Below are 72,089 nucleotides of genomic sequence, written 5' to 3' on the forward strand. Positions count from 1 at the left end.
GAGTTTCAAACTCCATTGTTTCCTTAAATCCTTTAAATCCCATTTGTTTAAAAGACCTCCGAAGAACAGGCAAATCTCAACATAACACCGACTGTTACGTAACAGTCGGGGTGTACGCCCCAATATTTGCATATGCCAGCTCATGTTCAAGCATTAGACAAGGGCAGCCAGTATTAACGTCTGGATCTGTGCACAGCTGAATCATCAGACTAGGTAAGCAAGCAAGAACAATAGCGAAAAATGGCAGAAGGAGCAATAATAACTGACATGATCCATGATATCATGATATTTTTAGTAATATTTGTGAATTGTCTTTCTAAATGTTTTGTTAGCATGTTGCTGATGTACTGTTAAATGTGGTTAAAGTTACCATCGTTTATTACTATATTCGCCGAGACAAGAATATTGTTATTTTCATTTTTAAACACTTGCAGTCTGTATAATTCATAAACACAACTTCATTCTTTATAAATCTCTCCAACAGTGTGTAATGTTAGCTTTAGCCACGGAGCACTATCAAACTCATTCAGAATCAAATGTAAACATCCAAATAAATACTATACTCACATGATCCGATGTATGCATGCAGCATGCATGACGAACATCTTGTAAAGATCCATTTTGAGGGTTATATTAGCTGTTTGAACTTTTTTTATGTTGTTTAAGGCAAGCGCGAGCTCTTGGGGCGTGGAGCACGAGAATTAAAGGGCCACACACCCTGAACCGGCTCATTTCTAATTATGCCCCAAAATAGGCAGTTAAAAAAATAAACTAAAAAAAATCTATGGGGTATTTTGAGCTGAAACTTCACAGACACATTCAGGGGACACCTTGGACTTATATTACATCTTTTAAAAAGAAGTTCTAGGGCACCTTTAAATATGTTTTTAGTACCTTTCTGGATCTTGAGAAGTTCAATGGCATTGATGTCTATAAAGGCCTCACTGAGCCATTAGATTTCATCAAAAATAACTTCATTTGTGTTCTGAAGATGAACAAAGGCCTTACGGGTGTAGAACGACATGAGGGTGAGTAATAAATTACATCATTTTCATTTTTGGGTAAACTAACCCTTTAATTGTCTAAATATTTTTTGTGGTGTAGTGTCACATATTCATATAAGATTAAACAAAAATGAAGCCTTTCAAAACTTTGAATCAATTGAACCAACTGCTTTGCAAAAATGATTCACTGTTTTAAAGCACTTGAAACACATGCTGTTCTCAAAATTGTGAGCGCCATTCACTACCATTATGAAGCTTGAAAGAGCAAGGATATTTTTTATATAAATCCAATTGTGTTCTTCTTAAAGAAGATAGTCATTTCCCTAGGATGGCTTGAGGGTGAGTAAACCATACTCAAGGTTTGGCTGGTTAGCAAAAGCAGTGCTGGAAGACTGTGGCAACGCCACTTTAAAGGTGCTCTAAGCGATCCTGGGTGGAGTAACTTCCTGTTGACATTCGAAGTGTTGTCAAACAAAACAGGGGCTAGCTAGACCCTCCCTCCTCCTCCTCCTCCTCCTCCTCCTCCCCTGGAGCCATCTTTTATGATGGATGGATGCACTTTTTTGGGCTTCAAAATTGTGAGCACTATTCACTACCATTATGAAGCTTGAAAGAGCAAGGATATTTTTTTATACAACTCCAATTGTGTTCTTCTTAAAGAAGATAGTCATTTACCTAGGATGGCTTAAGGGTGAGTAAACCATAGGATAAATTTAATTTTTGGGTGATATCCCTTTAAGTGTTTTTATTTAAATAGTCACAAAACAGCACAATAAACTACACAAATATCTCCTTCCATTTTCTTTCTTTCTTTCTTTCTTTCTTTTTTTTTAATACAGTAAGATGTTTAATCTAACTCACAAATAAATAAATACAAATTAAAAATATATACAAGCAATAAGGGATTCAACTGTTAAAAAATATTTTTAAGTGGTTTATTTCTGATCATTTTTCTCAATATACAGTGGTCAATGATTTATAATAATCGTTTTTTATTTTTATTTTATTTTATTTGAGATTGAAAGCTGTTTCTATGATTATTTTAATCATATGCATATGCAAATATTGGGGGAGTACACCCCGACTGTTACGTAACAGTCAGTGTTATGTTGAGATTCGCCTGTTCTTCTGAGTTTTTTTAAACAAATGAGATATATATACGAAGGAGGAAACAATGGAGTTTGAGACTCAATGTATGTCATTCCCATGTACAGAACTCTTGTTATTTAACTATGCCGAGGTAAATTCAATTTTTGAATCCAGGGCACCTTTAAGTAAATTTACCGCCCATAAATATATATATTTTTTTTACCAGCCATGAAACTAGATTCAAAATCAAGAGCAGTGAGTGAATTTTCTTTGTCTTTTGTTGTTTGATTAAAATCAAAAATGCAAATAGTCGCAAGGTTTGTTCAAAGGTTTAAAGTTATTATGCAAATTAAAAATCTTATCCCAAAATAAAAAAGTGCCTTGATGTAATATTCAGTATATGTTAATTCAACAGGAATGGAGTTGGAGAGCAGAATATATTGATGTGGTGGGAATACATCTGAAAATCATTTGAAAATGATGATACAGACTTCAGTGGGTCTGAGTTTCAATAGTAATAGTACAGTCATTTCTCCTCTACCTATTGAAAATCTACTCTGGGGACACTTAGCACTGACTTCACATCAACAGGAAGCTGTTTCTTATTTTCAGTGCATTTACGAGAACTTTTTGCATATGCCCGTACAGCATCGTGGGAAACAATAGCGCTTGGTTTTATTTGATTTCCTATGGGAGACTCATGAAGATTAATGATTTTATTTCCCAAGCTCATATACCTCAGCCAGTCTCTGTTTTTTTTCGTATGTTAATTTGATTTCCTCAGCTCCTCTGGGTAGACAATGTCATTTAAAATATGCACCCTCGACATTCGAGCACAACATTTGTTCCATTCAAACGGAAGACTTCTGTGTTCCCTGCTTGATATTACTCATCTAGATAACCAGGCAATTTAGCTGTTATTTATACCCCACAATTCAAGTTTTAATGTACTCTGTGGTGCTGCTAAATTTTTAGAGCAGACAATTTGTGAAGAAGAAGAATAAAAACTGATTTATGTAACAGAAAGTGAAGTAATTGCATGAGTTTCTTTACAACTCTCAGACATGAAACTCTGCAGAGGACTGAGGCAAATATACCCTAATCATGCTGTAGTGTTTTAATTTTAGTAACATTTATATTAACTTAGAATATCAGTCCTATGACTACTTACCTCAGATAATGAATGTCCTATATAAAGCATGAAGTGGATATTTATGCAGGTAAGTGGTATTTGTCTAAGGTCTGTGTGTATCTTTTCAAATTTTATTTTTAAATATTTATTAAACACCTTCCTTCTCCATTGGGGGAGGTTTTTATTTTATTATGAACCTGTTGACCAAAAAGGTTCATTCAGATTCAATCACTGATTTTTTTCAGTGACTCTTATAGGTTATATCAGTACACCAGTAGGTGGCGACCAGTAAAGACAAGGTTTGGCTGGTTAGCATAAACAGTGCTGGAAGACTGTGGTAACGCCACTTTAAAGGTGTTCTAAGCTATCCTGGGTGGAGTAACTTCCTGTTGACATTCGAAGTGTTTTCAAACAAAACAGAGGCTAGCTAGACCCTCCCTCCTCCTCCTCCCCTCCATGCTTCCTGCAACAGTCATGAACGCGCATTTAAAATCATTCTTGTCAGTTATTGGCTGGAGCATGTTTATTATGTTCCGTGGTCCAGACTGCACCTGTTTGTTTTTGTTGGTGTTTTTGGAGCTTGTGGCGACTACGGAGAGCGCGTTTTTTTTTTACAGTGTGTTCAGGGGACAGGCAGCTAGCGGATAGTTAGGAGATGTTTGCTGTATGTGACAAAAAATGTTTTGGCCTAAAAACGCATGACATCGCTTAGAGCACCTTTAAGGCAAGCCTCCAAGGTTAGCAAAAAAAAAGTGTAATGCAGGGATGGAGACCAGAGGCTGTTTTTTTAATGGAAAAAGTGTTTGTCATGCAGCATGTCTAATCGCATAAGTACAGTGTTTATTTGGATGTTTACATTTGATTCTGAATGAGTTTGATAGTGCTCCATGGCTAAAGGGTTAACATTACACACTGTTGGAGAGATTTATAAAGAATTAAGTTGTGTTTATGAATTATACAGACTGCAAGTGTTTAATAATGAAAATAGTGACGGCTCTTGTCTCTGTGAATACAGTAAGGAACGATGGTAACTTTAACTACATTTAACAGTACATTAGCAACATGCTAACAAAACATTTAGAAAGACAATTTACAAATATCACTAAAATATCATGATATCATGGATCATGTCAGTTATTATTGCTCCATCTGCCATTTTTCGCTATTATTCTTGCTTGCTTACCTAGTCTGTTGATTCAGCTGTGCACATCCAGACGTCCTGCCCTTGTCTAATGCCTTGAACATGGGCTGACATATGCAAATATTCGGGGCGTACATATTAATGATCCTGACTGTTACGTAACAGTCGGTGTTATGTTGAGATTCGCCTGTTCTTCGGAGGTCTTTTAAACAAATGATATTTATATAAGAAGGAGGAAGCAATGGTGTTTGAGACTCAATGTATGTCTTTTCCATGTACTGAACTCTTGTTATTCAACTATGCCAAGGTAAATTCAATTTTCCATTCGATGGCACTTTAATGAATCAACATGTTTGTCATTAAAAAATAATCTTGAATTTTTTGAGTTTACATTGAAAAAAAATGCTTTTTTATAAGCAGAGATTTTTGCAACAGGTAGGATTCAGTTTACGGCACTTCTCGTGCATTTCAAACTGACTGTTGTACAACTCAATGACGTTATAAGCTGTAATGTGACTGGTTATCAAGCCACGCATTATCAAAGTTAGCTGTTACACTTTCTCCACTGGTAGAGCCACGGACCCTCATATCTTCCAATAATAAGACCATCTCTGATTGTTGCTGTGTCTGAAAGCTTAGGCAGCTGACTTGTGCATCACTGCTCTATCAGACAATGACTTCACAGGTAGCGTTTGCTCATGAAGGCATCTCAAGGTTTCGGACAGACTTCTGAGGCAGCATAACGGTTTAATGATCTACAACAAAACAGAGCAACCTTTGGTGATAACTAAGCAAATATTGAATTACTATATTAGTAATTTCTCAGTAGAAATAACATCGAAATTGGGAAAAGTTGTTCAAAATTGTACATTTACACACAAACTGGCCACCAACTGCAACTTTCAGAGTTCAGATTTTTAGCTTAACTTTCATGGAACGCACAGGATTGTGGGATGTAAAAGGCAGCGAAGGATACATCTATGCTGCCTTTAAAAAACTGATCAGATAAAGGTATCTCAGGAGAGAGGAAGCTAATATAAGATTTGGACGTTCCTTGATGCCTTACCTTGGAATACATCCTCTGTAGTATAGAGCAGTACATCTGTGAATTCATGATGCCGTCAATGAAATGCAGCTCCCGACACCAGCAGCACTCATGCAGCCCCACATAAGGACACTGCATCCACCATGTTTCACTGTAGGCACCATGCATTTTCGTTGTATTCCTCACCTTTGCAACGCCATACAGTTTTGAAGCCATCCGGTCCAAAACATTTATTTTGGTCTCATCACTCCAAAGTGTAAAGTTCCAGTAGTCTTCATCTTTGTCAGCATGGGCCCTGGCAAACTCTAGACAGGCTTTTTTGTGCCTGGGCTTTAGGAGAGGCTTCTTTCGTGGACGGCACCCATGCATGCCATTCCTGTGCAGTGTACGCTGTATTGTGTCATGGGAAAGAATCACCCCAGTTTGGCTTTCTACTTTAGATAACTGCAGTGAACTTGCATACCGATTTTCTTCAACACTTCTCATCAGAAGACGCTCCTGTCGAGGTGTAAACTTCTGTGGACAACCTGGTCCTCTCTGTGAGATGGTTGCAGTTCCATCTTTTTAAAATAAAAAAAAAAACACTTTTGCTACAGTATTCTGACTGATAAATAAAGCTTTGCTGATCTTCTTGTAGCCTTCAACTTACTGGTGTAAAGAAATTAATTTCTTTCTCTGGTCTTGACATTTCTCTTCCATGTGGTGCCATTGCTGACAGCATGAAATGGGAAGGGGTTTTAACACCCTTTTATAATCAACTGTCTGCTGGACACCTGTGTAATTAATAATTAGACTCATCTGTGGTTGAATTCTTGTTAAATTAGACATATGTACTCTAAAATTTAGCTTTGCTCCAGAGACTTTCATTGGGGTTTACTCATTTTTGCATCACCCTAATTTGAGTAAAACTGAAAAGTTTGTTCTCTAAGTTTATTAACCTTACTTTCATGTTATAAGTTAAGAGTCTTGTCAGCATTTTGGAAACTGATTTTGTGTTCATTAAGATATTGTTTAAAATATTACTTTTCAAAGGGGGTGTACTCATTTACGCTGAGCACTGTATATATTTCCTTTATTAACCCTCCACAGTACACGTTTATGATGGATGGATGTGGATGGAAACATTTTCTTCAGCTCATACTCATTGGTCCTGTTCACTGCCATTATAAAGCTTGTATGCGTCAGGATATTTATTAATATTTCTCTGATTATGCTCATTAGAAAGAAGAAAGATGGCTTGAGGGTGAGTAAAGCTTGGGCTAATTTTCATTTGAAAGTGAGCTAATCCTTTGATATTAAATCAAAATTTAAAATTTGAGCCAAACCATAAATATAATTTGAGAAAACTTTTTTTTGAGAAAACTTTTTTTTTTTTAAGTTGGTCCAAGGTGTATATATATATATATATATATATATATATATATATATATATATATATATATATATATATATATATATATATATATATATATATATATATATTAGTGCACATATTAGTCAATTCATTTATTCACATTTATATGTCTGTAGATTCCAGAAATAGTGTTTAAGCACCATAAGCCTTTTCTCCCCCAAAAAAAGACTTGCATGCCAAATGGAAGGAAAAACATGCCCCCTGCCATTTAGTCATTGTCTGTAAGCAAATCCTCATTTGCCCCCAATCCACTTGGTTTACAATGTCTCTTTTGGTGGTCCCCCACTCACTCCCGTCAAAGTCAGTTTTGAGGCAAAAGGCCATCAAAACAGTCACATGCTTTACAAAGAAAGAAGTTGCAGGCATGAAAGTGAACAAGTATGATTTGTTTGCTTAAAAGATTTGTTCAAAAACACGAGTAGTCCATTCTCCATCATTTATTTATCCATCTTGACCTCAGTCTGTCCATCTCCTCTTTAATCTTTTCACCTCACCTTACCTCTCTGCATCTCTATCTGCCCTCTTGCCTTCACACAGCTTGTGTGGCCAGCTAAAAATTGGTCTAAAAGCTATTGCCTCTGGCTGTGGGGTGCTGTGTTATTATACCCTTCTCACGGTGGCATCACTCACACACATCCATGCAGAGCCAACGTGGCGATCGTCTTGCTTCCATCAACGCCTGGAGTCGGCTTGGCCGGGGTCAAGCTCTAATGTGGCAGGCTGAGATAATAGCACAGCTGTGCATCCATAACCAACCCACACAAACAAACACACACACTTCCTTGCTGGACATGATAGTTGTCTCCGCTCCCACCCCCCGTGGCGGTGCCAGAGAACAGCAGATGCCACCCCTGCATAAGGACTGTTGCCCTTATTGTGTTAGGTTAGTGAGAAGGGGAAGCCAGTATAATGAGGGGCAGGCCAGTCTTGGCATCCTCTGTGTAGCGAAATGCCCTCTGGGTTGATGGGGGCTGACTGGAAAGCTGTTCAGGGTCAGAAATGAATATTAATGTGAATATAGAGATAGAAACTGTAAAACGATTTCTCAAAAAAAAACACTTTTGGAGCATTTAAGGACATATGGGAATAATGGGATCAATCGTTGCTGTAGATGAGCATGTTTTGCATTCGGTACTTAATGGGTTAAAGGTTTAGTTTACACCAAAAACCAAAATTAAAGTTTTAGTGTAGCTGAAAACTGACACAGAAAATAAAGATTATAATTAATTAATCAAATTTTTTTTAATAATCAACACACAAATAAAACCTGAGTTGTATAATCATTGAAACTAGGGCTGGGCGATATATCGAACGCTTTTGTCACGCGCGTTTCGTCAGTAAAGCCGGTTCCCTGATTACCGCTAAATCGCCATCACCTGCTTTCAAATGAAGCGGCATTTAATAGACAGAGCAGTAGATCACTGATAAGCCACGCAATATCGCGTTCAATATCGATATGAATCGCCGTCGATATTGAACGCGATATTGCGAATATTGCGAAACTGCACATAAGGCCATTTTTATTGTTCAGTTTTTTATATAATTATGTTTCTACTCCAGTTCGTTGTTGAAATATAAATGTTTAAATAGTGGCAGTAATAAAAACTTGTTTTCATGACAGATATGGGTAAAACTTTATTTTGATAGTCCACTTTAGACAATTACATGTTAATACTTAGCAGTCCGAGTGTAGTAGACCTAATATCTGCTAACACTTTATTTTGACGCTCCCCAAACAGACATTCAACTGAATATAAGTCATTTTGCATGTCAACTTATTCTACTAACCCAAACCCTACAGGCCCGTTGACGCCAAGGATGATAACTATAATGATATAGTTCTAAAAATCAAAACCATGACGATTTAGAGGAACGATACTTGGAATCGCTTTCAGAACGATTTTTTTTTTTTTTTCCCAGCTGTTGAACAATAAAAAACTGACAGCCAATCAGAATCCATTCTAATTTATAGGCTTGTGCATTTAAAATGACAGACGACATTGAAGAGAAGATAATCGCAGAAGTCCACCAAAATCCACCACTGTTTGACAAGTCAAACCCTCTTTTAAAGGATACTTTAAAGAAAATCGAAATATGGAAAACAATCGGCCATATAGGAATAAATGGTGAGAAGTATTAATGGAGATGAGATCATTATGCCAGGCTAGCAAATAGTGTAACAATTAGGTCAGATTAGTGTGGCGCAGCGGGCTAACGTACATGCAACATGTCGAATTGCCGGTACGCAAGGAAAATTGGTGGTACGCTAAAGATAAAAATAGAGAAGCTCCTCACTGCAGAACACGAGATCTAGGGGCTGCAGATGGGTAGGCTTAGGGATCAGGTTTAGGGATATGTCAAGTGGGAGGAGTTAGATCTGGATCCAACCTTGCCCCGGCACGTACTGGCCCACTTCCAGCACTGATTCTACTAGCTAGATTCACTTGAAATATAGGCGGACATCTGCTAGTTAATGTATTGTAAATGCAACAAAACACCAATAAAGTCTGCAAATGCGGCTGTTAGTCTAAACAAGTACAATTAAAATACAATTATAGTCGAGGTAGGAAATAGGACAAACACAGATACGAAGTAAATCCTTCCTAGCAGCAAATAATAAACAAAGCAACTGACCCAGAACAGATATTAAGCAAAACACTTACACGCTCTTGCGTCCGTCACCACTGCCAGCTCGCTATGAAGCGTGTTAGCTTTGTGTGACAAACAGCTTTGAAATGTCATTCGTGCTTGTGTTGTGTCCATGTTCTGTCAAAAGTTTCATTTCGGAATGAACTAATCCTTAAACAGGTTTTTGAAGTTCTGTATGATTTATTCTCTAACATATTTGGGTTTGTGGCTGTTTGAATTGTTGGGTTAGGCCATATTCCATATCTATTCCACTACATATGGCGGGTTATTTGAGTTTCCATCTAAGACTTTTACAAGCCAACAACGAAAGAAGATTTCCATTCAGATTCTTCTGCTTGCTGCTTATCCCCATCACCAAAATCTCTAAATCAATTCCCAAAAGTCTGCCCTCTGCCCAGGGCCATGATGGACCTTCTGAATTCATCAGTGCAGTATGCGGCAGCCATGTTACTTCACACTTAACCTTCTTGTGAAATTGCCCAGACAACTTTTGCCCCAATTTTGAGGAAGCACAGTCACCCAGGCACTTTGTAAAGCAGCATAGCATTCACTCTGCAAATATCAGCGCCTGAGGGGCTGTTTGTTTGCCACTTTAATGCCTTTCTCTACAAATCCATCACTCATACCATGACGTAAATGTTTGGAGAGACCAAACTCAGCTTCTGTACTTGGCACACGCTCAGCGTTGAGACTGTTAATTAGATGAATTGAATACAGCATTGAATGGTGTATGAAAACAGGTGGGAGAATATCAGGTGTACTGTCGTCTGAATGTCAGTGTTTGTGAGAGGACTGGACCCGAGCGTCTGTGTGGCGTATTATGTGATGTGAGCTGGTCAGGGTTGATCAGTCGTGGATCTCTGATGGGTGGAACTTTTGATCTTGTCTGATTCATAGAATAGAGCTTGTAGTTAATTAGTGGCACTGATCAAAGATCTGAGTCATCACTTTCTCTCACTCCTTTCCTGAGATAATCTGTCATTGCTAATTCAGTAGCATTGGAGTGATTTAGCCTTTAGCTTACTGAATGTATAATTACAGATTTGCAGTATAGTGTTTGGGCTCTGTAACTCGCCATTAACAATTTAATATGCCTGTGTTGTTGTTTAAGAAAGTACACAGTAAGAAAAAAAAAAAAAAATCAGAAAAGCAGAAATGGTGCTGGTATTTTTATGCCAGAACATTATCTGTGACTACAGACGGTAATTTAAATTACAGGTAAAACACCTGTGAAATGGACATTCCTTCATATTAAAACTGTATACTGTGCCATATTTGTAGTGTGTATGCTCTTGTCAGAAATATGCGCTGACACATATACGTATTGTACTAATTATGACTTGATTATTAACCAAAGACACAAAATGATCAGGGCACCTAAAAGAAATAAAGATCTAAAGTTAGCATTACTCAGTGATGACGATTTACATACCAATAAGACAATCCAACTAATAACATAAAACATCACAAAATTCATTAAAGGTGCCATCAAACTTTTTTTACAAGATGTAATATAAGTCTAAGGTGTCCCGTGAATGTGTCTGTGAAGTTTCAGCTCAAAATACCCTATCATTTTTTTTTTTTTTTTTGTTATTAATTTTTTCAACTGCCTATTTTGGGGCATCATTAACTATGCACCGATTCATGCTGTGGCTCCTTTAATTCCTCACGCTCCCCGCCCACGGAGCTCGCGTTTGCCTTAAACAGCATAAACAGCATAAAGTTCACACAGCTAATATAACCCTCAAAATGGGTCTTTACAAAGTGTTCGTCATGCAACATGTCTAATCGCGTAAGTACAGTGTTTATTTGGATGTTTACATTTGATTCTGAACGAGTTTGGTTCTCTGTGGCTAAAGCTAACATTACACACTGTTGGAGAGATTTATAAAGAATGAAGATGTGTTTATGCATTATACAGTCTGCAAGTGTTTAAAAATGAAAATAGCGACAGCTCTCTTGTCTCCGTGAATACAGTAAGAAACGATGGTAACTTTAACCACATTTAACAGTACATTAGCAACATGCTAAGGAAACATTTAGAAAGACAATTTACAAATATCACTAAAAATATCATGTTATCATGGATCATGTCAGTTATTATCGCTCCATCTGCCATTTTTCGCTATTGTTCTTGCTTGCTTACCTAGTCTGATGATTCAGCTGTGCACATCCAGACGTCCTGCCCTTGTCTAATGCTTGAACATGGGCTGACATATGCAAATATTGGGGGGCGAACACCCTGACTGTTACGTAACAGTCTGTGTTATGTTGAGATTCGCCTGTTCTTCGGAGGTCTTTTTAAGCAAGTGAGATTTATACAAGAAGGAGGAAACAATAGAGTTTGAGACTCACTGTATGTAATTTCCGTGTACTGAACTCTTATTCAACTATGCCAAGATAAATTAAATTTTTAATTCTAGGGCAGCTTTAAATCTATTGCTACTAGTAATTACTGATGTTTATGCAGTGCACCAAAAATTATGTTACTTCCTGGAAGGTGATGTCATCATTCATTAAATAATATTAATAGATACTCTTAATGTTAATTCAAATTAACATGAACTAAGATTAATAAATGGTATAGAAATATTTTTTGTTGATAGTTTAATAATGCAACCTTATTTAAGTGTTACTGGCATTTTAAATGGATGAATACATGTCTGTCATTTACAGCCTTAGAAACAAGGCTGTTGAAAAGGATTTCAGTTAAGGGATGATAAGAATTGATCTCTACATCTTTAAATACATTTTTAAAGGGACACCACACTACTATGTTCCAACATAAAAGGAATGACCAAAAAATGACCTCAGTTACTTCAAAAGCAATTTAATTGACTGTTAACTTTAAAGCTGTGTTAGACTTGTGATGTCTTTCAATGTATTGTTCTATTGATCTCATTCTTCAATGACTCTGAAATGGCCATCCCATTAATGGCACACACACACACACACACACACAAACAGATGATCAAAAGATGAGTATAGCATTGATTACGACATCAGAATATATAAATAAGTGGGTGTCACTTTTCATTTTGAGCTGTTGCCAGAGCAAACGGAACATTAAAAAAATTTACGATGAACCATCATATCACTCTAGATCAAGAGAGGTGATATATATATAAGACTGATATGCTGTTGATCTTTCACCCAGTATTAATTATTTTAAAGATAAATGCCATTGCAGGGATGTAAATGACAGCAGTGTCTTGGCCACCGATCCTCCAGCAGTCACACTCTAGGGTGATTTATTATTATTATTATTATTATTATTATTATTATTATTATTATTATTATTATTATTATACACACAGACACAATGAACAAGCTCCCATAAGTATGGGCCTAGATTTAGATTTGTGAAATTAATTTTCAGTTCTGCAGCATTTAGCAAATTTGTTGTTATTTCTCCAAAAGTAAATCCAGCTTTGGTCTGTCATGTCACTGGTTCACCAAGTCTAATATTGTGAAATTACTAACAAACACTTTCACTATTAAAAGGTTTTCCAAATGTGTTGGTAATTAAATGATTTAATAAACATAACCTTTTGGGGAAAATATGAAAAGGAAAAAAATTAACACCTCAAGATATAAACAATACTAATAATGTTTTTTAATTGTTTAATATACATAGTATTGTATTATATTATAGAAGTATTGGGACAGTAAAGACAAAATTGCTCTGTTAGCTGTGGTGTCAAGACATATATGTAACGAGGCGGGACTCAGGCAGAGATCCATTTGCAAGCTTTATTTAAAGTAACCGTGGTCGTACAGGCAGGGTCTAGGCAGGGGCAAACAGGAACAGCAAGGGCTAGGCAAAATCGTCGTCAGGATACAGGCAGTTGATCAGGGCAGGCAGATATCGTTCACAGTCCAGATAACAATAAACAGTCCAAAGGCAGAAGGCAGAGAAACATAACCAGGAAACAGGCAGGATCAATAAAAGACAGGCAGACAGGATACAAACACTCAAAATTGTCAGAGGAGTAAACAAGACCTGGTGTGTGAGTGAACCTTAAATAGTCTAGATAATGTGCTTCAGCTGAATGTGGCAATTACTGATTGGTGTGGAGTGTGTGCATGTGACTGGCAGGGAGGATTATGGGAATCAAAGTCCGGAATGAACGAGAACGTGACAATCTATATGATTAAAGTCAGCTGATCTGGTCGTTGTCAGTTGCTAAAGCTTGCCAGTGGTATTTATCTTTTATAGGACATTCCAAACTGGACAAGCATTTCACCAGCTGAAGAGAAGACTAAAGGCAGAAACAGTCCCAAAACAAGCAACCGTTGAAAATGGCTGCATTAAAGGCATGGAAAACATTTCGAAGTGTGAAACCAAGAGTCATGTATATGGGTCACAGGCTCGCTCCTGTGATTGCTTGCAAGGGATTTAAACATTAGCTTTTTCACATTTACATTTGCTTTAAGTTAAACCGTCCCAATACTTATGCTCACATTAGGCAGAGGGATGAAACTCTAACCCCTGGTTTCACAGACAAGGCTTAAAGGAACACTCCACTTTTTTTGAAAATAGGCTCATTTTCCAACTCCCCTATAGTTAAACAGTTGAGTTTTACCATTTTCGAATCCATTCAGTCGATATCCAGTTCTGGCGGTACCACTTTTAGCACAGCTTAGCATAGTTCATTGAATCTGATTAGACCGTTAGCATCGCGCTTAAAAATGACCAAAGAGTTTTGATATTTTTCCTATTTAAAACTTGACTCTTCTGTAGTTAAATCGTGTACTAAGACCAACGGAAAATAAAAAGTTATGATTTTCTAGGCTGATATGGCTAGGAACTATACTCTCATTCCAGCGTAATAATCAAGGAACTTTGCTGCCGTTCCATGGCTGCAGCAGTGCAATGACATTGCGCAGCGCCCGTGAGCCCCTGCTTGCACAGGGAACGTGCCTTGCAACCATGGAGACGTATGTGAGAGACGCTGCGTAATATCATTGCACTGCTGCAATCTGTGAGGATTTCCAGTCAGGATTTAGACCATACCATAGTACTGAGACTGCTCTCGTTAGAGTTACAAACGATCTACTCCTATCATCCGATCGTGGCTGTATTTCTCTATTAGTGTTATTAGGAGACGCCTCTCACATACGCTATTAGGAGACGTCTCTCACATACGTCTCCATGGTTGCAAGGCACGTTCCCTGTGCAAGCAGGGGCTCACGGGCGCTGCGCAATGTCATTGCACTGCTGCAGCCATGGAACGGCAGCAAAGTTCCTTGATTATTACGCTGGACTTCAGAACTTCCGGTTCAACGCTGCTGCCTGCCAGCTGTCTGATCTACGCTCGGAGCTTCGTGGAGATTATCCTAAATCCTTCTCTTTATTCCTATTCGCATAATATAACTTTCTTATTTTTCACCAGATTACTTAACCTATTGCATAGTATTACTAAACGGAACGATTTATTACTAGCAATCCACCAGCGTAATCACCTAGTGTTAGCCATAGCCTGCTAGCTACCGTCTACTTTCTTTTTTTCCCCTAAACCAACCTTCCTTGTCGATTGAATGGCGGATTTATCCGATGTATGTTATTCTGATCTGTCCTCGCCAGATCGGGAAGCTGTGGAGACGTTGCTGCCCGGCATTCATCGATCCACCGCGAGGTACAGCGTCCCGCACATCACCCTCGCCCCAGGCACCGGCAAGCGACCGAGACATCCAGCCAGCGAGTCCCGTGTGCGTTGCAGTTTTTCGGACGGCGTTCATCAAACACACGGTCAGTCATGTCCGACGATTATCATGTGTAGTAAATGCAACATGTACAGCTTAGCTCTTTCTGTCAGCAGTGAGACTTACACATGTGATAAGTGCAGGGATATTGTCAGGCTGACAGAGAGAATCTCAGAATTAGAGACACGCATCCAAACTTTAATTGAGGATAGTGAGAATGAAAGGGCCTTAGATACTGCTTTGGATGCGACTAGCCTAGTAAACACTACACATTCGGTTCCGGTTGTAGAAGCCACGCAGCAGGCTAACTGGGTGACTGTGAGGCGGCATAATGGCAAGAACAAACACCACTCTTCCGTTCCGATTAGAACATCAAACAGGTTCTCCCCACTCAGTGACGCACCCACTGAGAATCCTGTTGAAAGTGCCCTAGTAATTGGCGATTCTATTACACGGAACGTGAAAATAGAGACACCAGCTACCATAGTCACATGTTTGCCGGGGGCCAGAGCACCTGACATCAAAGCAAATTTAAAAGTGCTGGCTAATGCTAAACGTAAATATTCTAAAATCATTATCCACGTCGGCACAAATGATGTTCGACTTCGCCAGTCGGAGATCACTAAAATTAACATTAAAGAGGTGTGTGAACTCGCAAATTCAATGTCAGCAAAAGTAATTTGTTCTGGCCCTCTTCCTGTTCGTCGGAGTGATGAGATAGTTAGCAGGTTATCATCACTCAATGGCTGGCTGTCTAAGTGGTGTGCGCAGAATAATATAGGTTTCATAGACAATTGGAAAAGCTTTTGGGGCAGACCTGATCTGTTGAAAAGAGATGGTATTCATCCCTCCCGGGATGGTGCTGCTCTTCTCTCTAGAAATTTGGCAAATAGTCTTAGAGCTGAAACATGACAAACCAGGGCCCAGATCAGGACGCAGACAAACTGGCTAAACCGACCGTCTGCTAGCCGCCTCACGTCACAGAACTCAGATAATTCACAGCACATAGAAACACTTTCACCTAGATATTATCACATAGAGACTGTGTCTGTACCTCGAACTAGTAAATACAAAAAACTTCCAAAACCTTTTAAGGGTAAAAATTTAATTGATGTTCAAAAAATGAAAATCACAGATAAATCAGATAAACAAATGATAAAGCTTGGGTTACTGAATATTAGATCTATTTCTTCAAAAGCACTTATTGTAAATGAAATTATCACAGACAATAAACTAGACTTGCTGTGTTTGACAGAAACCTGGCTAAAACCAGACGATTACATTACTTTAAATGAATCTAGTCCTCAAGGTTATGATTATCGACACAATCCTCGACAGAAAGGCAAAGGTTGCTGTAATTTATAGTAATATATTCAGAATCATTCAAAAGAATTTCAAATATAATTCCTTTGAAGTGATGGTGCTTTATGTAACATTATGTAAGTTGACATTTGTGCTGGCTACTGTATACAGGCCACCAGGGCACCATACTGACTTTATCAAAGAATTTGCTGAGTTTCTATCAGAGTTAGTACTGGCTGCGGATAAAGTCCTTGTTGTTGGTGATTTTAATATCCATGTAGATAATAATAAAGACGCATTTGGATTGGCATTTGCAGATATTTTAAACTCTATTGGAGTTAAACAACACGTGTCAGGACCCACTCATTGTCGTAATCATACCCTAGATCTAATACTGTCGCATGGAATAGATATTGATGCTGTTGAAATTCTACAGCAGAGCGATGATATATCAGATCATTATTTAGTCTCGTGTATAATACAATTAGCCAAGGCTACAAAACCACCACCCAGCCATAAATATTGTAGAACAATCACGTCTGCCACTAAAGATTGCTTTATAAATAATCTCCCCGAGCAGTTTCATCGCCTTAGTATACCTGACAACATAGAAGAACTCGATGCTGCAACAGAAACTATTGGCTCTCTCTTTTCCAGCACATTAGATGCGGTCGCTCCTTTACGTCTAAAGAAGATTAAGGAAACTAATCCAACGCCGTGGTATGATGAGCACACTCGGGCTCTAAAACGAGCTGTTAGAAAAGCTGAACGTAGTTGGAAGAAAACAAAACTAGAAGTTTTTCGCCTTTCGTGGAAAGAAAAAATGATTGAGTACAGAACAGCCATAAGAAATGCTAGATCTACTTATTTTTCAAATCTCTTAATAGAAAACAAACATAATCCTAGGTATTTATTTGACACAGTGGCTAAATTAACTAGAAACAGAGATTCAACTGCTGACGTTTCCATAGAGCACAGCAGTAATGACTTTATGAACTTCTTTACTTGCAAGATTGATAATATTAGAGAGAAAATTATAAACATGCAACCGTCTACAGTTTCTCTTCAGACAGTGCACTGTAGTGTCCCTGAGGTAAAACTAGAATCATTCGCCGCTATAGGAGAGGAAGAATTATCTAAACTTATCAAATCATCAAAATCAACGACATGTATGTTAGACCCAATGCCGACTAAACTACTGAAAGAAATGCTTCCAGAGGTCGTAGGTCCACTTCTTGATATAATTAATTCATCTTTAACACTAGGACACGTGCCAAAAACCTTTAAGCAGGCTATTATCAAACCTCTTATTAAAAAACCTCAACTAGATCCGAGAGATTTAGTAAATTACAGGCCAATCTCGAATCTACCTTTTCTGTCAAAGATACTAGAAAAGGCAGTTTCAACACAACTGTGTTCCTTTTTAGAAAGAAATGGAATCTGTGATTAGATCTCAGTGCTGCTTTTGACACTATCGATCATAACATTCTTTTAAAAAGACTTGAAAACTATATTGGCATTAGTGGAATTGCTTTGGCATGGTTCAAATCATACTTATCTGACCGTTATCAGTCTGTGGTAGTTAATGAAGAGATGTCGTATCGATCACAGGTTAAATATGGGGTACCACAAGGCTCAGTATTAGGACCGTTGCTTTTCACTCTGTACATGCTGCCCTTAGGAGAGATAATTAGGAAGCATGGTGTTAGTTTTCACTGCTACGCTGACGATACTCAGCTCTATATTTCCTCGCGCCCTGACGAAACCTACAAATTCACAAAACTAACAGAATGCATAGCTGACATTAAAAACTGGATGACAAGAAATTTCTTATTATTAAATTCAGAAAAAACTGATTTCCTAATCTTTGGACCAAAAACTTCCTCACGAAAAAACCTTGAATACTCTCTAACACTTGACGGGTGCTCCATTAAACCTTCGTCCTCAGTTAGGAACCTGGGTGTGCTCTTTGATACCAATCTTTCATTTGAAAGTCATGTTTCTAGTATCTGTAAAACCGCCTTCTTCCATCTAAAAAATATATCTAAATTACGACATATGCTCTCAATGACAAATGCGGAACAGTTGGTTCATGCATTCATGACCTCAAGACTAGATTATTGTAACGCTCTACTGGGTGGTTGTTCTGCTCTGCTTTTAAACAAACTACAGTTGGTCCAAAATGCGGCAGCTAGAGTTCTTACTAGAACCAGAAAGTATGACCATATTAGCCCAGTTCTGTCAACATTACATTGGCTCCCTATTAAACATCGTATAGATTTTAAAATCTTGCTACTTACTTATAAAGCTCTAAATGGTTTAGCTCCCCAGTACCTAAGTGAGCTCTTAATGCATTATAGTCCTTCACGTTTATTGCGATCTCAGAATTTAGGCCAGTTGATAATACCCAGAATATCAAAATCAACTGAAGGCGGCAGATCATTTTCCTATTTAGCACCTAAACTCTGGAACAATCTTCCTAGCATTGTTCGGGAAGCAGACACACTCTGTCAGTTTAAATCTAGACTAAAAACACATCTCTTTGCTCTTGCATACACATAACACATTATCAATACATTAACATTTTTCAAATCCGTTAAAGGATTGTTACGCTGCAATAATTAGGTCGGCCGGAACCGAGAACATTTCCTATAACACTAGATATACCTGTACATCAGAACAAGAATGGCATCTACGCTAATATCTGTCTCTCTGCTTATCCTGAGGTTTGCCGGGTGCTGGATCCAGGCCGTATCCAGGTCAGATGGAGAACCTGCGTCTGGACCTGACTACAACGTAGCCCAGGATCCCCGTATCCGCTTACATATATTTATATATAATCGATTTTTTAATCTCTATAATAAAAATGTACAATTCAGATTTTGATCTCCATATACATTTACATATATATATCTTCCAAGGGGTTTTTTCCCTCCTAGGACTTTTTTCCCAGTGCTAGCACGCTGGGTTTTTCTCCTAGGGGGTTTTTTCCACCCCTGGAAGTCAGCCGACATTGGCTTAATGTAGCACCATCTTGTATATGTTACATATTACCACGCTTGCTTGTACAGTTTTAACCACTTCCCTTTTTTTCTGTGCTTCTAATATGTAAAGCTGCTTTGAAACAATTACCAATTGTAAAAGCGCTATATAAATAAATTTGACTTGACTTGACTTGCTGCAGCCATGATACGGCAGCAAAGTTCCTTGATTATTACTCCTGAATGAGAGTATAGTTTCTAGCCATATCAATCTAGAAAATCGCAACTTTTCATTTTCCGTCGGTCTTAGTACACGATTTAACTACAGAAGAGTCAAGTTTTAAATAGGAAAAATATCAAAACTCTTTGGTCATTTTTAAGCGCGATGCTAACAGTCTAATCAGATTCAATGAACTATGCTAAGCTATGCTAAAAGTGGTACCGCCAGAACCGGAGATCGGCTGAATGGATTCAAAAACGGTAAAACTCAACTGTTTAACTCTAGGGGAGTTGGAAAATGAGCCTATTTTCAAAAAAAGTGGAGTGTTCCTTTAAGCTAGTCATAGACTAAAATGCATGTTTGAGCCGTTTTAACTAAAAGTAACTTGCGCAGACATATCTTAAAATATGTTAGTGCCATTGTTTTGTCTCAAGATGCTTACCAGTAATGTTTTTTTCTAGGGCACATTCATAAAAGCTACATAGAGGCCTAATCCTGGACTAAAAGTGCTGTACTTCTTAGTTGGTAAAACATTTTGTGTTGAAACAGTTAATAATAAAATGTGACATTCTGTACTTCTGCCTCATATTTATCTTTTAATCATATTTATATTTGTCTTGACACCACAGCTAACAGAGCAATTTTAATACACACACACACACACACACACACAGATTGACATATATGCAGCGTAAACAAGAATAATTATTCACAATATATATTACAATAAAGTACTCATCTCATTTCAGGAGTTCAGGTTTTCATAATTTTTCTTAAATGTTGATAAATTTTTAATCAATATATATAGAAATTCTACACTTTCTCTTTTGCATTAAAATTAGATGGATTTTGTTCAAGTAATATGGGTTGGAATTTATGAGTATGATATGAACAATATTTTCATCAAAAAAAGTTTAAAAATGAACACCGTTTACACAACAACAGATCTCCTAGAGTAAATGTGGTCATTTTGGCAACACAAATCAGTTATCTGTGCAGTCGAATATCACATAAGCAACTAAACAGTAGGCAATCGGGTATGATAATGAACCTTTTATTCACTGTACAGCTCTGTAGATGGTAATGGGCTGATGGAGAAAATTAAATTGCAATATTGGAATATATTTTATTTCATTATTTCATATAATTGTGTTTCAGTCTTAAATTGCTTGGGGGGGAAAAGGAATAAGTATGGTCAATTCAAGAACATGATTTATTGACATTTTAGTTTTGCCACTCCCCTAAAAATGCAAGAATGGCCACTTAGTTTAATAATAATAAAAAAAAAAAAAATCACAATTTGAACAAAATAAAATAGATCTTGAGAGTATTGGTGTCATCTCTCAGAAGATGATGTGACATATTAAAGGGTTAGTTCAAAAACTTTTTTAAAAAAGCCTAAATTCAATCTGTTCATCATATAAAGTGAAAAAAATGGGACTAAACCACTCAATTCATGTGGATTAGTTTTATGATCTCTTTACGAGTGTTTTAAAATGTCAGTTGCGTAACTGTCTATGGAGGGTCAGAAAGCTCTCAGACTTCAACAAAAAGATCTTCATTTGTGTTCCAAAGATGAATGAAAGTCTTACAGGTTTGGAACAGCATGAGGAGAGTAATTAATGGCAGAATTTGAATTTTTTGGTAAACTATCCCTTTAATGGCTATGTGGCCTCATAACCCACCCCTGATGGTGCTTAACCACATGAGCAGCCAGATCAGAGCACCACTCACACTTGGTGATTTCTGAGTAACCTTGCAATGGCATTGTTTCTAAGAATATCAAATCATGGTCATCCACCTTTATATATTCCATATGGAATGGAAACAATGAGTAATACTTTTCCTGCCATCTCTTATGTATTGTAATTAAGGCTTTCCACTCTCCAGAAAAGCGATGGAGCTGTAAGCAAGCATTGTGATCAGCGGAAGAGTTGTAAATGAGCCTTTCTCCTCTGGCACCCTCAGCCCCTGATGCTCAGATGTGACTCATTCTGGTCCCACCACCCCATTGCCAGTGTTGGTGATAAATATCCAGCAATAAGCATGTGTGATCCGAGCGACGTGAGTTGGCTGTGCGTGGGTGGGTGAGACTGTGAGGTGGGCACAATGCGCAGTAGCTGCTGTGTAATTAAGAGGATGCTAATTGTCACGGCTGTTGCCGTAGTGACAGAGGACAGAAGCCGTGATCTGAGTCCGTCCCAAGAGGACGGAGTCATTGAAGAGCCCAGATGGAGGGTTCAGGTAGGCAGCAGCGTGCCACATGGTACTGCAGCACGCTACCCAAGTGACCTATTTTGGACAGACTTTGAGGAATCTATTAACTTCAAACAAGACTTCAGCAAAAATGTGTGTCGTGGACCTCTAGAAGATCTCAGTAATCCAGGAACTGAGGTGTATGGGTACTCAGCAATCGTATTACACAAGCACTAAGTAGGCATGAATGAGCCTGCACCCTCAATGAAACAGTAGGGGCCCCAGAAGACAAAGGATTCAGCTTGTTAATGAAGAGGATCATGTTCCGCTTACAGTCATAATTGTAGCTCCAAAAGGACCGGATTGAGCCACAGTGTGGTCGCCAGTAGGTTTGGTCCAAGGTACGGACAGAGTCCCAATCCTGATGCCCAATCCGAATTGCACTACGCCAGAGGATATGGCTCATTTGTCAGCTATTTGTCTCTGAGCCAAAGGGAAAAGAGACAGAGCTCCATTAGCCAAGTGACAGACAGCCCAATATATTACTCATCTGCTTGGGGATTCATTACTGGGCTGTAAGGGTCCTAATTTGCGCAGAGCCTTATTTAACCGGCACGGCTATGGCGTCATGCCCCCATGCCACACTTGGACCCAAGGAGGAGAAAGCTGGATTTAGAAAGGCACCAAATAAACAAGGCATTCGGGCCAGCACATCTGCCGCATAATCAAGGAACGGACTCCTCCAAGATAATTTACCATCTCCTCTTTACTGCTGAGTAAATATTTCCTGTGATTTATTGAGGTTTAAGACTGTATGGCCGATGGTGATTCTTCATTTCGAACTCGGATGGGAGTGAGCCAAAAATATCAACTTCAAACCGGCCACGCAAATATCTACGGATGAGTCAGGTGCAGTGTGAGGTGGGAGCTGAACGAGGAGGGAAAAGGCGGGAGAGTTCGCCATCATTCTGAGGGGTGAATCAGAGGAAGCGGGCCTGCTTTGTGGGAGCGCTTCTGGGGTGAGCGCCTGTCTCCAGTTGAAACCTAGCCAATTATTCTCTACCCACCCACCACCTCTGCAGGCAAGAAATGTATAAGAGCAAGGACGGAGCGTTGTGAAGCAGAGGCGAGGGTTTTGTTTTGTGTTTACACTGGCCAATTACCAGGCCGCAAAAAGGGACTGCTGTTTTGGAGATCGGTCATGACACTTCCGACAACTGTCGGGCAAACTTGTTTTAGTGTAAGCGTGGTGATTACATCAGTATCGATGGTGAAATGACCTGTCATTACCACATTGTGCCAGGTGGGCTGTGCCATGATGTTTAGAAGTTTTAAGCCTTCACGCAGCATGATTAAGAAGCCCTCTCTGCAAGAGCTCACCCACTCTGTATGACATGGATAGAGCCAACAGAGATGTTAATGGTAGTTCCCATCAACGGCAAGCAGCTTCCAGCTTCCAGTAGCTAAAAATAAGTTGTCAACTGCCCTTGATGCTTCTGTTGAAATGTTCTGATTCTTGCTGTAACGCTGAAATAAAGACACCCGAGAGAACGTTTTATTGCCCGAAGGTTGCTCATTCAGCTCTGGAGAATACAGAAGACCATTCAGACCCTGTGTCTATCACTTTTCTCTGGTGGTTTTTGTTCCAACTAAATTGTAAATGATTGCTAGACTGGATGTCACTAATTTTGTACAGTCTGATTTAAGGCAGAAACACATGGTATGATATTATATTATATTATATTATATTATTAAAACTATATGAATAATAGTTTGACGTTTTTTATCTCTTTTTCCCACACAGTATTAATTAATTTTAAATTTGATGTCCATTGTAATGTTGTAATATTAATCAGGGACATAAAAATTGAATCTAGGACCTTGCATGAACTTATTATTTATTATTAACAATTACTTTAAGTCTTTTCAAAACGTACAAAATATGTTATTATTATGGATTGATTGATTGATTGATTGATTGATTGATTGATTGATTGATTGATTGATTGATTGATTGATTGATTGATTGATTGATCGACTGATTGATCAATTTATTGATTGATATAACTGCACTTAAGAGTAGAACATGGTTATGCTGTGGAGTCTGTGGATCTGAATGGGTTAACTGAGAATGACAATTGTTGTCATGCAGGAGCTTGACAATATTGAACACAGATAGCAGCTCAGATAATTTGGTCTTGGAAGAATTTGATAGAAATATTTGTGTTCATATTGCAGACTTTGGTGTCTTGGTCTGAGCACAGTAAGGCATTGTTGAGATCTCATCTGAAACTCTAGAGCGGCACTGGACTGTTTTTTTTTTTTTTTTTTCTTCAGGAGACAAAATCAGAGAGGCAGAAGTCTTTGTCATGCGCTCTATTTAATCCTGTTGACGGTGAGGAAAGATACTGACGTGATCTTATTTGAGATTTTTCTTCCCTATGGTCAGTAGAAGCAGCAAAGGAAGTCAAGAGTTAGCAATGGGGTTTAGGGGGATGGAAAGGTTGGCTAGCTCCATTATCTGGAAGTCTGCTTGTCCCGGAGCTTGAGTTGAGACTTCAAAGGAGATCCAAGGCCCATTGTTGAAGGGATACTACACTATTAGGATTAGCAAGTCATAATGCTAGTATCAGACTTCTCTGGGGAGAGGGAAAGAGGCTGTCTTTGAAGTCCCTACATAAACTTATATCTCATTCTTAAGTTGTGCATTAGTAATAGTGACCAGACAGACGAATGGGAGACTAAGGGGATGAAATTAATGGGCAAGGGCATAAGTAGACTGTAAGTAGGGGGGGAAACAGCTCAGTTCAAAAAAAGAGGATAAGTCATTTTTTTAGGAATGGACCCCAGGGTGTCTTTCTGTTATCTATATCTCTGTGTCTTACGTGTCTATATCTATATCTCTGTAAGTCTGACTTTAATATATGTTTCTTTCTTTCAATATATAATCCCCAGTGTCTTACCCCAAAGGGAATCAGAATGATTGGATCCATCCAATAACCTTTAATCCAACAGGCTGAGATTTGTGCAGTTCAGAGGAGAAGAAACAAGGACATTGCTGCCCCAAAATTTAAGATTATCCAAATCTTCATCCTGTCAATGTTGGTCAGAGAACCACCACACATGAGAAATTCAAACAGCCTAGTCATCATTTTACGTTTTGTTTTGCCTGGTGATGCATTTTAAATGCTGGTGAATGCAAATCCTTACAGTTCCCCAATGCTAATATTAGAAATCTGTGTGCGAGTTTTGAATTTTGAGTCAATCTCAATAAACAAACATGTGCCTTCATCAGACACCTGCAGATTACCAGGAAACCCATTTATCAGTCTGCACCATGTGTCTCTGGCTTCCTACAAATGCTACTGTAGGTTGAGGGCATTAACAAAAATGTGCTGAGTTTAGCTTAGTTCCCCTCTCTCTCCTCACATCTTATACACTTTTGTAAATGAAACTACTAGCTTGTAGCTGTTGATTTTTCTTTCTTTCACAACTAATCAATCCCCTACCAGCCACCTTAGCCAAATTGTACCACACTCCAGGGTTTGATACTTGGCACAGGGCACATCCTCCACCACCACTGGAACTCAAGAGATATTATTCTAAAGCTAGGGAGATGAACTGAGAGAGAAAGGAAAATATGAAATTTTAATTTCTGTGACACACTGCTGGGAGTGTTGGCTAATTTATTCCCTCATTTCTCCAATGATATTGCAAAGGCAGATAATGAAGTGTGGGCATTATCTGATCTGTGAGATGTGAGTCAGATTTAAGAATGTGTTTAATGCATGTCTGTTCAGATTTGACATGTTTCAATCAGAAATTCATATTACTCAACGGAAAGAAGTAAAGCGGTGTCAGAGCTGCAGAGAAGTGGGTGCATATGCTCATGAGATGAAACCAATCAAGTTTTCATGAGGGGAAAAAAAAAATCTAAATTAAATCACATATATTCATGTTGGTTTCATGTGGTTTTATAAAACTTTTGGACAATGTTCAATAAAGTTTTAACTTGACTAAGATGTATATACTCAAATCTATTCAAGGTGTACTTTTGCTTGACGGTTACACCACCTGACATTATTAATCATTATTTTCAATCAATCAATCAATGTATTTTTGAGGTAAAAAGTATTTTTATAGATATAAATTACTAGTTCATTAGTTCAAATATGAATAAAAAAACCCACTACATTTTGTTGTCTAACCACATGACGTTTTGAATAACCTTGCCTTGTCATTAAAAAGTCAAATTATCTGATATCTTAAGAGACTTGACACACAATCATGAGGGTCTGCTACGATTCCTGTTTTGTTTTGTTTTGTTTTTTTCTTCTCTGCACTGTTTTGTATGGAAGAGGATTAGGGCCAAGCAATAATAAAAAAAAAATAAAAAAAAAAAAAACATCTCGAGATTAAAGTTGTTAAATTTTGAGAAAAAAATCATTAAATTTCGAGAAAAAAAGTCAAAATAAAATGTTAAGAATAAATTCATTAAATTACGAAAAAAAAGTTGTTATATTATGAGAACAAATTCGTTAAATTATGAGAAAAAAAGTCGAGATAAAATATTGAGAATAAACTAATTTTTCTCATAATTTAACGAATTTGTTCTCATAATTTAATGACTTTTTTCTCGTAATTTAATGTTTTTATTCTAAACATTTTATTTAGACTTTTTTCTCAAAATTTAACAACTTTATTCTTGAGATGGTTTTATTTATTTTTTTTATTATTGCTTGGCCCTAATCCTCTTCCGTAGTTTTGCATGTTGGTTGCACCACATGACTTTATTTTATTTATTTATTTTTATTAATAAGCAGTAAAACTGATAAAAAAAAAATAAAAATAAAAAAAAAAAGATTATTCTAAACTACTAAATATGGCTAAATATTTCCCAATAATTTTATTCTTTTAAGTAGGCTTTTTTTTTTTTTTTTTCACTATGATATCAGGATTGTTGTATAACCCTGACAATTTCACATTATTCCCCTGCATTTAATTTACATGTAATGTATTTTGAATAAATAAATCTGGGGTGAAAAACAGTGTCACGTCATTGACTCTTATTAAATCCGTTTGTTTATAGGACCAAGGCTGAAGTCCAGAATGGTCATATCCCAGTCCCCTCCTATCAACTAAATTAACTTGTAAAATAAAGGATCTCAGAAAAAAGAGAAAAGTGTGTTTTAAAGGGCACCTATTATGCAAAATTCACTTTTACATGGTGTTTGACCATAAATGTGTGTTGGCAGTGTGTGAGCAAAACCACCCTAGAATGAGAAAAATCCACCCAGTGTTTTTTTACAATCTCAATAATTCATAAGCACTGTCTCAGAACGCCCTGTTCTAAGATTGCTCTCACTGTGACGTAGAATTGCGCTAAGCCCCACCCACGTGGTTTGATTGACAATCTGGTTTTGGCATAGACCCCGCCATCGGTGATCTGTCAACCATCCTCCATTGTTTCAACGACAGCCGGTAATGTCTCCTAAGAAACATAAGTGTTCTGTTGTGGGATGTAACAATGAACATAGTAGTTTTCACTTACTTCCGACATCAGAGCCACTGAAAACGCAGTGGATGGATTTTATTTACGAAGGAAAGGCGCCACTCAAAATTCCAAAATATGTTTATATTTGCGCGAATAATTTTGACTATGAATAACTGACTGTTTTGAGAACGATGGTCAATTCAAAGCAGGTCTTGCTTCAAAGTTAATCCTCAAGTGTGGATCGTTGCCTACTGTTCGCGATCCAACGTCACCTCCAGAAGATGTAAGTGTATTTAATGTTTTTTGAGCAAATAGTCATTTCTGTCGATGTCAGCCAATTCAATAACAAATGCGTCTAAAGTTGTTGTCGTCGTCGTAGAATGTCTGTGTATATAATTTAAACCTTGTTTGTATAGTGTGTATCTAACGTACTTAGCAAACGTTATCAAAGTTTTTGTGTTTGTAGTTTCAAAAAATTGTGTGAACGTTATCACTGTGTGTGTGTGTGTGTGTGTGTGTGTGTGTGTGTGTGTGTGTGTGTGTGTGTGTGTGTGTGCTTTTGTTTATATTACATTGTGGGGACCAAATGTCCCCATGATGTAATATAAACCTGAGTTCACCTACATCGTGGGGACCAGCCAGCGGTCCCCACAATGTAAATGGGTTTATAAATCATATAGAATGAGTTTTTGTGAAAAAGTAAAAGTTTGCACAGTTTCCTGTGAGGGTTAGGTTTAGGGGTAGGGGCAGGGTAGGGGGATAGAATGTACAGTTTGTTCAGTGTAAAATGCATTGAAGTCTATGGAAAGTTCCCACAATTCACAAAAACAAACATGTGTGTGTGTGTGTGTGTGTGTGTGTGTGTGTGTGTGTGTGTGTGTGTGTGTGTGTGTGTGTGTGTGTGTGTGTGTGTGTGTGTGTGTGTGTGTGTGTTGCACATCCATAATTGCAAAAGGGGCGCGATTAAAACTCTATAAGTACATAAATGTATCAAATAACCATTCAGAGACTTCCTGCTCCATTCTCAATTGTCTCTTCATCATCTGGGTCTGATTCCGGTTCAAACATGTACGGCTGAATGCCATACAAAACAGCGGGTCTCTCACTCTCAGCCATTCTGCTTCTACCGACTGTTTATTGCCATAGGTATGCAAGTTACGCCCTCATCCAAAGGCAGGGCGGGGATATGCAGCTCATTTATATTTAAAGTGGTACACACCAAAACAGCTCTTTTTAAAACAGGCCCCAAAAATGACATTTTCAAATGGTTATAATAAATTAACTGTGGGGTATTTTGTGCTGAAACTTCACAAATACATTCTGGGGACACCCAAGAAGACCAATATTACATATTGTCAAAAGGGGCATAATAGGTGCCCTTTAAGTTTAGATGCAAGTGTTTGAAGTGAAACCACTGAACTTTTACCTCTCAGATGTATTCTCTCTTATACATATCACATGCTCCTGTTTCCAAGGTAACAGATATTAATTCAGTTCAACATTGATCCAAAGTCATATTTATTTATTTACCTCTTCTACAGAGCATCTCTGATGAGCAATATTAAACACCCAAGAAATAAATTAGTGTATAGATTGAGAAGCATTGTTATCCCTTTTAAATCAAGGCACTGTTGTAATGCAGTGAACTCCCACATTGCTGTCTGTGTTTGCTGTTACATACTGAGACAAGAGACAGTTCTCTCAGATTATCAGATTTGGTCCTCAGCTGAATACACAATCAAACCCCAAGACAGACTTTGCGGAAGGGTCCCAGGTATACAAAAAAAGCCCAGAACATACTCTGTGTGAACACCAATGCTTCTAGCTACACATACTCAAAGTCATGCATGTTTCGAAATGTGTCACAGCATAGTTTATACTGCAAGTTCACCTGTCCATCCACATTTGCAGAGTTGCAGTAGCTACTCAAGTCTGTCCATATTTTCTATGAATATTTGAGACCAGATCATTTGAATCTGAGGCTAGGCTGCAACAAGCATTTTCTCCATGTGTGGCCGTTCAAAAATAGGCATGTGTTTTGACAAAATGAACATTTTTGTAAGTATATAATTTGTTTTTTTTAGGGAGGCTCTTAAAGGTGCCATTGAATGTTTTTTTTACAAGTTGTAATATAAGTGTAAGATGTCCCCTGAATGTGTCTATGAAGTTTCAGCTCAAAATACCCCATAGATTTTTTAAAATTAATTTATTATTATTTTGGGGCATAATTAGAAATGCGCCGATTCAGGTTGCGGTCCCTTTAAATCCCGCCCCAGGAGTTCGCGCTTGCCTTAAACAGTGCATAAACAAAGTTTACACTGCTAATATAGCCCTCAAAATGGATCTTTACAAAGTGTTCGTCATTCATACTGCATGCATGTGTCGGATCATGTGAGTATTGTATACTGTTATATTGTTTACATTTGATTCTGAATTAATTTGAGGCTGTGCTCTGTGGCTAACGGCTAATGCTACACTGTTGGAGAGATTTATAAAGAAATCTTGACTGCAGACTGCAAGTGTTTAATAATGAAAATAGCGACGGCTCTTGTCTCCGTGAATACAGTAAGAAACGATGGTAGCTTTAACCACATTTAACAGTACATTAACAACATGCTAACGAAACATTTAGAAAGACAGTTTACAAATATCACTAAAAATATCATGTTATCATGGATCACGTCAGTTATTATTGCTCCATATGCCATTTTTCGCTGTTTTCCTTGCTTGCTTACCTAGTCTGATGATTCAGCTGTGCACATCCAGACGTCCTGCCCTTGTGTAATGCCTCGATCATGGGCTGGCATATGCAAATATTGGGGGCGTACATAGTAATGACGCCGACTGTTACGTAACAGTCGGTGTTATGTTGAGATTCGCCTGTTCTTCGGAGGTCTTTTAAACAAATGAGATTTATATAAGAAGGAGGAAACAATGGAGTTTGAGACTCACTGTATGTCATTTCCATGTACTGAACTCTTGTTATTTGACTATGCCAAGATAAATTCAATTTTTAATTCTAGGGCACCTTTAAAAGAATATTTCACCCCAAAAAAATGTAAATTCACAACATCATGTTGTCCCAAACCTTTCTTGCTTTATTCTGTGGTAAAGTCAGTGTGTTCCAAAACAACAATGACTGAACCCAACTCACTTTTAATGTATCACTCATTTAACTTTAAATGAGTATCTGTGCTTTTACATCAAAGGAACCATGGAAACCAGTCATCACACCAGAATGTTTTAAAAGAATTAGAGATAGAGGAAGAAAAATATATATTCATAAAGCTACCAAAATATATGGCCACTTAAACCTAGCGAGTTCATTAATGTGTATAACTCTTAATGTTGAGGTGTTTCCTCATTGAAAGAGGTGACCATCGCAGACCCAGTGGCTCTTTGTTAGGGTCATCTGTCCTCATTTATGCCATAAACAGAGCTTCAGAAATTAAACCATTTCAAGAATCACACAGTTTGCTCTGTCTCTGGTGGCACACTGTGCTCTTTAATGAGAGGCAATAACGTGGTAAAAGTAATGTACTGCATTGTCCAGCTCAACAGTGGTTATTGGAATTCCGTTCAGCTTTTAATGAAAACTCCATTGAACATGTTGCCGTCCAGGTTCATTAAGGAAGCAAAGCCTTTGTATCCCAATCCCCAAAGGATGGTGTATGTATACCCTTCTCATTAGCTAAAAAAAGTACTCCATTTAGACATATTTCCACATTCTCATGAGGGCGACAATGCAACAAATCGATCCACATTATCCATATTGAAGCAGTGGCAAAATGTTGTGGTCTTTCCCTTTTTTTTATACTCTGGTCACATTGGTTTGACACTGAGAGGAAGACCAGTCTCTAATGTGGGTTTTCTAAAAAGCTGTTTCTTCTGCCTGTCATTTAATAGGAGAGACAGAGCATCATCTACTGGAGAGACCATAAAAGACAGAAAGACTCTGAGCTGAAGTATTGACACTCAATCTACTGAGGTTTGCTGGTTAAAGCCCATTGATTAAAGGACTAATTCCCCCCCGAATTATTGTTTTTTTGTTTTTTTTTTCTTATACTCCAAACATGACTGGAAGACAAAAGAAGATATTTAACAGAATGTTAATGCTGACCTTTTCAGTGTAAGAATACATGGCCTGTCAAGGACAACATCCATCTTGGGATCACAAGTGGTCAGTGCACAATGTAGGTTTTGTGATCCGATCATTCAAACCACATCTAAACATATAGTCAGAAATGCACACTTTGGATTGTGACCACATTGCTTTTGTAAATGCTAATGCTTTCTGTTGCATCCAAGGCAAAAGTGAAGGACTGCCTACTAGCCTATAATCCTTGTTCCAAAAGAATGGTTTTAAACCAACTTATTGATTTTAAAACCAACAATATTACATTGTTTCTTGCATGTCCACACTATTGCCCTGAGCCTATGGTGTTTTAAACTTTTTGAGCTTTAAAAAAATGTATATATATATATATATATATATATATATATATATATATATATATATATATATATATATATATATATATATATATATATACACACATTTATGGTTACACTTTATTTTAAGGTGTCCTTGTAACAGTGTAATTATACATTTAAGTACTGAGTAATATTAATTACTATATGTACTTACTATATTATATGTACTTATATGTACTTACTATACTATATGTACTTTTTACACTAAAAAAAAAAGCTATAGTAGCTATAGTACATGTATCATTTATAACAAGGACACTGTAAAATAAAGGTTTTTTTTTTTTTTTTTTTTTTTTTTAATGATTTAATTCATTATTAGCATTTCATCAACTCACAAACCTCCTGCAGCTCATTTGTGAACCCCAGTTTGAAACTCTGAAATAGGGAAACTACCACACTGGAGTAAAACTGAAACATTACTTTATTCCTGTTATAGAGAGTAATGCCAGTTTTCAAAAGGCACTTTGTCTTGAACTAAAAGCCCCCCAGAATAAGAGAAATGGGACGGGAATTAAGGTATGTCACTGATGCATTAAGATCGGAGAGAAGATAGATGTAATTTCACATTTGGAGAATCCTTGCGCAGAGGCAATTATCAAATGACATTAGGATGTGACAGACTGTGGGGGTTATCAAGAGGTCCTTAAGCCCTGCAAGACTGTTAAAACTTTGCTCAGTTCATCTGAGGACCCAGAGATGTATCCGCATCACCTCAGCCAGTCTGAGGAGTTGAATGTCACGCAGACGCACAAGTCTTGATTGAGAGATAAGAGTATAAAAACTTTGTAGGTCAGTGTGCACAGGTCAACTTAAACTTCAACGGTCTGAAGTTTAAGATGAGGAAGTCAATGAAGAAAAACAGTAAAGTTGCTCTTCTGTAGCCCTCTTTTTATTTGTTAACACAAAGGATTAGTTCACTTTCCAATTAAAATTTCCTGATAATTTACTCACCCCCATGTCATCCAAGATGTTCATGTCTTTCTTTCTTCAGTCGAAAAGAAATTAAGGTTTTTGAGGAAAACATTCCAGGATTTTTCTCCATATAGTGGACTTCAATGGAGCCCAAACGGCTGAAGGTCAAAATTACAGTTTTAGTGCAGTTTCAAAGCATTCTGCATGATCCCAGACGAGGTATATATATATATATATATATATATATATATATATATATATATATATATATATATATATATATATATATATATATATATATATATATATATATATGAAGAGTTTATTTGCAAAAACAGTTAACAGTTATTTTTATTAATTCTCACAAATCATGTTTTTTTTTTTTTTTTATTATTGTGCATTCCAAGTAATATCAATAAAACTGCAGTTGGGTTGTTTTGATTAAGTAATAATAACTCTAAAAAATACAGGTAAATTAAAAAATTAAAGTTCATTGAAAGTATGTCTTTGATATATATTAAAAGTTTGTTTTTTAGCAAAAGCAGATAACTCCAACAGTCGTTTTTTTGGCAAAAGCAGATAACTCCACATTTCATGTTTCAGAGTTAAAGAAAACCCAAGTAATTGCTTTGTTATTACATTTAAAACACACTCAAACACTCATGTGCACACAAACGTGCACACACACTAACAGATCGACACACACACACACACACTAACAGATCGGCAAACAAATACAGAAGACAGAACTTCCCTCAGCTATCGCGTCTATTTAAAGTGACTAGAAGCCTTGTCACCTGACCTGAATACTGTGCGCTGATTCGCTAAAACAGACTTATTGGTTTCTGTACACAAACAACAAGGGCACTTGTCGGCTTCGGCTTTAAAACGTGAACTTGCGATACCTGAAAGTGGACAATACCGGCTTTTCTGACAAAATGGATCTAGGGTACAGAACGTGCTATATATGGAGAATAACGCACATCACTTAGTTCTTTTTTTTTTATTATTATTATTTTTAAATTGGCGTTTATCGTTTTTTGCAAATGATCTCTTCATATATTTTAACCATAAATGCTCATCTTGAACTAGCTCTCTTCTTCTTCTCTATTAGAATTCCGGCAGTGTAGACTCTGCTAAGTGTATTAATGCCCTACACAGGTCAAAGTTTGAATTAATTGTTATATACTTGCACTAGCATATTGTATATGACAGTTTAGTTCAAAATTTAATACACTTAGCAGTGTCTACACTGCCGGAATTCAAATAGAGAAGAAGAAGAGAGCTAGTTCAAAATGTGTATTATGGTTAAAACGTATATCTTTTTTTTTTTTTTTTTTTTTTTTTTTTTTTTTAAAGAAAATGAGCGATGGATTCTCTAGATAAGACCCTTATTCCTTGTCTGGGATCACTGTAAACTGTAACCTTCAACCGTTTGGGCTCCATTGAAATCCACTATATGGAGAAAAATCCTGGAATGTTTTCATCAAAAACCTTAATTTCTTTTCGACTGAAGAAAGACATGAACAGCCAGCAGCCATATCACCCTGTAGTCCAAGACTGGTTGCCCACTGAAGCTAAGCAGGGTTGACCTTGGTTAATACCTGGATGGGAGACCTCCTGGGAAAACTAGGTTGCTGCTGGAAGAGGTGTTAGTGAGGCCAGCAGGGGGTGCTCACCCTGTGGTCTGTGTGGGTCCTAATGCCCCAGTATAGTGATGGGGACACTATACTGACAAAAAGCACCGTCCTTCGGATGAGACGTTAAACCGAGGTCCTGACTCTCTGTGGTCTTTAAAAATCCCAGGATGTCCTTCGAAAAGAGTAGGGGTGTAACCCCGACATCCTGGACATCTGTCCATCATGGCGTCCTGGTGTGTGGTGGGCGTACTGGCGCAATATGGCTGCCGTCGCATCATCCAGGTGGATGCTGCACATTGGTGGTGGTTGAGGAGATTCCCCCTTCAATATGTAAAGCGCTTTGAGTGCCCAGAAAAGCGCTATATAAATGTAAGGATTATTATTATTATTATTATCTTGGATGACATGGGGGTGAGTAAATTATCAGGAAATTTTAATTTAAGAGTGAACTAATCCTTTAACTGCATAGAATCATTCCAGTAATGCAGGGTTTTATGAGATAGTGATAGAAATGTTGGTTGCACTTTTTTTTTTTTTTTTTTTTTTTTACAGTACGTGTACTTATAGTGTACTTACTTAAAAACTACTGGGTAATATAAGGTAACTACAGGGGTTAAGGTTAGGTTTAAGGGTAGGTTCAGGGTTATTACCTAATTATTACCCAGTTATTGTAATTACTGAAATTAGACTATCATATGTACATGGGAAACAGAACTGTAAAATAAAGTGCTACTGAAATGTCAATGCCAATAAGAAATGTTTTAGCTGTAAATCAGCATATTAGAATGATTTCTGAAGGATCATGTGACACTGAAGACTGGAGTAATAATGCTGAAAATTCAGTTTTGTATCACAGGAAAGTCAAAATCAAATTATTAATAATATGTGAAAAGGTGTTTTAGAAAATTTAGGACATTCAGGTGGCAAAATGTTTGGGAACTCGAAGTAAATACATATATGAGAGGAAATGCTTAATGTTTTTGCACTCTCTGTCATTTGGTTATACTGTGTGATTGGCGATCAATCATAATCAGTTTGTTTCTTTTTTTACATTTTTTTTTTTTAAATATACACCATGATCTGCTAAATAACCAATATTTATTTTATTAATCATTGATATCAGATTTGCTATAACTATCTGTCTGTCTCAGTGTCTTTTATGAAATCATGTCGAAATCATTTATGAATCTGCATATCCTGTCATTGCTCATTATGATGAGCCATCATCACCCTCTGAAAGCCTAAGTGAATAGAGCAGCTCACGATGAGAGTTTCACGATGACCTGAAAGACCAAACAAGACTAGTGATGAGAATGACTCTGAACATAGTCACTGACCTTGTGTTCAGGTTGTTTTCCATCTAAATATGTAAATGTATTAGAGCTAGTAAAAGCTGTGGGAGTAAATCTCACTCCCCTATCCTCAAGAGGCACACTAGTGACTGACCCTAGGGTCTGCGGTCTTTATGTCCTTGTTAGCGCGCCTGCCCCCCGTGCCAGAGACGCCAGTTCGAATCCCGCTCAGAGCAGTGGGACCAGAGGGGTTACATTGGTGCCATGACCCAGATGGGAGTGAGGTTTAGGGGGGTGAGTGTAACGGAGGCCAGCTAGCAAGAGCTGTACGTGTAAATCTCACTTCCCTTGGCCCAAAGAGGCACACCAGCGAATAACTCTATAGACTGTGGTCTTTACGTCCTTGTTAGCGTCTAACAAAATTTGTTTATCTGCTTACCCCCAGGGCATCCAAGATGTACTGTAGGTGACTTTGTTTCTTCAGTAGAACAACAAATTATGATTTTTAATTCCAACCGTTGCGGTCTGTCAGCCGTATAATGCATGTCAATGGCAACAATCTATAAAAGTCAAAAAAACATGCACAGACAAATCCGAATTAAACCCTGCGGCTCGTGACAACATATTGGTATCCTAAGACATGATAGATCGGTTTGTGCAAGAAACAGAACAGTATTTCTATCATTCTTTATCTACAAAACACCACTATGTCCAACTGCCCTGCACATCCGGTTAGTGAGGTCTGATTGTGCTCTGACAACGGAAGTGATGTCTCGCACTCATGGTTGCAAAGCGCAAGACATCACTTCCGTCATCAGAATGTGTTTTCTGACCTCACCAGCTGGATGTGCAGAGCAGTTGGACATAGTGGTGTTTTAGAGGTAAAACATAATATAAATAGTGTTCGGTTTCTTGCACAAACCGATCGTTTCATGTCTTAGGACATCGAAGCCACAGGGTTTAATTTGGATTTGTCTGTGCATGTTTTTTTGACTCATATATATGGTGTTGCCATTGACATGCATTATACGACTGACAGACGGCAACAGTTGGAGTTAAAAATCATCATTTGTGTTCTACTGAAGAAACAAAGTCACCTTAATCTTGGATGCCCTGGGGGTAAGCAGATAAACATCAAATTTTGTTAGACGCTAACAAGGATGTAAAGACCACAGTCTCTAGCGTCCAGCTAGTAAGAGCTGTGTGTAAACCACACACCCCTAGCTTAAAGAGGTGCACTAGCGACTGACCCTAAAGGGAAGCAGTATTTACGTGCTTGTTAGCGTGCCCACCTCCTATGCCAGAGAAGCCGGTTCGAATCCCTCTTGGAGTAGTGTTAGTAGAACCAGAGGGGTTATATTGGTGCTGTGACCCAAATGGGACTGAGGTTTAGTCCTTACGCAGACCTTACGTCCTTGTTAGCGCGCTTGCACCCCATGCCGCAGATGGCGGTTCGAATTCCCAAGTCCCCCCCCCCCCCCATACATTGGTGCCGTGACCCGGGTGGGAGTGAGGTTTAAGGGGGTACGTGTAATGGACACCAACTAGTAAGAGCTGTGCAAGGCCTAAGGAGGTGCACTAGCGACTAACGCTAGAGGCTGTGGTCTTTACGTCCTTGTTAGCATGCCCGCTTCCCATGCCGGATAAAGACCAGATAACATTGAACAAATGTTCTATTAATGTTACTGGAAGAAAGTTTGTGCATGACTTTGACAGGAACTTTCTGAGAACATTCCCTGTTAGCTGGATAGTTGTTGTTGGAGAAAAAAAAAAAAAAAAGAAAGAAAAAAAGCAGGGTTTGAAAGTCGATTGAATTTGCTGCTGTGGGTGATCACTGTTTAGATCTCTCTCCGCAATTCATGTTTCCACAGTAACAGTAATTTATCTGGTTTCAGGTTCTTGCTTCAGGGTTACTGGTAGCAATTTTATAAACCAACAAGATGCTTTTAGCCAGCAGCAAAAAAACAAAAACAAAAAAAAAAAAAACTTTTTTTTTTTTTTTTTTTTTAATTATTGGTTTCATGCCTCTGTGGTCTTGTGGACATTTAGAAATTAAACTCTCTGCTCTGTACTGTTCAAACTCACTTGTTTATTTAATTTCCCTACACTTCTGCTCCTGAAGGTCCTGTAATTCTAAATAATCCTGAAGACACTGATTAGCTTTTGCAGGTGTGTTTGATTACAGTGGAACTCCAGGAGCTGAACTGAAGAACCTGTTCTACTAAGACTGTCCAGCAGTGTATACAAACAAAGACTATAGAATAACACAAGACGTGTCACTCGTGTTGTTTTGAATGGGAGAAAGTGTAACGCGCAATATGGCGGAATAAGTCCCGCCTTCTAAATAAGAGCCAATCGCCGACTGGTAAAGTCATTGCGTCACTTCAGCGGCCGTTAGAATCACCGGTTTCTATAGAAACAGTCAGACGCGCGCCTCCGAAGAGACGCGCATTTAGGTCTGCGCATGCGCATTAGCTTGATCCAGCCTGAAAAATACAGGTTTTTTGTCATGATTCGAGAGTTTAGAAACTAAATTTATGAGCCGGTTGTTGTTAGATTTCATTGGTGATTTCACTTATGAAATTTAATCGTAAGGTTGGCGAACAGTTTTGGAGAATTTGATGTTTCCCCCTATTCAAAGAGATTGCATGATGCCCAGGATGCCCGAGAGACGTTTCAAAGATGGCCGCCGAGTGAAATGACTTGTCTTAAAGGGACTTTGATACAAATAAATCACAGAAGAATAACGTTATTTTAGAAGAATATTGGGAAACATTTTACAATACAGACACATTATTTAACATTAGTTAATGCAATAACTAACATTAACTTACAATGAGCAATACATTATTTATTTATTCAACTTTGTTAACATTAGTTATTCAAAATACAACTATTCATTGTTTATGTTAGCTCAGTTTCATAAAAAATTAATAAATACATTGATTTTAACAGTGTTAGTAAATGAGTTAGTAAATGTTGAAACTAGGACAAATACTTGCTTCGGAAGTATTTTCATTGTTACTTCATATCGTTATTTTGAACACATCCAAAAGCCCCCATTTTGTAGTGGAAATGTCAGTGGTGGAAATCACATTAAGCAGTTTTGGTATAAAATAACCAACCCATAGCTAGTGTCCTAAATATATGAAATTAAATATTTTATTTTTGTTTTTCAGACCTTACAAAATTATTGCACACTGACATGCAATGACAATCTTTAAACATGAGCATAGCTTTAAATAAGTAAAATAATTACATTTTTAATGTGGGCATATTAGAGTTTAGGATTGAGTCTGCGATGAGGCAAAAACAATAAAATTGATAGATGAATGCATTTGAAAAATATCAAAGTAAATAATGTAGCATGTTGAAAAAAATTCTAAATGTTTAATGTGATGTGACTTTCATATGAGGAAAAGAAAAAATGAAATCTTTTTTTTTTTTTTTTTTTTTTTTTTTTTTATCTAAATTTCATATTTGAAAGAAAATTACCCCTGGGACATAAAACTGGCCACAGTTGAAGAAACACCCTAATAAGTTGAAGTAGTGATGCAAATAGGTGGAAAAGTCCCGTTTAATTAAAACAACAAACTTATTTGGGGGGCTGAATGTAATTGTACTAAGAAACATGATTTTTCTTTTCTTTTATGTACCCCAGTCTGTCTGTCTATAACTAGGGAAAAAAAATATATATATATATAAAACATAGAGTGGGTAAAAACTTAGGTCTGATAGAGGCAAACACAAATACTGCAGATACAGAGTTACTGCATGATGCATAGACACACATCTCATATACCACACTAATCTCTGGGCAAACACAAATAACTGCACGGCCATAAATGGAGCTGTGTGACGGAGACCGGCCTGTGTGTGATAGCATCACAGACTCATCTCAGTCGAGCAGGAGGGCTGAGCAAATACAATCACTGGCGCTCAATCAGACCCTCGGCCCAGCCCATTCACTTCACAGGGACCGCAGGACACACACAACGTCTAGAGCGCTCCGTGTGTGCGAGCATGTAGGCGAACGGCAGATGAGGACATCAAGACAGATGATGAGTTGTTCTCATTCAGCCACATGTGCAAGAGCAAAACAACGACTGCCGTACTTACTCACTGTCATGAGAGCTGATGCACTGATTGCTGATTTCGTGTAATAATATTTAATATATGACCTTTTAGCAAGTATATATAACTCTATGATGGAAGGAACTATATAACACTCAATATGGCTGCCTTCTTTTTGCTTGCTGGACTTTTTTCTCTGGTATTTCTTACTTAAATGCTCAAATAGGGCTGTGCATGTGTTCATATAGCAAGTGTCACCAAAAAGTCACCAAGTTTCATACAGTTCTGATGAAGTAAAGATTTTTTTTTTTCTTGGTCTAAAATGACCAAAGATCACCAGAGTCTTAAAGATACTTAATTTTAAAGTCACCATAAAATCAAAATTAACAGTTCTTATTTTCTTTTCTTTTTCAAAATAACTTCCCCTCCCTCTTGCAGTGGCATCTCTTCTCTTCTCATGATGTTTACTGGTGTGAGAATGGGACAACCTTTCACTCACATTAGATCCACCAATACCAAACCACAACCATTCAATCAATTGCTCACGGACAAAATCAACATCTACATGTTTTCTTGTTCACGAAGCCGTTTCACTTGGATATATGTCACAATAAGGAAGAAAATCTTCTGTGAAATGCCAACTTTAAGAATGAATTACCACTAATAATCTATGCAAGTATGCAAACACAAGCACTTGGCCAATTCACTGTAAGCTTACCCATCTGGTAAAGCACATTTGAGTCATGGCTTGCTGAATAGATAAACTTTTTAATAATAACCAAATGATTGAGATTTCTATTAATAAAGTACACTTTCGATATTCTATCCATATCAGTTCTTTACTCTAAAAAGTAATCTTGTAATAATGTGTTCTAATCCGAGTGGTACTGGTGGGTTTCTGTGGGAAATTTGAGCATGCCGCCATTCATCTTTGCATCATTACGTCACATCTGTTTACATAAACAAGGAGTCCCAGCTAGTAGGCTATATCGCATGTGAGGTGGATCATAGCATTTTCTCACAGCAGAGATTAGACTGTACAGAAGTAAGGAAACTCGTCCCACTATATACAATTAATGGATGAGGCTATTATACATCGCGCGTTCGGAACTATCTTAATAATCAGATTATTTAATTGACCCTTCGCAAAGACCCGCCCCCCTTAGTTACTGTTGCTTTGTCCACACGCAGTGAAAAATATATCGCGGAGCAAAGAGGACACTGACAACACGTCGACAGACAAGATAAAGCAGGTTACTTATGATATTAAACAAAGTCCCAGCTTTCAAATTGTGTAGTTTTTTTAAAGAAATTCGAACAATAAAAACCGTTTTGTGGCTCTTTAATGCGTCGTGACAGATTGCTGTAGCGCATCAGCTCAAACGGCTCGTAAAAATATCATCTCTTCCTACTAGTTAATTTATAGCATCAAATAAACATGAATGAACATGAGAAGGAATGTTGTTTTAAACGTGGAAAGACCTCAATACACACCATTTTTCAAGTTTAAGTCCACCGAGGTTAATCTTGACTGCTTTGTCAGACAAAATGGCGGATTCTGCATTCTGATTGGTTAGATCGCTTGTCAATCAAACTCCCTGCGAAAGGGTCAATTGTGCATGGGTGGTGCGAGAATGGCTGTATACTCTGCGCTCGTTCTCCAGCGTGCTCCAAAATTGTAACGGTCAGACGCATTCGTGTACAAGAATGTATCATGTAACTTTGCATGTAGATAAAACTACAAAAGACTATTTTGGACAAAAAAAACAAACAAGCACACAAATAAATCTAATGAGTGAGCATGACCCCACTAAACTCCCCAGTGTTCAAACCAAAACTACACTCAACCCCTTCATTTTTTGTAGTATTTTTATTTTACAATTCCTGGACGAAAAGATAGTGAGAGCTGATGTTGGGAAATACAGCCAAATTCATGCTAAATTATTATTGACACAGTCAAAAACTCTCCCAACTGCTTTGCAACCAGAAGCTTTAGCATAGTTGAGCTATCTGAAACTAAGGAAAGTACTAGAGATGTATTTCATTATTTTATTTCAAATTCTACTGTATTAATACTCTTTTCAGCTATGTTAAGACTACATCTCTTAAAGCAGAGCTCTCTGGCTATCATTTCAGTAATGTTTAACATCCTGTCAATGCATACATTAATCATTGCATTTGTTTATTTCAGGGAAAAAGCAAAATAGTACTTCATTCTGGGCACCAAAGGGTCAGCCCCCTAAAAAGGTTGCCAGAACAGAGGAGGAGACAGTGGAAGAGGTGGAGGCAGAGACGGTGGAGAAGACAGTAGGGGAGAAGAGACCATAGAGGAGACAGTGGACAAGACAAGGAAGAAGAAAGCATTAAGTGGAGCAGCCACCAGGTGTACTTTTAAAAGTGAGTGGTCAACCAAATGGCCATTCATTATCATTAACAGGCATATAAAACGTAAAGGGCATCAGGCCAAAGAACAGGCACTTCAGTCAACAAGCAGCATCATTTCTATTTGTGCTGGTCAATTATGAGAGAATTGGGTGGGGCCGAGGGGCCGCTGCTGCAAATATTTGAGTGGCTCCTCCCCTAACAGATGTAATCTCACTCCAAACGTTTGATAAAGCTTGAGAGCCCTGACATTAATAATAATAATTTGCATGGTTTGATGTGATATGACAACGTGATCTTGAATACGTGTGTATTTTTATGTAAATTGTGGTTCTACCACACGTACATTTACTTTTCATACACACAAAAACGTACAATACTGATGTATTTATAGCACTAAAACGTAAAAATACTTGTGTATTAACAGCAAAAAAAGCAAACCATTTATGTATCCAAGTGTGAATGTGTATAAATTCCCATGTATTAATATTAAAATCGTGACATAAATGTTTTAAATCTGTTGTATTCAATTGTCATATCAATACAAGTTTTAGTCGCATTTATTAAATGTATTGTATTCATCTACTTAAAGGGGTGGTTGCATGCGATTTCACTTTTTTAACTTTAGTTAGTGTGTAATGTTGCTGCTTGAGCATAAACAGTATCTGCAAAGTTACAGCGCTGAAAGTTCAATGCACACGGAGATATTGTCTTTTAAAGTTATGGAATTTTATTGCCTACAAAAACGGGTGGTTTGGACTACAACGAGCTTCTTCCCGGGTTGGTGGCATCATAAACCCTTGCTATTAACATAATAAACACTGCCCCCGGGAACACGCAACAAAGTGGGCGAGGCCATGTGGCGCAGCATAATGAAAGCGGAAGAGTTGTTTACACCGAACGCGAGCTGTGCGACTCGACGCATCAAAAGATATAGAATCCATTATTATCTGTGATATTTTCTACACAGGATGCGCGGTGCTGAAGACAGCTTCCTGAAAGTTTAATGCTGGATTTACACAAAGACTTTTACTGAAAGATGAAGCAGTTCCCACTTTAAAAGCAGAAGCTGCTGTTTATCAGCCCCAAACTGTAAGTACGTTTTATTGTTTGTCTTTTAAACGTAATGTTATAGTTCTGTTGCTATTTTTAATGCATCTAGGACGTATACAAAGAGCAACTCGTTTTTGCTAGCCAGTTAGCTAAATTCTAGTGCAACAAACACCAACAAACTTCTATGTTCATAGACAAACAATTGTTCATGCTATAAATTAAAAGATACCTTTACAAAAATGCGACTACTCAGGCATGTATTTACTACAGTTAAGCTTTAATCAGGATAAAACTGTATATTGAAAGCTAACAAACAGCAGTGACAGCTTATCTAAACACTTTGACACAAATACTAAATGAAATACCATTCATAAAAAACATCCTTCAAAGGCCGCGATTGCAGAGGTTCTGCTTTATCCTCTTCATCTGGGTCTGATTCGGCTCAATTTGATACAGCAATGTAGGCGCTATTATTTACTTTCCACCTAAGCGCGTAACTACGAATGGTAAGGGGCGTGGCGTTTCCGGACGCTTCAGCGAATCACGACATACTGGGCCAGTAACCAACCTGCTGACCAATCTGAGCACATTGCGTATTTCGGAGGGAGTGGCTTCATAGAAGCAGGAAGTCAAACGAGCCGTTCATATGACAGTGGAAACAGAGGTGTAGAATTAAGATAAAATATATGAAAAATACAGCATTTAAAAAAAAAAACTAAGCATTAAGACATGTTAAACTGTGCCCCCAAAACACAATCAAGCCTAGAAAAAAAACATGTAACCACCCCTTTAATATGAAATAACATTTCTGTTTGTGACTTGTGCTGCAAACTCGGTTCGGAGGATTACACAATGTTAAACAAGACTGCACTTTGAAACCTTAAAATGAATACAATTTCTGTAATTGTTTAACCATTTTGTAATATTTAACTGTTAGTTTGTTTTCTGTGCGACACAAAAGGCGTTTTCTCCTATGCAGTGACTAACAATACAACCATAAGAGCACAACATAAATTCACATCAATTTTATTTGTCCGCTGTACTCCCGATCTTTAGAAGCCAAATGTCTGCAATGAACAGATCCCAATTCAGCCCTTTATCCTTCAGTCTTCATCTTCATTCTCAGCAGTGACCGTCACAGTCAAAGCCTATGCTCGTTATGATTCAAATTTGAAAGTTGCGCCATCGAGAAGCATTTACAACATGGTTTACGGCACTGATATCTTATGCTCATTGGTTCTCACCTGCTTCGTCACAGATTGCAAAATGCCGTGTTTCAATGGACTGACATTTGTAATGAGTGCACGCCTTCACGGAGAGAAGCCGGAGTCATATTTTCATGTATTAATAAGTTAAATTGTACCCTATTAAAAACAATTATCACCAGAGAGGACTGCGACTGCAACTCATCATCATTTGAACTACTTTTTGTACTTTTGACATTTTCGCAATAAATAAGTTATTGTGATTATGCTTGTTTGGCTGTTATTCCTTTATTGATAGTTTTAAGAAATGGTTATGGGTAGGTTTAAGAGGTAGGTGTAGGATAAGTGGCTCAAAATATAATTTTAATGTTATATTTTTACTAAAATTGTCATTTTTCTACACATGTCCGTTATGTTTTATTATTTTAACATTCTGTATTATGGGTATGTTTAAGTTCGGGGTGGGGTTTATGGATCTTACATTCATCTACAAAATGATAAAAGGGAAATTATACATATATCTTTAGGACATTAAAGATTCTTAATTATTTTATGTTTTTTCGCTGTAAAAAGTATTTTTACATTTTAGTGCTATAAATACCTCAATATTGTATGTTTCAGCACCTTTATAAAAGTACAAAAATGTACGTTTTGTGTCTTTGAAAGTTGCGTATTAATACCTACGTATTAACAATGAGACCAGGCTGGATATGATTATTAGATTTAATCACCATTGGTAGCACGATTTACTGTAATGCTTTTTTTCCCCTCAGTTGGACAGAACAAAAGTGGCAGATTTGTTACTTACTTGTTCAGATGACGTAATTATTATTTTGGTCATTCTTCCAAGACTGCAATCTGTGATTCCGAAGTACAAGTTCCACACCGGTTCAGTGACTGAAAGCAAACAAGCATTAGATTAATCCACATTGAGGAGCCATACTGATGCACAACCCAAGTAAAGATGAGAATTCCGCAAATAACTGCAATTGCAGGTTTCAAACAAAGAGACAAAACTTACGGACTGTAGCTTTAAGAAAAATGTAAAGAATACCACAGTAAAGTGTTCAATAAGACAAATAGCAGGAAATTTTGTGTTGAAGACATGACCATGCACTTTTCTTACTTTAGTAATATGTTTTATACATAAATGCCCATTTTTACTTTTTAACATCACCTGTTTTCATAAATGAAGAGGTTTAAGTAACAGTTTAAGTAACTGTTTAAAGACAGTGAGAATACAGCATACTTGCATTATGCTTCAAACATAACACAAAATATTGTGAAAAGTCACTTTTCGTTTCAAAGGAGATTCAAAATGGCATATTCTGTAAATATTTTCATTTTAAATGTGGACAACTTGGCAACTTGACATAAACTAGGTTATATCTCACTGCTATGGCTGTGTTTCATCTGTATGTTATTAACGATTTTTATGTCATTTTAGTCTCTTAAGTGAAGTTTAAACAAAGAGTCACTTTGTATCAACATATACTCAATAAAACAATTGATAGAAACCTTACACATATGTACATCTTATCGCATCTCTAGCAGTGTTGTTTATGATTTATTTTCTCTCTCACTCACTGCAGCGTGCAAGAGGTTGTAAAGGACGGGACACAGCTACATCTAGTGGTGAGGAACGGCACTGTGAACGAGGACAAGATTAATGATCTGCCTCTTCTACAGAGCCTTTGAGCGCTTTTTTTCTCTCCTTGATTCATTCTTTATTTATGTCAGGTATTGTTAACTTGACCTCAGAGCAAAAAGGTGAAGGAAAAGATCCTGGAAAGGTTACAACAGCATTTAAGTTCTGCGGACACTGACAAATCATCATACTGCTCAGTTTACGAGTAAACAACACGTGAGGTCACAAACTTTATTTTATTTTCAGCATGATTGTTGAAAGCAAGACCCCATTTCCTTTGACCCATCTTTCTTTGGCCCGTGTGTGCAGAGGGTCAAATGCTCATATGTGTTGACCTACTTCTAACAAAAACTCTTCTAATTCACAAGGCTTTGAAAAAGCTGCTGGGTTGTGACCCAAAAATGGGTGGCAGGTCTGTCTTTCCTGAGTAGAGGAAAACGTATGGTTAATGCAAATACTAAACTAATCATTTAATCATGACATTATTAGCCTAAGGTAATGATTATTAATTTCATGTCAGCGATTATTAATTTATGTGAAAAAAAGTGTCTATTAATATTGAGATAAAGTGAAAACTTAAATACGAGTGGACATCAATTTAAATACATCCTCAAATGATTCAGTTCTCTATATTTCTTTATGGATACAACTTGTGCACTGTTAAAGGCACAGTATGTAAGATCTTTAGATTGAAATATCAAGACCGTGTCATTGCGTCGCCTGTCAATGACATCATATCAGTGTTACCCTCGATTTCCAGTTTTAACTCCGTAGAAACCATGGAGATACCAAAAAATGCTTAAATATATTATGTGTTTTATTAGACAGGTGAGCAATTGTTTACATTTATCGTCAGAAAACTAATGATTGTTATATAGCTCAACACAGATTTTATCTTATTGTTTGAATCTCTTGTTTTCTTGATTCACCATGAGTAGGCTATAACATGTTTATCAAGCCTCGGAGACAATGCTATTTTTTTCTCAAGTGGCTAACATAGGCACAGTAACAGTAATGCAGCATTTTCTCCATCATAATATATCTTAAAATGAACTGCATGCCATTTAGCATCAAGTCATCAAGCTTTTATTAATATGATATTCTAATATCGATCTAGCTTACTGCAGTGTGCAACAAGTGTCTCATAGCAGCCACCGAGTGAACACACATTAACATAAATTTCAACACACTCAAATGTATTTTTTTAGTATGATTGTCCAATTACTCCCATGATTCCACGCTCATCATTAAAGGAACACTCCACTTTTTTTGAAAATAGGCTAATTTTCCAACTCCCCTAGAGTTAAACAGTTGAGTTTTACCGTTTTCAAATCCATTCAGCCGATCTCCGGTTCTGGCGGTACCACTTTTAGCATAGCTTAGCATAGTTCATTGAATCTGATTAGACCGTTAGCATCGCGCTTAAAAATGACCAAAGAGTTTTGATATTTTTCCTATTTAAAACTTGACTCTTCTGTAGTTAAATCGTGTACTAAGACCGACGGAAAATAAAAAGTTGTGATTTTCTAGGCTGATATGGCTAGGAACTATACTCTCATTCAGGCGTAATAATCAAGGAACTTTGCTGCCGTTCCATGGCTGCAGCAGTGCAATGATATTACGCAGCGCCTGTGAGCCCCTGCTTGCACAGGAAACGTGCCTTGCAACCATGGAGACGTTTGTGAGAGACGCTGCGTAATATCATTGCACCTGCTGCAGCCATGGTACGGCAGCAAAGTTCCTTGATTATTACGCCTGAATGAGAGTATAGTTCCTAGCCATATCAATCTATAAAATCATAACTTTTCATTTTCCGTCAGTCTTAGTAAACGATTTAACTACAGAAGAGTCAAGTTTTAAATAGGAAAAATATCAAAACTCTTTGGTCATTTTTAAGCGTGATGCTAACGGTCTAATCAGATTCAATGAACTATGCTAAGCTATGCTAAAGTGGTACCGCCAGAACCGGAGAACGGCTGAATGGATTCAAAAACGGTAAAACTCAACTGTTTAACTCTAGGGGAGTTGGAAAATGAGCCTATTTTCAAAAAAAGTGGAGTGTTCCTTTAAGCTACGCCTTTGTTTTGAAAAAGTTACCTCTAGTGGTGAAAATTACATATTGTGCCTTTAAAAAATAAGTCATTTGCAGCATGGATAGTAAACCGACCACAATATGTGAATACTGGCAGTGAATACTGGCTGCTAAGAGTATGAAGCCATTAAAATTCAAAGAGACATTTAGAAAGCAAACCCTCAAACTATAAAGAAATGCCTGTTGAGTTTTTCAAAGGAAAGCAGTGGGATCCAAACATTTCACAACAAATCATTAAAACTGGCCTGAAACTGTGAGGTAGAATAGTTTGTAAGTTGCCTGCCACAACATAAAATAAATGTAAAAGATAATTGCTACTTTTTATTTCACATTTCTTACTTTTTCTTACTCACAAAGTTTATATCTTGCAACTGAGACTTTATATCACACAATTCTGAAAAAAAGTCATAATTGCGAGATGTAAACTCTCAATTACAAGAAAAAAAGTCAGAATTGTGAGATAAAAAGTTGCAATTACCTTTATTTTTTCTTCCCCGAATTTTCTGGCAATCAATATTTTAATATTGATATACAGCAGGGGGCGCAATTACACATCTTCTGAAAGAGTACAAAATCTTCAGATCAAAACACAGGTAAAGAAGCAGCAGAAACAAGCGATAAAGCATCACTTATGCAAATGTGAATAACACACATTATGCAAATTCACCACCAATTCACCAAAACATAAAATATGAATTTCCATTAGAGTGTGCTGGTTGATCATTTAAAAATACCAAATTTAATTGTCTGACCAGGTCCCCAAGCAAAGCTAGTTACAAACCACTGGTTTATAAGATGTGTCTGAAAATCTTCCTCAGTAGCCCCAGTTACAGAAAGGGTGCTGCATTCTGACAGAGAGGAAAAAAGGAGTGCAGTGAGGAGCACCAAGAGCCTTTTTCAATCTCTTGAGTGACATACTTGAACTGTTTGTGTGCGAGCATGTGTATAATCCGTCCCTGTTGCTCGCAGCATCTGTACATCTAATCACATGGAGAAAGTCTTGTGTGTGACCCTGATATCTCATCTCTCTACCTCTGACCTGCTGCTCTGATGGGTTGTAACTAGAGCCTGCTTCCCTCTTTGGAGTTTGAGGTTGAGGAAGGCAGACTAATTTACTGTGGAGGTCCCACACTGTGGCCTACATTTCAAACTGAGATCTCCTTCATGGTCATAGCCTGGGGATACCGGAAAAAAAACAAATAAAGTGCAGAGGAGCTTTTCCATACTAGCGATAAGCTTGGTTAACACTAGTTAATCAAACCAGTGTCTGATCTATTAATATCTCAAGGGAGACTATGGATCTTTAGTGTGCTTTGCATTTAGAAGCATATAGGCCTAATTGGTACATGAGGGTAGCAGATTTTTACTATCTGGTCACACACATGAGCTACCAAAGAGAAATTGTTCATAAAACAGTGCAAAGCTGGATTATCTATTGAAGTTCTATTGAAACTCACACTGGACATATCCAGTCATGATAAATAGAACCCAAACAAGGACTATTCCTCAGAATGATAATGTGAATACTTTATTCACAATAGAACATAGATAACATAACAAACGTTTAAACTGAAAAATTTTACAATTTTATGCACAAAATGAGCTCATTTCAAATTGGTGCCTGCTACAGGTCTCAAAATAGTTGGTAATGTTCACCATGGTGTAGCATCTCTTCTTCTTTTCAAAACAGAGTGTGAAGACGTCTGGGCATTGAGGTTATGAGTTTCTGGAGTTTTGCTGTTGGAATTTGGACCCATTCTTGCCTAATATAGGTTTCCAGCAGCTGTAGAGTTTGTGGTCGTCTTTGACATATTTTTCATTTAACGGTGCACCAAATATTCTCTATAAGTGAAAGATCTGGACTGCAGGCAGGCCAATTCAGAACCCGGACTCTTCTACGACGAAGCCATGCTGTTGTAATAGCTGCAGTATGTGGTTTTGCATTGTCCTGCTTAAATGCACAAGGCCTTCCCTGAAATAGACGTCATCTGGAGGGGAGCATATGTTGCTCTAAAAACCTTTATATACCTTTCAGCATTCATAGTGCCTTCCAAAACATGCAAGCTGCCCAAACCGTATGCACTTATGCACCCCCATACCATCAGAGATGCTGGCTTTTGAACTGAATGCTGATAACACACTGGGAGGTCTTCCTCCTTTTTAGCCCGGAGGACATAGCATTCGTGATTTTTGAACAAGAATGTCAAATTTGGAACTCTTCTGACCATAGAACACTTTTCCACTTTGAAACAGTCCATTTTAAATGAGCCTTTGCCCACAGGATACAACGGCGCTTCTGGACCATGTTCACATATGGCTTCCTTTTTGTATGATAGAGCTTTAGTTGGCATCTGCAGATGGCACGACGGATTGTGTTTACCGACAGTGGTTTCTGGAAGTATTCCTGGGCCCATTTAGTAATTTCATTGACACAATCATGCAGATGAGTGATGCAGTATCGTCTGAGGACTCGAAGACCACAGGCATCCGATAAAAGTCTTCAGCCTTGTCCCTTACACAGAGATTTCTTAAGTTTCTCTGAATCGTTTGATGACATTATGCACTGTAGATGATGAGATTTGCAAAGCCTTTGCAATTTGACATTGAGGAACATTGTTTTTAAAGTATTCCACAATCTTTATACACACTCTTTCACAGATTGGAGAGCCTCTGCCCATCTTTACTTCTGAGAGACTCTGCCTCTCTAAAACATCCCTTTTATAGCTAATCATGTTACAGACCTGATATAAATTAACTTAATTAGTTGCTAGATGTTCTCCCAGATGGATCTTTTCAAATTTGTTTTGCTTTTTCAGCCATTTGTTGCCCTCGTGACAACTTTTTTGAGACCTGTAGCAGGCATCAAATTTGAAATAAGCTCATTTAGTGGATAAAAGTGTAAAATTTCTCCATTTAAACATTTGTTATGTTATCTATGTTATATTGTGAATATAATATTGGCTCATGTGATTTGAAAGTCTTTTAGTTTTCATTTTATTCAAATTTAAAAAACGTCCCAACATTTCCAGAATTCGGGTTGTATACAGTAGACTCACCTATGTTTCTCAACAGTATTCAGCATCCCTCCGCCACCCCATCTCCTCGCACTCACCTGGTTACTTTCCTAACCAGAAATATGAGGGGTGAGAAGTAAATTAAAAGACATAAACAATATTTTCATGATTAAGAATACATTCACCGTAAAGCAATTATCTATCATTTATAATCAGGCACCAAATAGAGTGTCCATAAAAATGGCTTTGTTAACGAAGGAGGATAAGATTTGGAGAAGGAATAGGATCCTTTATGAACAATCTGTGGGCAGTCAGCTGGCCCTGAAACAAAAGTGCACACATTTGCGAAACAAAGTGCACAAAAAAGTCTTAGAACACAAGAAGGTTTCACTGACTTGCCAAGCACAGATTTGCCTACAAATTTTAAGATCCCTCATAAACTGAGCCCCAAGCTACCCTTAAGATAATGCTTTCAGCGATGCTCCATCTTAAGTGATGTTAGATCAGATGCACTGCATGCATGAGCTAACATGTTCGTCACCTTACACTGGAATGCACGCAGGATTGTGCCAGCTTGCCTCTGAGGAGTGATTATTTTCTGCATCCTATCCAACTTCAATGAGGAGTCATCACATTGCTTGTGAAATGCTAGTTTAGATGAGTTGCAAAGATCAAAGTGCACAACATCAGTAATGCAGTCTTAGGGGCCGTTCACACAGAACGCGTTTTTCTATTCCAATGCGCTACTTTCCCATTGTTTTTCTATGTAAACACGCGCTTGACGGACGTGCATGACCGTTGCGCTCTCGTCTTGCTTCTTTTGCAGCGCCTCACACATAAGTGCCACGTTTTTAAGACGCCGTGTCAAGTTAAAAGAATTTCAACTTTTAGACGCAGCGCCGCTGATCAATGTCAGTTCCAAAACAGTGGACCAATCAGAAGAACTTGGAGGCGGGGCAAGCGTTGCGAGTTGGCATGACAACTGTTTTATATAATGGCAACATGGTGGAGAAGGCGCTCATTATTATCTTATTTTCTTTTTTTCCATGTAAAAATTTGTATCTGTAAATTCTGGAGTTTGCCTATTTCTATTATTTCCGTTTTTTCCCCATGAATTGTTGTTATTGCATCACGTCTCAAAGGCACGTCTCGAGACTTTTTTAAAAACCACTCCTTACGTTTTTAGACGCAAAGACGTGTTCTGTGTGAACGGCCCCTTACTTTGCATAATGCCAGCCTATGGTCTTCACTGGCTGCCCCGCGAACAATGTCTACTTTGACCTGCCCTCAAACACTGCAGTTGTAGCTGAAAGCTTTGAAGAGTTTGGTTTGTGTTTTTGACATGTCGAGAAATCACTGTTTTCTGCACTGTGAAAGCAAAGATTATGCACTGTGCTCATGCTCAAATAATGAGGTAAAATTGTTGCCATTGTTACTCTTCGTATCATTTTGTATCAAATGCTTAGGAAGAACCAGAGCTGAAATTCAGATATGGTAATGGGTTTTTATTTTTTACGATACACACAGTAAACATTAGACCAGTCACAACAGACTGGGCAATCTGACCAATGGGAGCCAAGTAGGGGTTTAGAGAGACCAAAATATTTTATCAAACCGTTTCAGACAGTGTGAGAAAAATGATGATGCTGCAATGTATATTATGAGAAAATGTGTGTTTTTTTTGTTTGTTTTTTTACCTTGGATGCATGCAAACCTATTCTAGGAGACCTGCAAAACAAAAGGAACTTTAATAGCGTAAATGGGGCACTTTTTAAGACTCTTTAAGAGAAGTCATTGTGGAGCCGTGAGTGACACAGAGCCTTTCCATATTTATAGAAACATACATCTCACATTGCGTGCACGTTCTTGCCGTGGGCAAAGTTATGTACTGCTAAGCAGCTGTCTGCATGTGTTTGCATAAGAGACACGCCTTGACGTGAGCTATGTTGAGATGTAAAACATCTCTGACCAGAAGAACATTATTTTGTACATATCACACACCCTTCAATGAGGCAGTGTCACAGCCTCTCAATGTCTGCTGCATGGACGTGGGTAAAAAGGACAGAGACACAAATTTGAATGCTTCAGGTTTCGCTGTAAACCAGCACTGAGGACAGGAACAACTGAAAAATATTTAATTTATGCCCTTGCATCTGGGAATAAAACAATTCCGTGCATCTGATTAAAATGTCAGGCTTCTTACATCAGCAGTTGCATTTGTGTTTGTTATTCACAGTTTACCACACATTGGGAAAGTATCACAGTTATCTAGAAAATTAAACACAAGGGAGTAACAACTAATAGGAGCTGAGGGGAACAGGAGGCAAAATATGGTGTTGGTGTTCTTGTTGCTATTACGTCCAGATTACACAGGCCTGGTCCCCCATCTGCCACAGTCATAAGCATGAGTGGTGCACATCTAGCCTAGGGGCCTCCATATGTACACACTTCCCCTAAGTCATTATTATGAGCCTCACTATCTAACACTGATTACAGCCTAAACAAACATGTGCAAGTACAACGATTGTAATGCTTAATTAAGATAACGCTTCAAGACCCATCTGTTTATGTTTACTTAAAGGTTCAGATCACCCAAAAAATGAAAATTATGTCATTAATTACACACCCTCATGTCGTTCCAAACCCATAAGACGTTCATTCATCTTGAATGAAGATCTTTTTGATGAAATCTGAGAGCTTTCTGTCCCTCCATAGACAACTGACACTCTGATGCATGAAAAAGGTCATAAAGAGATTGTAAAATTAATTTTGTCCAAATTTTATGAAGAGACATGATCACTTTATATGATGAACAAGCTTGTGTTCACATTTAAACATTGATTATTGAACATGACATGTTGTGTAACCAGCCTGTTCTCATTGTTAATACGTAGGTATTAATACGTAACTTTCAAAGACACAAAACGTACATTTTTGTACGTTTGGATAGGTGCTGAAACATACAATATGGACATGTTGGCAGCATTTAAACGTAGCATTATTACGTTTTTACAGCAAAAATTTTTTAAATATTTAAGAATCTTTCATGTCATAAAAAGTATAATTTCCCTTTTATCATTTTATAGAAAATATAAGATCCTTAAACCCCAGCCCCAACCCAAACATTGCAATTTTATGCAGAATATTTTAAAAAATCATAATAGACAGAAATGTGTAGGAATTTTAGTAACAATATAGCATTAAAACGATATTTTGAGCTGCAAATCCTACATCTACTCATAACCATTTCTTAAAACAACATATTGTTATAAATAAACAAACATAATCGAAAATTTTATTTAAAAGCGGTAGCAAAAGTAGTTCATATGATGATGAGTTGCAGTCCACTCTGTTCCCATTTTTTTTATTTTATTTTTTTTTTAATGGGGTACAGAGCAGAATTTAACTTATTAAACCATGAAAATATGAATCCAGCTTCTCTCCATGAATGTCAATAAAGTTCTTAGTGAAGGCACGCATATTTCAAATGTCAATCCACTGAAACACAGCATGTCGCAATCTGTGACGAAGTGTTGTAAACCATGTTGTAAATGCTTCTCGAGGGCGCGACTTTCAAATTTGAATCATAACGAGCACGGGCTTTGACCTTGATAATCGTTGCTGAGAATGAAGTTCGCTGGATAAAGGGCTGAATTTGGATTTGCTCCTTGCAAACATGGATTTTAAAGATTTGGAGTGCAGCGAACAAATAAAATTTGGGCCCTATTTTAACGATCTGAAACGCAAGTGTCAAAGCGCGAAGCGCAAGTAACTTTGTGGGCGGGTCTCGGCGCTGTTGCTATTTTCCCGGCGGGATAAATGGCTCTTGCGCCCGGCGCAAATCTAAAATGGGTTGGTCTGAAGTAGCTTCATTATTCATAGGTGTGGTTTGGGCGTAACGTGAAATAAACCAATCAGAGCGTCATCCAACATTCCCTTTAAAAGCAGGTGCGCAAGTTTCATTATGGATTGCTATTATTATGGCGTATTTACCAGGCGCACGCCAGGAGCAGTTCACAGCCGAGGAGACTGATGTTCTTGTAAGAGCAGTGAAAGACAGAGAAGTTGTGTTGTATGGGGATGGGAGAAACCCACCCAAAATAGCGTCGTTTAAACAGGTTTTTTCACATCTTCGTGGCACACCACAATGATTTCCGTCATCTCATGTGTTAATATTTTTTTAGTGTAACATATGATTTGCAAAAATAACTGTTGCATCTGTGTAGATTACATGAGCAAAGTGTATGCGTGTTGTGCACGCTATACGTTATGGTCAAGCATGCGCCCTTAAAATAGCATAATGAACAACGCGCAACGCGCCACTGACTTTAGACTAGGTTTTTTCTGGTCAGTGGCGCAATTGTTTAATGGAACAGCAAAATAGCACCAGGGATTGTTTGCGCCGGAACACGCCTCCTTTTTTGCGCTGAACCGCCCAGGGAGCGCAACTTCATTCACTAGTTTAGCGACGTGCCTCTGTGGAGGGAAAAGCGCGCTTTGCGCGGGTGCAAAATAGGAATGACACATGTGTCGGTGTACAAAGTCAATTGCGCTGGGTGCAAGATAGGGCCCTTTATGTGATTTGTGAATTTATGTTGTGCTTTGGTGTATCTTATGGTTGTATTGTCAGTCGCTTTATAAGGAGAAATGCCTTTTGTGACACAGCAAACAAACTAAATATTACAAAATGGTTAAACAGTTACAGAAATGTTATTAATTTTAAGGTTTTAAAGTGTTGTATTGTTTAACATTATGTAATCAGTTTGCAGCACAAGTCACGAACAGATGTTATTTCATATTAAGTAGATGAATAAACTGCATTTCATAAATGCGACTAAAAACATGCATTGATATGACAATTAAATACAATAGAATCAAAACTGCCATGATTTTAATAGTAATATATGGGAATTCATACACATTCACTCCGTAATTAAAATGTATGTTTTATTGCTGTCTATACATAAGTATTTTACGTTTTAGTGCTATAAATACGTCAATATTGTAAGTTTTTGTTTGTATGAAAAGTAGAACCACACTTTACGTAAAAATACACACGTATTCTCGTGAAATCACGTTGGCGTAACACACTAGAAGGAACCTCATTGGTTCTCGCACGTCAAGCGAGAATGCTTGAGCTTCTGTTTACCACAACTGATGTGTGAGTTAATCATTGTTTATATGTGAATAAAAACCATAAATTCAATCTGTTCATCATATAAAGTGATCGTGTCTCTTCAGAAAAATTGGACTAAACCGCTCAATTCATATGGATTAGTTTTATGATAGTTTTAGTTGCATAACTGTCAACAGAGGGACAGAAAGCTCTCAGATTTCATCAAAAAGATCTTAATTTGTACTCCAAAGATGAACGAAAGACTTATGGGTTTGGAATGACATGAGGGTGAGTGATTAATGAGAGAATTTTCTTTTTTGGTTGAACTATCCCTTTAAGACAAAACTAACTGTACTTACATTAAAACCCCACTGCTGAATTATACACTGTTTCATGGGATGCACAAACTGGATACTAAAAACTAATTATTAGTTCCAGATATTGGTTAAGAAATCTGAATTAGTTGATAATGTGAATTACTAACAGTAACAGCGGAAACAGAATGAGCAACAGCTAGCAAATGTGGAGACAATCTGAACCAATGGTTCCTGTAAAAGCGATCAGGACATGAGAATGGAAAGCACTCAGCAACGGAGGCTGGTGTTGGGGGAGCTCAGTGCTTGTTTATATTGCCTGTAAGAAGGATGGTGTACATGTGTGCTTTGAGGGTTTCACATCAGATGGTTTCCACATCAACTCTCCCCGGACCATCCGCTGAACAGCCATCCTGACGGGCAGATACAGTAGTGCGGTTTGGAGATATTGAGGATGACCAAGGTGAACTGTGGGTAATAACACACACACACACTGAATGAGCATCTGGAAAGTGTAGATAACACACAAGAAAAAAATGTGTTCTGTGTATCTGATTTTTACATTGGGCAACTTCACTCTCAAATGTTTTCTAATTTGAATCACAGGACAAATGTGGATATTCTTGATCTTTCAGTCCAAAAAACAAGATCAAATGAAAATATGAGTGGTCAAAATGTCAGTGGTCTTTACTCATGCAAAAATCTGCACCAAAACGCACACTTTAAGAACATTCATAGAAAAACAGAAAAGGTATTGGTAACTTTGCCAGGACTTTATCTGTTACATTTACATACATTTCCTTTAACCTTAAAACACAACAATGTGTATTCAAAGTATGAGTAAAACACCTGTGAAAAATCAAAACGTATTTTTTTTTTTTTTCATATTAATAAAGAACATTGTGAGCTATTTTTACAGACTTTTCTTGCCAGGGTAGTTGATTTAAAAAAAAAGATTAAAAACTGTTTTAAAGTGCTACCTTTGGGGTTTTACTGCAATAATTTATTAAATAAGTGGATATTGTTTTTTGTAAATTGGTTGAGCAAATTGCAAGAGTGCAGTGTCTGTTTTCCAGAAAAAAATTTTGTTAGAGTGATTGCTTTTTTTTATGACTAAGCAAAAAAAAAAGTCTATTAACTTTATCTATATACATTATCTAAGGGACACAAAAATGCATTTGGCATCCTTATTTTTCACAAGAAAAAAAAAATAATAATAATAATAAAATGATCTGAAATGTGTCTACCTACACTTTAGAAAACTCTGTAGCTATCTGAAGAAGGTATCAATGCAGCATTTAGACATGGGCCAGAAGCCAAATTCCTGCTGCCATATTCTCTTTACACTGCACAGGTCTTCAACCAGAATCCTTTCTGTGATGCGCCTTCATCGTTCTGGACAGCTGCCAAAACACAGCGCTGGCCAGTCATTGAAGCATGCCAGGTAGGCCGAAAGAATCAGAGCTTCTGATGGAGGCTTGTCAAAATGTTTGATGTTCTCCCAGTGTTGGTATTGTCTGTTGACAGCAGATCTCAGAAAGAGTTGATTACACAGATTCCAAAGCCACTGAGATCCATCTTCATGTTGTAATGAAGTATATGCTTGAGCTGGAATTGTGGCCTGTTTCTGAAGACTAACAGCCTGCCCTTTCAGCAGCTCATTATATAGAAGCAAGACTTATTCATTCCCCAAACCCAACATGACTATGAGACTAAATATACTAGATGGTACAAAATTGTTAACTAGATTTTTACATTTTAAGAAGAAAATATGAGAAGTGATTGCCCATGCAAAAGTAATAGGGTGGTTTTATTCTTAAGAAAAAAATTATTATGGTAACACGATTGTCACAGACACGTCAGGTTCCACCTCACTCCCTTACCCACGCACTCAATCACCAGCTTACTGATCAACGCCACCTGAAGCTCATCAGCACCGCAATCAGCACCAGCATTAAAGACACCACACTCACACACACTCACTGGTCCTGGAGATGCAGCCGCACCTCTACACTACCGACACAGCAAAAATAGCGTTCATCATTTCGCAACTGCAAGGTAAGGCCCTGCAATGGGCAGATTCCTTATGGACTCAGAAAGGCCCTGTCGTCCAATCATATTCGGCGTTCGTCTCTCACTTCCGCGAGGTCTTTGGGAAACCTCTGAAGGATTCTTCTACTGGTGAGAAACTCTATAATCTAAAGCAAAGGAATCTCTCTGTAAATGATTATGCCTTGCAGTTCCGAACGTTAGCCACCACCAGCGGATGGAATGAACAAGCCCTCATCACCTCTTTCCGTCAAGGATTGGAACCCAACGTGCGGCTGCATCTCGCTGCATACGAGGACTCAATGGGACTTGAACGCTTCATCCAACTCGCCATCCGCGTGGGTTCTCGTATGCAGTCGTGTCTCCTCGAGCACCAGGGCCAGTCGTCTGCCACCAACCTCCTCCGCCGGTCAGAACCCGTCAGCTCCCCAGAACCAGCCACCGAGCCTATGCAAAATGACCATTCACGTCTAACCTCCAATGAAAGACAAAGAAGATTAACTCTGAACTTATGTTTATATTGTGGATCTCCGGGGCATGTTCTCGGCCCGTGGTGAGTGCTATTTTCCCTTCCATTCAGAAAATGAAACCACTCACAACTATTGTAATCCTTACTGCTGCAAATACCTCTGTTCCAGTGGTGGTGCTCCTCGACTCAGGGTCAGCAGGAAATTTCATCTCAGGCGCCCTCTGTCGACAACTCAAGCTCAAGATCTCCCCGTCTCCGGTTAACTATCAAATCCACTCCATCACGGGCAAACCCCTGAGCCGTAAGAACATCCGTCATTGTGTGGGACCACTTCAACTCTGCGTGGGTATTCTGCACTCTGAAAAGATACATCTGCTGGTTCTGGAGGAATCCACCGCTGACGTGGTTCTAGGGCGCCCGTGGCTCGAACAACATAATCCCACCATCTCCTGGCGCACGGGCGAAGTCCTGAAGTGGGGCGACCACTGCTTTCCAGATTGCTTCCCAGCGCTTCCTGTTCCAAAGTCTCCACTCTCCGAGTCTCTCTCCATGAACGCAACCTCTATTGAAAGCCCCGTCGAGAAATGCTCCGTGGATGTACCCCCGGACTACGCCCCCTTCAGTGACGTTTTCTGCCTGCAACGCGCCTCCAAGCTTCCTCCACACCGGCCATGGGACTGTGCCATCGATCTGCTACCGGGTGAACCAGTGCCCAGGGGACGCATCTACCCCCTGTCAATACCGGAGGAGAAGGCCATGGAGGAATACATCAAAGAGGCCCTCAACCAAGGTTACATCCGCCCGTCTACTTCCCCTGCTGCTTCAAGCTTCTTTTTTGTGGCGAAGAAGGACGGAGGCTGGAGGCCCTGCATTGATTACCGTGCCCTCAACAAAATCACAGTCAAATTCCGCTACCCGCTTCCCCTCGTCCCAGCGGCCCTGGAACATCTCCGTGGTGCCACTGTGTTCACTAAGCTGGACCTCCGCAGCGCGTACAACCTCATCCGGATACACGAGGGGGACGAGTGGAAGACCGCCTTTGTCACGCCCACCGGACACTACGAGTATCTTGTCATGCCATATGGCCTGGTCAACACCCCCTCCGTATTCCAGGACTTCATACACGAGGTGCTCCGGGAGTTTCTACACAAGTTCGTTCGTTTCGTTCGTTCGTTCGTTCGTTCTGGTATACATTGCTGACATCCTCATCTACTCCCGGAGCTTGGCCGAACATCGCCACCACATTGCGGAGGTCCTCCAACGCTTACGGCAATTCCACCTCTTCCTCAAAGCTGAAAAGTGCTCCTTTCACCAGCACTCTGTCCAGTTCCTGGGGTACGTAATAGATCACAGTGGCATCCGGATGGACGAGGGGAAGGTCTCCGCTATTCAGTCCTGGCCCACTCCATCTTCAATCAAAGAACTCCAACGCTTCCTAGGTTTCTCCAACTTCTACCGCCGGTTTATCAAGAACTACAGCACCATAGTCAGTCCACTAACCAACCTACTCCGTAATCAGCCCAAGTCTCTGTCCTGGTCCCAACCAGCCACCAACACCTTCGAGACCCTTAAAAGAGCCTTCACCACCGCTCCCCTCCTTGTCCACCCCAATCCAGAGCTCCCATTCGTTGTGGAAGTGGACGCCTCCACCACCGGAGTGGGAGCGGTCCTCTCGCAGCAGCAGGGGACGCCAAGTAGACTCCATCCATGCGCCTTCTTCTCCCGCAAGCTCAACCCGGCGGAGGTCGATTACGACATCGGTGACTGCGAACTCCTGGCCGTCAAGCTTGCCCTCGAGGAGTGGAGGCATTGGTTGGAGGGGGCTACTCATCCATTCCAAGTTCTCACTGATCATAAAAACCTTGAATATCTGAAGGCTGCCAAGAGACTCAACCTGCGCCAAGCTCGCTGGGCCATGTTTTTCTCAAGGTTTAATTTCTCGATCTCCTACCGCCCTGGTTCAAAAAATACCAAAGCCGACGCCCTGTCTCGCCTCCATTCTCCTGATGAAAAGCCTGAAGATCCTGAAACAATCCTGCCGGAATCCATCTTCGTGAGCCCTATCCAGTGGTCCAAAGAAACCATTCCCTCCTCCAATGCCTCCACACGCACTCCGCCGGGTTGCCCTCAAGGCTTGCAATACGTCACATGGGCACGTCGCACTCCACTCCTGCACAATACCCACTCTTCACTTGGCACTGGTCACCCGGGGGTCAATGAGACCCTCTCGTTGCTCAAACAACGCTTCTGGTGGCCCAACATGGCCAACGATGTCAGAAGGTACGTGCAGGGCTGCAGGGAGTGTGCCATCTCCAAGAGCCCACTCCATCTTCCCACCGGCAAGCTCCTACCTCTGCCCGTTCCTGAGAGACCCTGGTCACACCTGGGAGTGGACTTCGTCACAGATCTCCCTGAGTCTAACGGTAACACATGCATCCTAGTGGTGGTAGACCGCTTCTCGAAGTCCTGCCGTCTGATACCCCTGGAGGGTCTACCTACCGCTATTGCAACTGCTGAGTTAATGTTTAATCATGTCTTTCATCATTATGGAATACCTGAAGATATAGTCTCCGACAGAGGACCCCAATTCGTCTCCCACGTCTGGAAAGCCTTCTTCTCGCTCCTGGGTGTGACCGTCAGCCTTTCATCGGGATACCATCCTCAGTCGAACGGGCAGACGGAACGCAAGATCCAGGAGATAGGCCGCTTCCTGCGTACCTTCTGTCACGGCCACCAGAACTCCTGGAACCAGTACCTGGGTTGGGCCGAGTACGCACAGAACTCCCTCCGCCAAGCCACAACTGGACTGACACCCTTCCAGTGTGTACTCGGCTACCAACCCCCACTGTTCCCCTCGGATGGGGAACCTTCCAACGTCCCCGCAGTCGACTACTGGTTCCGGGAGAGCGAGAGGGTTTGGGACTCAGCTCATCACCAACTGCAGAGAGCCCTGCGCAGACGCAAGACGACAGCCGACCTTCGGCGCTCCGAAGCTCCAGTATACCAAGCGGGGCAGAAGGTCTGGCTGTCCACCAGGGACATCAGGATGCGTCTGCCCTGCAAGAAGCTGAGTCCCCACTTCATTGGCCCATTCACAATCATCCGGCAGATCAACCCCGTCACCTACCTTCTCCAAATCCCAGCACAGTATAGTAGAATCCACCCTACATTCCATGTGTCACTGCTTAAGCCTCACCACCCTTCTGTTGTTCCCTCCACAGAACCTGACATGGCAGCCGCCGAGCCCCCCCTTCCACTCATCCTGGAGGACGGCACAGCTTATGTGGTTCACGAAATCCTGGATTCCCGGCGCCGTGGTGGTCAGCTCGAATACCTCGTCGACTGGGAGGGCTATGGCCCCGAAGAACGCTCATGGGTTCCCAAGAATGATATCCTTGATCCTATCCTGTTACAGAACTTCCACGCCAATCACCCAGACAGACCTGCCCCACGCCCTAGAGGAAGACCACCACGACGTCGGGGTCCGCGGCCCTCAGGAGCGGGCCGTGGGAGGGGGGGTACTGTCACAGACACGTCAGGTTCCACCTCACTCCCTTACCCACGCACTCAATCACCAGCTTACTGATCACCGCCACCTGAAGCTCATCAGCACCGCAATCAGCACCAGCATAAAGACACCACACTCACACACACTCACTGTCCGGTCTTGTTTGCACTACCTCTAATGTATGCTTACCTTAAGGACTCCCAACGCCATATCTACCTGCTCCAGACGTCTCCTCCAGCTCCCTTGTCTCCTGCTCCTCGTGTATACTTACCTGCTTGTGTGTGAGTGTCTCCGCCAGCTCCTTCCATCATTTGCATCTGCAAGACAGAATCAGGAAAGTATTATATTCTCTTCATCTCTCATCTTCCCATTATCTGCTTACCATCACCCAGTGCTCTGCTTATTGTGAAATAAACTTACCTGGATTGTTATTATCTCTGCCTCCGTGTCTCTGTTGTAACAACGATGGTCCACTTTAGACATTCTACTAATAATAAGGCCTGTTTACACGTGGTATTAAGATGCATTTTCGTTGATCAGATCACAAGTGGATGACGCTAAATATGTGTAAACGGGGTCTAAAACGTTTCAATCTTTTCCACTTTCGACCACTTCCAGAGGTAGTCGAAAAACACATTCAGCTGGATTGCTTTCATAGTGCATGCTCATGTGGTCGAATTTGTTTGAACAGCCACAAAAGACCATCTACATTTACATTTACATTTATGCATTTGGCAGACGCTTTTATCCAAAGCGACTTACATTGCATTATACTATACATTTGTATCTGAGTATGTGCAATCCCTGGGATCGAACCCATGACCTTGGCATTGCTAGTGCCACGCTCTAACCACTGAGCTACAGGAAATCTACTAATCTACTCTCGGCCTACTGACTAAATGCCTAAACATTATGGGAAGCGCGCTAGCCAGACGGGATTTGTTGGCTGAAAACTCAAGTTTGGTTTGAAGAGGAAAAATGTACCAAGCACAATGTTCTCTCACCATTTCTGTTTTCTAACACCTACTCACTGTGTTCGGCGTGGTCTTGCAGCTATATTATAGCACAAACAAATGCTGCTGCTCATTTCGTGTTCATATGAAAATTGTGCAAGCTTATTTCATCCATTAGATTGAAAAATCTGAAAAAGGTCAAACATTTACCCACCCATATACCCATAGACCCTACCCTTTGAAGAAATCAGGACATAATTGGTTGAAAGTGAACAAAAGAGACAGATTAAAACACCAGGTGTAAACGGGAATATGTCTCCCTCATGATCCGATCGGCCAAAATGCATTTTAATAACAGATGTAAACAGTGCCTAAGTAAGGGTATACTCACACTAGGCAACCGAGCCTGAGCGCGATTGACCTCTTCCAAGAGGGCCAGGGACGGCTAAACGAACCACGATCCGGCACGAAACTGAGCGGTCACACTAGTCAAACGAACCAGGCTTTGGGGGTCAAACGCGCTCGGGTACGGTGCAGAGTGCCTAGTGTGAGTACCAATTTTGCAACTATGTGCGTTTCTCAATGTCAAGGAAGGATATTCGGAAGCCAGAATTTCGAGGATGCTACGTCATCGACATCCGTCGAAGGACTGTTCCAATGTTAAGGATCCTCAGAATTTCAAACAAGGACTGAGTCCTTCATTCGAAAAATATCCCATATACAGAAAAAGGATGCATATGTGTAGCCTTCACGCTCTTGGCGCTCTAAAATCACCCACAATCCTATGCGCCCAGCTTTGCGATCCTTGTTCAAAAAATTAAAAAAAAATAAATAAATGTTGGACGTTAGCGGACAATATGCTTTCAAATGTAAGTATATTTATGTTACCAAACATTTGTTATAACTGTAGTAAATATGCCAGATAAATAAAGTTTAACGTTTAAATGCCAGTACAAATTACTACCGTATTGATATTATAAATTATACAAATACAAATTACGTTATTGATGGCTAACTGAACCGGACCATCATTTAACAATTGTTAGCTTGGTTGCCATCACCGGCATTTCTTTTACCTTTTCACTGACTTAATGACGCAATGACGTGCACTTGCTAGTCTGTTCCATTTATGTGTTCTCCGAATGCTAAAGAGGAGCCTCGCCTAGAATCTGAAGGAAGTGACTTGGAAGGACCAGTCCTGCCAAGGAAGTATCCTTGACATTGAGAAACGCCTTCTGTTATTAGTAGACTGTCTGCTTATTATCTTCTAACACTTTATTTTGATGCTTTCCCAACAGACATTCTTTGCAACTACATGTCAACTTATTACCCGAACCCTAACACCTAACCTCTACCTAACAGTCTACTAACAGTCTACTACAGTCTAATAATATCAAACTCAAAATATAGCTGCGAGCAGCGATGGCGGGCCCAAGCCCGGTGGCACCGCCACCCCGGTGGCTTCAGGGCAACTGTGCACAGCGGGCAATAGGCACTTAAAACGGTTAAACATCAAAGGACTATGTCAAATTCACTCCACATTTACTGCACTACAAGGTGCCGTTATAGAGCCCCTCCTCCCTGCCCATTTTCAAAGGATTACATGTGCCAAGTTTTAACATTATTCTGATGAATTTTGAAGCAAATCAGGTAAAAATAAGAGGGTGATCTCAATGTATGCTGAAAGTGACACATTTTCTGCTTCCAGTTGGTGGCGCTATGACTTTGAATCACAATAGTCAAATCCATGTGATCAGCCTTGTACAACGAAGACTAAGCCAAAGTTTCATCAAAATCAATTAATGTATGCAGAAGTTATAACACTTTGTTTCCCTTTTCTTGCCATAAATTTGTTGCCTCGCCACGGCCAAACCGTTTGAGATATCCAAAATCTGTTTGCAATTAAACAACTTCAATGTGTTAGCAACAAGTTAAAAAAGGTTGGTGTAAATTGGATAAACCCTGTAGGAGTAGTAGTATAAAATTCATAGCCTGTTTTTTCAAAAAATTAACATTCAAACCAAAATAGCTGACTTCCTGTTGGTCGGAGCTAATGAATGTAAATTAGAAAATTGTCCGGCTTGATGAGAATAATATGTGTACCGAGTTTGGTGACTGTAGGAAAAACTAACCCCCACTTTTGTCAAAAGGTGGCGCTACTGAGCCCCTCCACCACGCCCATTTCTATGGCTTTGTCCATGTCTACTGGTTGACAATATTGATGTGTGTGTCGAGTTTCATGCAATTTGAAGCATGTTAAGAGCCTCAAAAACACTCAAGAATATTATTACAGTTTGACCTGTTGCCATGGCAACAATATTTCAAATATCAAAAATCCTGTCATAGGTCTACATCTTCTGTGTATTGACATTACACTGATGAAGTTTGAAGCAAATCAGGTAAAAATAAGAGGGTGATCTCAAAGCATTTTAAAAGTGATACACTTCTTGCTGCCATTTGGTGGCGCTATAACTTTGACTCACAATAGTTACATCCATGTGATCAGACTACTACAACCAACACACTCCTGAAGTTTCATAAACATCAATCAATGTATGCAGAAGTTATAACACATTTCCTGTTTCCCTTTTCTCGCCATAAATTCGTTGCCTCGCCACGGCCAAACCGTTTGAGATATCCAAAATCCGTTTGCAATTAAACAACTTCAATGTGTTCGCAACAAGTTAAAAAAAGCTTGGTGTAAATTGGATAAACCCTGTAGGAGTAGTAGTATAAAATTCATAGCCTGTTTTTTCAAAAAATTAACATTCAAACCAAAATAGCTGACTTCCTGTTGGTCGGAGCTAATGAATGTAAATTAGAAAATTGTCCGGCTTGATGAGAATAATATGTGTACCGAGTTTGGTGACTGTAGGAAAAACTAACCCCCACTTTTGTCAAAAGGTGGCGCTACTGAGCCCCTCCACCACGCCCATTTCTATGGCTTTGTCCATGTCTACTGGTTGACAATATTGATGTGTGTGTCGAGTTTCATGCAATTTGAAGCATGTTAAGAGCCTCAAAAACACTCAAGAATATTATTACAGTTTGACCTGTTGCCATGGCAACAATATTTCAAATATCAAAAATCCTGTCATAGGTCTACATCTGCTGTGTATTGACATTACACTGATGAAGTTTGAAGCAAATCAGGTAAAAATAAGAGGGTGATCTCAAAACATTTCAAAAAGTGATACACTTCCTGCTGCCAGTTGGTGGCGCTATAACTTTGACTCACAATAGTCACATCCATGTGATCAGACTCCTATAACGAACACACTCGTGAAGTTTCATAAAGATCAATATATGTATTAAGACGTTATAACACATTTCCTGTTTCCTTTTTCTCGCCATAAATTCGTTGCCTCGCCACGGCCAAACCGTTCGAGATATCAAAAATCCCCTGGCAATTTTTAATCATCAGTGTCTTGACTTCATGCTGACCGAGTTTGGTGGCGATCGGATTAATCGTCTAGGAGGAGTATATCAAATTCCAGAGCATGCGTTTTTCAAACAACCCTTAATAGCTGACTTCCTGTTGGCGTGGCGATTAACTTAGAGCGCGAAAGTTGTTCGGCCCGATGAGGTCTATATGTGTACCGAGTTTCATACTAATACGTGCAAGCATGTTTAATATATGGACCAAATTTTCAGACTTTTTTCAAGGGGGCGCTGTCGAGCCCCCCTGCCACGCCCGGGTACCAGCCTCTCCGGCGTCCTAATGGCCGCGGATTCCAATGTGTGTGCCAATTTTCAAGAGTTTTTGAGCATGTTAAGGCCCCCAAAAAGCCCCGGAAGACGGAAAAAAAAAAAAAATAAATAAATAAATATAGCTGCGAGCAGCGATGGCGGGCCCAAGCCCGGTGGCACCGCCACCCCGGTGGCTTCAGGGCAACTGTGCACAGCGGGCAATAGGCACTTAAAACGGTTAAACATCAAAGGACTATGTCAAATTCACTCCACATTTACTGCACTACAAGGTGCCGTTATAGAGCCCCTCCTCCCTGCCCATTTTCAAAGGATTACATGTGCCAAGTTTTAACATTATTCTGATGAATTTTGAAGCAAATCAGGTAAAAATAAGAGGGTGATCTCAATGTATGCTGAAAGTGACACATTTTCTGCTTCCAGTTGGTGGCGCTATGACTTTGAATCACAATAGTCAAATCCATGCGATCAGCCTTGTACAACGAAGACTAAGCCAAAGTTTCATCAAAATCAATTAATGTATGCAGAAGTTATAACACTTTGTTTCCCTTTTCTTGCCATAAATTCGTTGCCTCGCCACGGCCAAACCGTTTGAGATATCCAAAATCCGTTTGCAATTAAACAACTTCAATGTGTTAGCAACAAGTTAAAAAAAGCTTGGTGTAAATTGGATAAACCCTGTAGGAGTAGTAGTATAAAATTCATAGCCTGTTTTTTCAAAAAATTAACATTCAAACCAAAATAGCTGACTTCCTGTTGGTCGGAGCTAATGAATGTAAATTAGAAAATTGTCCGGCTTGATGAGAATAATATGTGTACCGAGTTTGGTGACTGTAGGAAAAACTAACCCCCACTTTTGTCAAAAGGTGGCGCTACTGAGCCCCTCCACCACGCCCATTTCTATGGCTTTGTCCATGTCTACTGGTTGACAATATTGATGTGTGTGTCGAGTTTCATGCAATTTGAAGCATGTTAAGAGCCTCAAAAACACTCAAGAATATTATTACAGTTTGACCTGTTGCCATGGCAACAATATTTCAAATATCAAAAATCCTGTCATAGGTCTACATCTGCTGTGTATTGACATTACACTGATGAAGTTTGAAGCAAATCAGGTAAAAATAAGAGGGTGATCTCAAAGCATTTTAAAAGTGATACACTTCTTGCTGCCATTTGGTGGCGCTATAACTTTGACTCACAATAGTTACATCCATGTGATCAGACTACTACAACCAACACACTCCTGAAGTTTCATAAACATCAATCAATGTATGCAGAAGTTATAACACATTTCCTGTTTCCCTTTTCTCGCCATAAATTCGTTGCCTCGCCACGGCCAAACCGTTTGAGATATCCAAAATCCGTTTGCAATTAAACAACTTCAATGTGTTCGCAACAAGTTAAAAAAAGCTTGGTGTAAATTGGATAAACCCTGTAGGAGTAGTAGTATAAAATTCATAGCCTGTTTTTTCAAAAAATTAACATTCAAACCAAAATAGCTGACTTCCTGTTGGTCGGAGCTAATGAATGTAAATTAGAAAATTGTCCGGCTTGATGAGAATAATATGTGTACCGAGTTTGGTGACTGTAGGAAAAACTAACCCCCACTTTTGTCAAAAGGTGGCGCTACTGAGCCCCTCCACCACGCCCATTTCTATGGCTTTGTCCATGTCTACTGGTTGACAATATTGATGTGTGTGTCGAGTTTCATGCAATTTGAAGCATGTTAAGAGCCTCAAAAACACTCAAGAATATTATTACAGTTTGACCTGTTGCCATGGCAACAATATTTCAAATATCAAAAATCCTGTCATAGGTCTACATCTGCTGTGTATTGACATTACACTGATGAAGTTTGAAGCAAATCAGGTAAAAATAAGAGGGTGATCTCAAAACATTTCAAAAAGTGATACACTTCCTGCTGCCAGTTGGTGGCGCTATAACTTTGACTCACAATAGTCACATCCATGTGATCAGACTCCTATAACGAACACACTCGTGAAGTTTCATAAAGATCAATATATGTATTAAGACGTTATAACACATTTCCTGTTTCCTTTTTCTCGCCATAAATTCGTTGCCTCGCCACGGCCAAACCGTTCGAGATATCAAAAATCCCCTGGCAATTTTTAATCATCAGTGTCTTGACTTCATGCTGACCGAGTTTGGTGGCGATCGGATTAATCGTCTAGGAGGAGTATATCAAATTCCAGAGCATGCGTTTTTCAAACAACCCTTAATAGCTGACTTCCTGTTGGCGTGGCGATTAACTTAGAGCGCGAAAGTTGTTCGGCCCGATGAGGTCTATATGTGTACCGAGTTTCATACTAATACGTGCAAGCATGTTTAATATATGGACCAAATTTTCAGACTTTTTTCAAGGGGGCGCTGTCGAGCCCCCTGCCACGCCCGGGTACCAGCCTCTCCGGCGTCCTAATGGCCGCGGATTCCAATGTGTGTGCCAATTTTCAAGAGTTTTTGAGCATGTTAAGGCCCCCAAAAAGCCCCGGAAGACGGAAAAAAAAAAAAAAAAAAAAAAATAATAAATATAGCTGCGAGCAGCGATGGCGGGCCCAAGCCCGGTGGCACCGCCACCCCGGTGGCTTCAGGGCAACTGTGCACAGCGGGCAATAGGCACTTAAAACGGTTAAACATCAAAGGACTATGTCAAATTCACTCCACATTTACTGCACTACAAGGTGCCGTTATAGAGCCCCTCCTCCCTGCCCATTTTCAAAGGATTACATGTGCCAAGTTTTAACATTATTCTGATGAATTTTGAAGCAAATCAGGTAAAAATAAGAGGGTGATCTCAATGTATGCTGAAAGTGACACATTTTCTGCTTCCAGTTGGTGGCGCTATGACTTTGAATCACAATAGTCAAATCCATGTGATCAGCCTTGTACAACGAAGACTAAGCCAAAGTTTCATCAAAATCAATTAATGTATGCAGAAGTTATAACACTTTGTTTCCCTTTTCTTGCCATAAATTCGTTGCCTCGCCACGGCCAAACCGTTTGAGATATCCAAAATCCGTTTGCAATTAAACAACTTCAATGTGTTAGCAACAAGTTAAAAAAAGCTTGGTGTAAATTGGATAAACCCTGTAGGAGTAGTAGTATAAAATTCATAGCCTGTTTTTTCAAAAAATTAACATTCAAACCAAAATAGCTGACTACCTGTTGGTCGGAGCTAATGAATGTAAATTAGAAAATTGTCCGGCTTGATGAGAATAATATGTGTACCGAGTTTGGTGACTGTAGGAAAAACTAACCCCCCCACTTTTGTCAAAAGGTGGCGCTACTGAGCCCCTCCACCACGCCCATTTCTATGGCTTTGTCCATGTCTACTGGTTGACAATATTGATGTGTGTGTCGAGTTTCATGCAATTTGAAGCATGTTAAGAGCCCCAAAAACACTCAAGAATATTATTACAGTTTGACCTGTTGCCATGGCAACAATATTTCAAATATCAAAAATCCTGTCATAGGTCTACATCTGCTGTGTATTGACATTACACTGATGAAGTTTGAAGCAAATCAGGTAAAAATAAGAGGGTGATCTCAAAGCATTTTAAAAGTGATACACTTCTTGCTGCCATTTGGTGGCGCTATAACTTTGACTCACAATAGTTACATCCATGTGATCAGACTACTACAACCAACACACTCCTGAAGTTTCATAAACATCAATCAATGTATGCAGAAGTTATAACACATTTCCTGTTTCCCTTTTCTCGCCATAAATTCGTTGCCTCGCCACGGCCAAACCGTTTGAGATATCCAAAATCCGTTTGCAATTAAACAACTTCAATGTGTTCGCAACAAGTTAAAAAAAGCTTGGTGTAAATTGGATAAACCCTGTAGGAGTAGTAGTATAAAATTCATAGCCTGTTTTTTCAAAAAATTAACATTCAAACCAAAATAGCTGACTTCCTGTTGGTCGGAGCTAATGAATGTAAATTAGAAAATTGTCCGGCTTGATGAGAATAATATGTGTACCGAGTTTGGTGACTGTAGGAAAAACTAACCCCCCCACTTTTGTCAAAAGGTGGCGCTACTGAGCCCCTCCACCACGCCCATTTCTATGGCTTTGTCCATGTCTACTGGTTGACAATATTGATGTGTGTGTCGAGTTTCATGCAATTTGAAGCATGTTAAGAGCCTCAAAAACACTCAAGAATATTATTACAGTTTGACCTGTTGCCATGGCAACAATATTTCAAATATCAAAAATCCTGTCATAGGTCTACATCTGCTGTGTATTGACATTACACTGATGAAGTTTGAAGCAAATCAGGTAAAAATAAGAGGGTGATCTCAAAACATTTCAAAAAGTGATACACTTCCTGCTGCCAGTTGGTGGCGCTATAACTTTGACTCACAATAGTCACATCCATGTGATCAGACTCCTATAACGAACACACTCGTGAAGTTTCATAAAGATCAATATATGTATTAAGACGTTATAACACATTTCCTGTTTCCTTTTTCTCGCCATAAATTCGTTGCCTCGCCACGGCCAAACCGTTCGAGATATCAAAAATCCCCTGGCAATTTTTAATCATCAGTGTCTTGACTTCATGCTGACCGAGTTTGGTGGCGATCGGATTAATCGTCTAGGAGGAGTATATCAAATTCCAGAGCATGCGTTTTTCAAACAACCCTTAATAGCTGACTTCCTGTTGGCGTGGCGATTAACTTAGAGCGCGAAAGTTGTTCGGCCCGATGAGGTCTATATGTGTACCGAGTTTCATACTAATACGTGCAAGCATGTTTAATATATGGACCAA

The sequence above is a fragment of the Chanodichthys erythropterus genome, chromosome 1 (genome assembly GCF_024489055.1).
Source record: "Chanodichthys erythropterus isolate Z2021 chromosome 1, ASM2448905v1, whole genome shotgun sequence".
NCBI classification, from domain to species: Eukaryota; Metazoa; Chordata; class Actinopteri; order Cypriniformes; family Xenocyprididae; genus Chanodichthys; species Chanodichthys erythropterus.